This window comes from Amaranthus tricolor, chromosome 16 (genome assembly GCF_026212465.1).
Source record: "Amaranthus tricolor cultivar Red isolate AtriRed21 chromosome 16, ASM2621246v1, whole genome shotgun sequence".
Taxonomy (NCBI): Eukaryota; Viridiplantae; Streptophyta; class Magnoliopsida; order Caryophyllales; family Amaranthaceae; genus Amaranthus; species Amaranthus tricolor.
Window position 1 is genome coordinate 4,404,865 of NC_080062.1, and position 65,000 is coordinate 4,469,864.

The following is a 65,000-nucleotide window of genomic DNA, read 5'->3' on the forward strand; positions in this document are numbered from 1 at the left end:
TTCTCACGGTGAGAAGATCTCAAAATAAGAAGCTCATAAGCTAAAAGTTTCTATAAATGGGCTATTTAACCCAAGTATGAGGCATGTCTCACAGTGAGACCGTCTCATACAAGAATTAGTGTTTTTCTAATAACTCATTGTCTCCTTAAGCAACAATCAAATTATTTGGTAGCATATCACAAATCAGTATAGAGGACCAAGATAGTCAAATAAAGCCATCCCATGCCTAAACTAGATGGTCTCCCACGACTGATTAAGATCTAGTATGTAACATATCACGAGGTTTCAACCATAAGCTTAAGCTTTTGGGGCCGAGGTGCTATCTTGAAAATCGATATGGTATAAGTCAACGTGACAAAAGATCATGGGTTTTAATTTCTTCCATCCCTAACTTCAAGTGGGATATTTAGCACCAGGTAAGGGAAGCCTCATGTGAGGAGACATAATAGATAATAATATTATATAAAATATATTGGGGCTTCAACCATAAGCTTAAGCTTTTTATTGAGTTGGTTTCTTACATAATCAAGGAAGACATAGCTTTAGGCATGATTTCTCAAAAGCAATAATGCATATTTCATTGTTGTAAATTCCTACCCACTCAAAGAATATCCCAAAGAATACGACACAAATTCATCAAGCAAAAGCAGTCTTGTGCACATTACACATACAAGGAAACAAAAACATAACTATTTCAACAAACAGAATTCCAATAACTACAACAAGGACACAAAAGAGTTCCTATAAAACCAAAAAGATCAACATTTTAGAGTACTCCATCAAACCAATTCCTTCATATAAGATGTCATTCAAACAACAACCTGTTTGTTAACACTAACAACGGTAAAGTTGCATACATTCAACCCCAACAAACCACGCTTAGATGAGATTATGGCATCAGGGTATGAAGTTTTGATGTTGTAAGGCATTGCCTATTTCCTCAAATGTCTCCAACAGTAAATCCTTACTAGCAATTTCTAAAAACTCCATTGATAACTCTTTGTTGACTCTAACAACGGTAAATGACCCACTTAATGGCATCAGGGTATGATTTTGATGTCGTAAGGCATTGCTTAAACCTCAAATTTCTCCAACAGTAAATCCTTACTAGCACTTTCTAAAAACTCCATTGATAACTCTTTGTCAACACTAACAACTATAAAGTTGCATACGTTCAACCCCTCCAAACCACGCTTAGCTAGGAGTCACTTAATGAAATCAGGGTACGAAATTTTGTTGTTGTAAGGCATTGCTTATTCCTCAAATGTCTCCTACAGTGAATCCTTACTAGCAATTTCTAAAAACTCCATTGATAAATAACTACATAAGATTGCTTTAAATATAGGTACAATGAACAAGAAATAAAATAAAACAGCTACAAACAAATCAATCTCATTTAGCTATATGCATCAATCATCATCAAACATTAACCGTAGAGTCAGAGTCATCACCCAAATATCCCGCACAAGTCATGATTCGGGGGAGGAGGGCAGCGGACAGATCATACCCCTGCCCCACTACTGCCCCAAAAAAAGCTTTTCCTTTTTACATCCTCTCTTTTTCAAATCATCAAATTGTTTTTACCATCAATAGTAGAATACATACATGAATTTCTACATAATTAACACATGATTGATGATACATATACCCACAAAAACTGATTAAGTCCACCATTAAGGTAACAGCAATCAAATCAAACAAACCCAATAAATATCATTCAAATCTAAGAAAACCCAATTCAAAAAGCAACTCAAAAATTTTTTTTAAAAAAATTTACTCTATCTACCCAAAAAAAATGTAAAAAGTACAAGATGAGACCTTAGAAACAATATCTTCACTGAGAGCAAGATGGGTCCTACAGTACTTGCAACTATAGATCTTCCCTTCCAAATTCACCACAAAAAGCCTTCCCATCTCAGAAAATTTCAATTCTATCCAAATTTAAGGACCAGAAAATGTCTCCAAAAATTCAGGAAATACCCTGATAAATGAAATAACAAAATCGATTATTATAGAATTACTGAAGGGGGAAAATTTTCAATTTTGACAAAGATTAATGGAATGATTCTAGAAGTATACGCAATGAATTTGAACAAAAATGATGTAAGGATAGAATAAAGTAAAGAAAAAAGATGGCCAAAAAATGAAATGAAACGTGCAAAAGAGAGAAAAGAGGTGATTAAAATTAGTAATTATTAATACCTTTGAGCAGTGAATCAGCAAGGCAAAAAAAAAAAAGAAAAATGGGGAAGAAAGACCAAAAATTTACATTATTATATTAACTCATTATACTAATCCTTCTCAAGGCCGGCCTGTTTATTTTTTGGTCACAGAAGCTTCTCTGGTGAGACAGATTATTTTTGGTAAGATGACCTTAAAATAAGAAATATGCTAATAAATATATTATTGGGTAATTTAGTACATGTATAAAGAGTGTTATACAAAGAGACTGTCTCTTACATAAATGTGTGAAAAACTCTTGGATAATGATAATATAGTATTTTTTATTATTATTGATATTTGAACTATTTTATAAAAAAAACTCTATGACTCATATTATTACTTAGCAAATAATGTAAATTACATAATTAAATTCAAGTCAATATCAACATTATATTATACAAAAAATTAAATTTTATGGACCCTAAAAAATTTGGAATCTTTGAGCAATAGCTGGCTTTGCCTTGCCATGATCCTTCTATCCCCATCTAAGAAACTACAAAACATATAAAAAAATAAATTTTGTAAAGTAGTAGGAAAATTTCAGGTTAAATGAATATGTATGTTCAATGTGTTAATAAAATAAAAAAAAAGTAGAGATTATAATCATAAATAAAAATAAGGCAAATTTATAATACGGACTAAAAGGATTAGTTAAACAATTATTTGCACTTGAGTTTTGATGGTTTTTAATGAAAATTCAAGGAGTTGTTTTTTTGTTTAAAATGTATTTGATATTAAATAATAGGAAAAGTTGAATTGTGTAAACACTATTAATAAAGAGTTGAAATATGAAATTCACATATCTGACCCCAATCTTTTTAAGTTAGTTCTGACATTGTTTTTGTTTTTGTTGATCACCTTTAATTCAATTAAAATTTAAATCAAATTTTACCTTATGCCAAGAATCATAGATCGGAGTTAGTATTTGAAGATTTATTCTTTCACCATTGCGACAAAAAACTCGATTTCACCACTTATTAAATGATCGGTTCTCTTTTGCTTTTTTGTCTATATAAAAACTAAATTTATTGACTTTTTAGGATTTCAATTTATAAAACGAGGAAAATTTGAAATAGATAAGATTATTTATTAAAAAAAAAGCACAGAATAAGACACATATGAACTTATTTTCATTTATAAGTGCCTAATTCTCAGATCTGAGGGTAAAAAATTGTTTGCACTTACTAACTGCAAACAATTGTTGTAATTCAAAAAAAACCAAAAGAGCTATTCACAGTTAGTAAGTGCGAACAGACTGTTGACTTTTTTTGGACCAAAAGTCTTGTTCGTAGTTATTAACTGGGATCAACATCGTCCCTAAATATAGAGGAGACATGGTCAAACAAGCTTTGTTCGCAGTTACTAACTAACTGCGAACATAAGGTTGACCCTATTTGACCAGGTCTCCTCTGTTTGCAGTTAGTAATTGGAAACAGGTCTTTTGACTTTTTTTGACCAGTTTCTTTTTATTCACAGTTACTAACTGCGAACTGTACCGAACCAGAGCTCTAGGGGTGAAGGTGCTTATAAATGGAAATAAGTTCATCCATATCTTATTATGTGCTTTTTTTTGATAAATAATCTTATCTATTTCAAATTTTCTAAAAAGAGTATATTGATTTGTCATTCACATTCAAGTGGCCCGGCCCAAGATTTGGTCCGTATCCCACAGTAAATGGGTTGTTTTTTTTGATTTGAGAAGTGGGCTGGTTAATGAATTGCAACTTCAAACAAAAAATAGGCTTAATAGAGCCAACATAAATTTTTGCATTTCACACATTATGACCGTAAAACTATTTTTATTGAGTGAGCCTAATATATATTTACTGTCTTAAAATAATAATTAATTATATAAATTTATTTTATGATAGGATGGTCTCATACATGATTTGTTGTTTGCATTTTAGCCTGATTCGTCAACGATAAACTTGGAGCACAACTTTTTTAACAAGTTTTGCATGATACCGTCTCACTATGAGACGAGCTCATACAATCAACCTGATGATCACTTTAAGAGTATAAAATGTCATAGCTTTTTAATTGTACGTGATTAAATTAAGTTTTGTAAGTGATCACTTTAAGGTTATAATTAATTCCTTTAAGATTATAAGTAATCACTTTTAGACTGTAGATGTACATTAGACCACCACAATAGAGATGGTCTCTATATGAGACCAGTGAGACTGTCTCATTTGAGAATTTGTGAAACTCGTATGAATTTTTCTCATTGTGAAACATGTTCATATAAAGAGCCTTAAAACAAAAAAAAATGAGATAATATAAAATTTTAGCCAGATTTAAAAATATAGAAAATTATATGAACAAAATAAAATGAATTATAAGTAATAAATTCAAAGTAACACTGGAGTAAACGGAGTTAGGATCCTCTCCATTACCTAAAATGTAATGAATAGTCTATTACTTAATCTAATGGCTAGAATTGCTAAATAGAGGAAAATAGGGAGATTTTTGAGATTTTATTTTTTATACTAAAATAAGTGTCAAAATCTTAATATAGGTGATAGAAAAAAATAATAAAAAGGATCCTAATACAAGTAATGGTGATGGAAAACGAGGTATAAACGACTACTCAATTTCTAATTGTAGATTTGTTTGTTAATGATGATTACACTCATAATTAAATCTATAATAATGGCATTAGACATCCATTTTTGAGACAATCAACTGTTGGTAGTGTCAAACCAGGACTTACTTTTACCATTATTATGTCTACCTGTCGTTGTGATTCTTGCATCTTACTACACTTTTCCTTTTTTTTTTAATTAGTAAATAAATTACTACTTTCACCGTTTTAGTTAATTAGTTGGTAAATTTTGATCAAAACAGTAAATTTTTTTTAAGATGTAAACAAATAAACTGAAACAAAAAGATTAATAAAGATACACAAATTGTTGTAAGAAACGGTTTTTTCGAGAGACGTATTAGATATATGTGCTAAATAACCCAATTAATACAAATTAAAGAGAAAATAGTATTGTAGGCTTCTTATATTGAGGTCGTCTCTTTGAAAGACGGTTTCTCACAAGGGTAGTTAATAAACATATTTATAAGAACTCGAATAAGAAGGATACATATAATAAGAAGGATAATAAAAAAAATTGTCATTGTATATACAGAAAAGGATATTATGTTATAAACTAAGAATATTTTTCAGATTTATGACATGGTTATTCTTTTTTGTGTAAATATTGACTTCTGCAATTAAGTGTTTCTAGTTCAATCGTGGCCTTAGATTTTTTATCTTATAAAAATTAAATGTGTAAAATACTTCTTATTCATTTAAACACTCTTTTCATTAAATTTTTCATTGAATATATATATAACAATGTTATTCTTAATATAATTTTGATATATAAAGCTCTTTAGATTTTAAAGGATTTTGTACAATTGGACACTCAAGCATACTAGCAATTCATCTCAAGTCTAGATATAAACCAAAAGTACACTGTTAGGTTATAACAATAGGATGAATAGGTTGAATATTTAGTAATAGTAAAAATAAACCACGTTGAAATCAAGCAATCAATGTCTTGCTTTATTCTAACATCTAAGATGCAACAACTATTATTACTTAACATTTATTTATTCCTTTTTATTTAATAAATTATTTCATCTGATACTTTTTGTTCTTCTCATTTACTTTATACACAACTTTCAATATAAATTTTCAACCTCAATATATCCAAATATCAATAATAAAAAATTATAAAAAATACATAATAAAGAAATATACATTAAGACGAATCTAACGAGATCTCACAGGGATATATTTTATCTTCTAAATATATGTCAAAAATATAATTTAAATTTCTCTCTCCTTAAGATAAAATATCCAAATGGAAAGAACATTGGTGAACTGAAGGAGTAACTAATACATTAATGTAGGCACAAATAAATGAAAGATTGTAAAGTCCCCAAGTTAGTAGAAAGTCAATTATATTGACTTAATTATAATTATTTTTTTTTAGTGTTTTAGATACATGAAATCACCGGCTATTTAAATCAAGTTTTTGGAAGTCAAATTTACTTATGTCATAACATGGATATGTGAATACCTGAATTTTTCTTCAATCCGATTGTATGACATGTTGGGCTTATGCGGTGTAAGGTACTAGTGTGGTGATTGCTAGGTCTAAGTAGTTGTAGCAATGATAACTATAGTTGTATAATTATAACTGATAATATTTTCGGTGTTTAATTATTAGTTGTGTAAATTATTATTATTTGATAAAAATAATTGTTATAGTAGCGATTGAAATATATATAATTTATTAATATTCTAAAAACAATTTCAAATACTACTTAAATTGGTATTTTATAGAACTTTCTCAATATTGGTAGTAAGTTTTGATTATCACTTCTAAATATTATTAAACAACTCATTAATAACTATAGTAAACTACATGATTGAAGAATTTACATGCATATAATGGAAAATGACAATACGTACTTATAGTTTATACACCATTTTAGTACATATGATGATGTGCTTTAAATCATTTTCTTGCTATTTGCTTCTATTCCTTAAGGGTGTTGAGCAAAACAAGACAAAAATAAGTATTACTCCCTCTCATTCACTACAAGTGTCCTATTTGCTTTTTGAATACTATTCATCTCTTAATTTTAAATTTATTTTATTATTAATCTATAAGTTAAAACATAGTCAAGTGAGATCTTGTTTGATTTGTCTCAATGCAAAGATTATTCATATCAGCTTTTCATAATTTTTAATTATACACAATTAGAGATATTAAGAATTAAATAAGTACATTAAATAGAGTGCATAAAGCAAATGGAACACTTGTGGTGAATAGGAGGGAATATTTATTATTCTGATCAAATGTCATATTTGTTTTTTGACACTATTCACTAATTACTTTTAGTTTGTAATCTTAGTCAAATTGGATAATCTCGTTTGTTTGTCTAAATTGATTTTTTATTAATATTAAAGTTTTTTATAATTCTTAAACAAACACAATTAGAGATGTTTAGAATTGAAATAATTTATCAGTAAGTGTGCAAAATCAACAGAAAGATGTGATTAAAATGGTGGGAGATTATTTAGTAGGTTGGTTGATCAACATTCTTTAATTTAGCACTAATTAACCACTCTCAAATAAATAAAATTGAAGAAAATGGAAAAGATATATGTTGAGGTGTATCATTAGATTTGATTCTAGAATATACTACCATACAAGATGCATATATGATGCATACAATATCATAATCTTTGATTCATTGTCATTCATGACGTAGGTCAGTATAACAATGTTTATTAAATTGCTTAAACCCCAATAATTTTCTAATTACTTAATTTTAATGGGGTCAATTTATCACTTAAACCCCAATAATTTTCTAATTACTTAATTTTAATGGGATGAATGGGAGTAGAATTTAAATTAAGTATCCCATGAATGGAATAAATATATTACTTAAGCCCCAATAATTTTCTAATTACTTAGTTTAATGCCCAATTTTCTTCAATACCTTTCTTCATTATTAAAATTTGTTGGTTAATCAAGACTAATTTAATCTTCAACGCTATATTTAGATGGAAGAGAATAAAAGGATCATTTGAAGCTACTCTTAATTATGAATACTAATGTTTTTCATGTCTATTAAGATGTAAAATCAAGGTAATACACTCTATCCCAATTAAATTGTTACACTTTTTATTTTTTATATTATTTTTCGTATATTCCTTTAACTTTGCTATTTCCTTTTATGATAATGTATCCAGCATTGTAATTTAATTTTCATCTAAATATTTTTCCCTCATTTTCTCTTTTATATTATTCAAACAATTTTAATTTTCCCACAACTTTTTTATTTTTGTGTTATTTGCATGTATAGCTAACTTTATGGAGATTAAGAGTATTGTTAGAGCAACAAAATTAAGGACAACCAATAGGGATAATAGAGAACCAAACAAAGATAAATCAACAAACGTTACCCAAAACGACTAAAATACTTAAAATGATAACATATTTAGCAAGTGACCTAAATTATTTGATTAACTAATGATGCCAAACTTGTAATCAATGACACAAGCTAAATTAATGCGTGATTCTTTTAGTACAATCTATGCTGAGAGAATAGAATGGTTAAAAAAATACATCGAGAATTAAACCTAAAGTTTTTATGATAAAAATGATACATACTCTCATTGCCGTTTTTAATATTTTATGGATCCTATGCAAAATGAAAGAAAAAGGCCTTTTCTATAAAGGGTTAGTTGATTCTGATTTTTAATGGGTACTTGGCAAAATAAAAGGGACAAACTCTATATATTATAATTATCATTATAAATATAGACTCGTAATATATATTAACCTTATAAAAATTATGTCATGTTGAGTTGAGATATTGGACTAAAGTAAAGCTTAAATTTTACATATGACGTTTTACATCCTACGCGACAACGTTGCTGAGTTGAGGTATTATGCCTCATATACCTCCGAGCCCTAGATAAATACCTATCTTGTCTAAGGTCACATATGCTTCATCGGAGACAAGATTTGATTCTCAGTTAGTTCATGATTTTAGATTTGAAAAAGTGATATAAATAGCATAACATGTAATTATATTTGGACGTATGCTACAAGGTTAGATGGGATTGATTGTATTAGCCTATGTTGAGTCAAGACCTAATTCCCATGACTTTGGTGATAGGTTTGATCTCTTGATTGCTCATGCCTTATCTTGCACTCTTGAGAGTGAAGATGTAAGAGACATGAGCTATGAAGGATTGAGATTTGGATCACCTGATGAAGTGATCAAGATGGATGGTTTGGGGTGTCTTAATGAAGCCAAGACACGAAGATCATGGAGGTTTGAAGGGAGCTCGAGTGGTCGAGCATGATTGGCTCGATCGAGCCTTAATGCAGAAGGGAATCAGTAGCAATCTGTGGAGCCGCTCGACTGGTCGAGCCTTCTTGCTTGATCGAGCGACCATCAGTTCCTTCGTGCGTCAGTTTTTGTTTTCATCCGGTTTTGTCTGGGCTTTTTTGCTATTAGTCTTAAGGCTCGCACATATGTCTTAAGACTATATAAGGGGTCTTGGGAGACTACTAGTGTTTAAGTGAGAGCCTAATACTAAGAGTTAACTAGGGTTTTAGCCAAGAGAGTTTTCTCCACTTGAATTAGGGTATTTGAGGGAGGTTGACATCAAAGGTTCAATCTTTGCTTTGTGAGGTTGTTCTTGAAGCTTGTAAGGTGAGTCTTTAATGTATTGTTGAATATATTAATGATAAGATACTTTGTTTGAGGGGGAGGTATTATTAGATACCTCATATATTGTGTGTTTTGTCTTTTCCATTGTTATGCTCTATTTTTGTGGTTGTTCTTTGCATTAGTTTGTTTGTTGTTTATTCACCATTGCATTAGCCCATTCACAACAGCTAATATGGTCGATCTCCGATGTGAATCTGAATTTGTTTTCCATTTCTATGTTTATTTGCACGTTGAAGATAAGAAGAGGTATCTAGATAGCAAATCATTATAATGATCATAATTTGTTATCATTATATCATGTGTATTGACTTAAGTCTGACAAAATTATAATGATAATGGTTTACTTTTAATTCTTGTCCTTATTTTACATTTTGAACTTCATAGCAATTCATGCCATGTTACTTGCTCCAATTTACTATTCCGTTTCTTTGTGTTTGCCTTTTTTACTGACTTTTTTATAAAAAATAGTTCACTTAAATGGGGCAAATTCTAAGAAATAGAAAAAGTATTTTATTGTGAATGAAAATGTACTGGTGAGTCGTAAAAATAAAGCTTTATGAATTGGATGGTCGAATCACAATAAAGATGAGGGAAGTTTCTTGATGCTCTCCATAATGCCTCAATTAGGTTTGTCATCCCTTTCGGTTTCACATTTTTAAGACTAAAATCTAGGACACTCTTGCAAGAGGTGTATAGTGTTGTGAATACTCTAGTGAAACTTCAAAAGAGTTGCTTTTACCGATAAAGAAATTAATTTCCTCATTTTGGACAAATAATATTCTTATTATATCGCTTTTTGACTCGTTTTACTTATTTGGCTCTTCCTAAAGTTCTATCCTTATATATCTTAGACTTTTTCACAATCATTCCAAGCATCAAATGGGGGGAAAAATTGTTTAAGGAAAGACATAAATATTACCTAGAAAAGAGTATCAAGTTCCTGATTTAAATCTCTACTTTATAGTTTCAAGTATTATAATTCCATCAAGTTATCTTACGTTACTATCATGTAGGTTATTTGGACGAGTTCATCATTATTTGGAATCATCATGCATGAAAGTTTACAAAATATAAGTCTCCCAAAAAACATCAATAAAAGGTTGACTTTGATCAAGGTTATTAGGATTGAGATTTTACCTAAGATCGTCGAGGGGGTAGGATCGAAATTGGTAGAATCGATCGTAGGATCCTACAAATATGCATTAATATGCTTTGGATTACTCATTATCAATTACACTGTTCTTTTTTTAAGTTTTAAGGCGTAAGCAAACACTTATTTGACTTCATCTATTAAGTTTTAAAAAGAATACTTTTACTAATCATTTTAAAACCGCAAATCAAGAAAAACTTGAAATTTATAGTACTATTGATATAATTATTTTAAATAATCTTTATAAATAAATGAAATCTTGATTATATCAAATATACTACAATTGAAACTGCCCTTATAGGATCAGATCGTAGTATCGTAGAATCGTGTTATGATCCTACCACCTAAATTCTTGAGCTAAGTAGGATTACACAATTCTACCACATGAAGATCCTGCCTACGATCTAAATTGGTCGCCTATTTTTGAATATGCCATTTTAAGATTATTGTTGCAATAAAAAGTGTATAAGTTTTGTATGTACTCATTCTTCACTAAAATGTTGTAATATTATACACTAATTTACACTAATTTTAATATTTTTTATTTTTCTACTTAAATCACTTAATCTGACTTTTCAAATAGAAATTTTTATAATATTTTAGTGTAGACTAGTCTATACAAAAATTTAAAAAAAAATAATATATTTTTTCAATTAATCATAACAAAATAGTGAGAATGATAACATACTTTGTTTAACCCTTTAATTGTGTTTTTGTCTTATTAAATGTGATATTTCACTTCATAACATGTTACTTTTAATAACAAACTAAAAAATTAAACATTTAGATATAAGATAAAGAGAAGTTGGATATCACTTTAGTTTTGCTTGTTTATGCTTTTTCTATTTCAATTTGATAATCAATGGCCGAGGATTTTATTACTCTATCTGAATTTTATTTTCATTTCCAGGATACATAATAGATTTATTATAGACGATGCTAAATATTTCACTTGAAATAATAAGTAAATGATATTTCCACCCATGCATTACCCTTTTAATAGGTTGGTTTTTAATATCATATTAAAAATCTATTCAACTAAAAACATAAGCTAATGATTAAAACTTAACGATATATTATACTCTCTTCGCCCACTTATTGCATCATTTGTTATTTTGGTCTGTCTCATGCATTCATTTTGTTTCATTTTTATTTTTGAAGTATGACTCAGCACTATTTTTTAATTTTCATTCATATAATTTAACTCTCTTTTTTATTTTATCAACACATATCATTCTTTTTCTTCATTTATTACCAAATATTTAAGTCAACAATTGAATTTGATTACCAAGTATATACGATCTATCAAGTATACAAGTTAACAGTTGAATTTGATTATCAATAGTACATTTGTAGGACTTTCATAATTAGTTAAATTGGTGCTTTCAAAGGGTATTATCAATATTTCAATGTCATGTGATTTGAATGATTTTGTAATTGAATTGATTTCTTAATCCCACAAATATTAATGATTTGCACCCAAAATAACAACAAATATTAATTATTAAAAATATTATTATCTCAATTTGATTTATTGTTCTCTGAAGAAATATTTACCTTAAAGAGAGATAAATTTGTATATGATATTTTTCAATACATATTCATATGACATTTTAATATATTTGTATTGAGATATAAAATTTTATTACAAATTTTTTATAATTCTTTAAGTACATTGATATAGATTTTGAGTATCAAATACATGCTTTAAAAACTGTTTATTTAAAAAGTTATGGGAAACTTCAAATAAGAACACTAATATAAGGACTACTATTAATTGAATTTGGATTACTTTAGCCTAGTTTGCTTGAAGTATTAAATAGGTTGGTCCTACACAATTTGATTCTTTCGAAAAAGTTTATTACTAGTATCTGCAATTTTCATATACTTTTATTTTGAATTTCTCTTTGTATTAATCTTTCATTTAAATTTTATTGTTGTTATTAATTTGTAATAATAAAATAAATATGGTTAAGTACGTGTTCAGTTAATCTTAAATATATGTTGAGATTCAAATTTATAACAAGATCTTGTCACGTTGACTTCTAATACAATATCAAAAAACCAACTCGAGTAAAAACTTAAATTGAATGGTTGAAGCTTCAAGATATATTACTAACAATAATATCTACCTTGAATTGAAATACTTGTACCATATTTATTTTTACACATTCCAACACCGAACTTTTACCGTAAATATTTGAATTACATTATTTATGAGTAAAAATTAATATTATAAAAATTATGACCAAATCAATTAAAAGTTTAAGCTATGTTTAAGAACAATGGCATGTTATATAATCTAACATGTCTTCTCATATGTGAGCCCTTTGAACTAGAAGCGTAGATAAAACACATATTCTCATACCTAACGGAAAATTTACCACGTTAAATGTAGAGTGGGTGAGATTCAAGCCCATAATAGTTACGATGATAATTGAGGCTTTAATATAAGTTGTATACTCTAATAACAAATTGTTAAGACCATTTTGATAAAATCTCATTTAATTATATTTTATTTTCTACTTTTACATATAAAATATTTTAAGTTAAAATATATAGAGTATAAATTTATGCAAAATATATAGTGGAGGATGAAATATTTTCAATATTTTAGACAATTTCTTACATACAGAAGGAGCACATACGTCTTTCCATTCGTGCAAGACTGCAAGTAGCAATAGACAAAGTTTGGCTGAGCTTAGCTTGACCCTCCATTGACTCTTTGTTACCTTGGGCAATACGCCTTATCACTTTCTGATTTGCAAAAAAACAGAAAATTAACTCAATTAATTAAAAAATTAAACTAATTATTTAGTCTTTAAAATATGTTAGGCTTCATATTCCTTATATGTGCGTTTTAAGATTGGAAGTGCAGATTTAATATAAATTTCATATTTTCTATCTTTTTCTCTAATTTAATTTAACATTTCGTTTGATTTTAAATACTTGTTGATTCATTATTTAAATCTTAAAATTTGTAATTTCTCTTGGTAAAAAATTTTAAAAAGTTAATATTAATAGTACTTACTTTGAGATGAATCAAACAAATTAATCCTAGTTGGCTGTTTTTTTATTTATATAAATTGAAAATAAAATACAAACTAAGAGTGAATAATTGATGAATACCGTCAAAATCAAATTGATGAGACATTTACTCAAAAATAAAAAGATAAATTTTTAAAATTTAATATAAATTAAATTTATAAATATTAAAATAATATGAATCAAGCTCATATAATACTTTTCTATTTAAAAAGAACAAATTAAGGGTATTTTATGGATCAAAATTATGTGGAGTGTTGTTGACGGTGTAAAGAGATGGAATATCTTGTGTGTACAAAACATGCTTCGTTTTGCCTCAAATTACTCTGAATTCTCAGGTCTGAAATTATAAACACTGGCAAAATCAGCCCACACGTGTGCTTCAGTCCTCGTGCTTCGTGCACGTGAGCTGACCATGTCAGTTTGACTTTATTCTATTACACCGTCCATTTAATTTGCGCAATTTCTCTATATAATACTTGCAAAATATTACTTGCATATTTGTATAATAGCAAAATATTAATTGATTTTAGGCTTTAAATTTGCAAAAAATAAAAAAATAAAAAATTATAACAAATAGGGTTTTAAAACTTATCATGACTTATTTTTGATTTGTTTCAAATTAATTGAATTCATTCGTCTTGATTTTATTATTCCATTTCTTTCGAAATTTAGTTTTCATTTGCTTTTTAGATAATACATACATTACACGTCAATTTTTATTAAATTATTTATAAATAACCGTTATGACCATTAACATCAAGTTTTGTCTTTCTTTTACTCCTAAAAATTATACATCTAACATTTGCTCTAATAATAATAATATTTTGATTAACCGATAAAAATAAGAATTTAAAAAAAAAATCAAATACAACCGATAAAGCACAACTACATGGTCAAATATTTTAAATTGCATGTAATGGAATGAGCTATTATCTCATAAACCATTCAAAAGTTGCTTTTTTTGCTACCTCACAAGAAGTTCAATCAAAATTATGCGATGCTAATCTCTTTTAGCGAAAAATATTTTGATAACAATATTCCCAATCCAAACACCCCTTATATCTTATTCATAATGCTTCAACATTTTAGTTGCTACATTTCTAAATTTTATGCTATTTAATGCATTTAGAATGGTTTTTAACACAAAGTTGCGAGTATTGTTTAATGTTGATCCACAAGCACTGATTGATCTGCATTATATGATATATTCGTTCATCGCCCGAATTCTCACAAATTTACTGTGACCTTTTCATAATAAGGATATCGTTCTGCCTTTTTTCCCACCATCCTCAACCCTGTTTTAGACGGGACTCATTAAAATAATGATTAAAAATTTAAAATTTTTAAATAATAAATTAAAATAAATCAAACAAAAACTCATAACCGGATTCCTAACTAGCACCTTATGATTGTACAAAAGATTAAGCTTTTATGAAGGACAGCTTCAAAGCAATATAAAGAATAGAGAAGAGAAATGAGAAAAGACAAGTTGAGAATAAAAGTAAGGTTGCAAATTGGATTTGAAACATGCATTATGTCGGCAAATTACATAATATGCATGAGGTTTACAATCTTTAAGGCCCTACCCATCCATATCTACAACTTTGCCCCCTCGTGTAATGGTTTTATCCCATTATAATTATATTTGTGATAATTCAATTCATCGTGGGAAGATGAGCTTTCTATTCATTCATTATTCATTCATAAATAAATAAATAATAAATGCAATTTAATTTTATTTATATTGAATGGTTTATTTCACATTGACAAATTAAAGATGATGTCACAATTTATAAGTTATTGAAAACATTTTTCCCATTGCCATATGGTTTTAGGATGGTATATATCTTCTTGGTTAATGAAGTTTGTACAAATCGTGTTTTCCCCAATAATATGTTGGCATTCATAATAAGTTCAGTTCAATTTAACAATTTATAATAATAATAATAATAATCACTTTTATTGTGTATATATTTGCATATATGAGAAAGATTGTGAATTGTGATTGATGGGGTTAGTATTGGCTATAGTTTGGTCCCATATTGATTTTATCATTTATGAATGCCAATAACTAATCTTGGCCTAGCTAGGTCATGCATTCAATGAATTGGCAAGGGTACTCTCTACTTATACTTCACAATCTAACGTATCATGTAACTTAGATTCATACTAATTTATGTTTGGGTAGACCAATAGAATTAGGCAAGTTCAATATCGTTTTGAGTTTTTTATGGTTTGAAAGTAAATAGAACATATATAAAAGGCTCTACGTATATCTATTCAAAAATATTGATCTATTTTCGAGGATAAGATTAATGCTGATTGGTAGGTGCATCAATCAATTATGTGAAAAACTTTTATGCACTATAATTAATTTTCTTCATTATTTTAGAGTATTATTTCATGAACCTTTAATCCTCGCACATATGGTGATAATATGTCAAAACTAGACCAGGTCTAGGTAGAATGAAAATCAAATCTGTTTTGCTGAGACGAAATCTAAATTCAAATCCGTATTCACGATTTTAAAAATTTTAAGATTTGAATTTGTCTGGTGAAGGCAACATTTATTTTGACTACATGTATTTTTGTGAGAACTTGTCTCTGATGAAATTCCTTTAAAAAGTCTATTTTCACATAATTTGCATTAGTTAGGCTATCTAACTCATATATAAAGAGAGTGAGTGCGTGTTTTTATATAATGAGACACTGCTTATAGTTTTTCTATGGACGGGATATACTGGGTATGATGATGATGAATGCGTGCGTGTTTTTTATAGTGAAACCGTCTTATATAATATTTTGACTTGGTCTAGGAATTGAGGGAGAAAAAGCTAGCCCTTATTTTCTTGATGTTTTTTTAATACAAACACATTGTTTAAAAACACTAACATATTATTTTCATTAGGTTGTAAATCTTTCCTCCACTCTTTCCCTATAGTTCCTAGCAAAAAATTTAGCTTTAAACAAAAAAAAATCTTTCAATATTAAGAAACATAATAAATTTGCCAAAATTTTTGAAATGAAAGCTTCAAAGACGTTCAACAATGAAAAACAAATTGAAAATCAAGTGCAAAAATAAACACAAGTGTTTATGAGGTATCTTGGATACCTCCCCCTCAAATGTAGTTTTACTAATTTAAAATTCAACAATTACAATGTAATAAACCTCCCCTTATCTTGAGAACAATCTCTCAAGATCACAAAATGCTAGAACAATGATGAACACTCTTAAGTTTCAATCAAAGTAATAGCTTTCTCTCAAAGTGTGTTTGTGGTGCCCTTTGCTCTATGAATGATACTCCCTTTTATAGAGGAATGTGAGTATCATTCTTAGAGTCACACTTCAATACACCATAAAACACAATTAACACCTTACAATTAACATACATTAATCTTAACAATGAAACACCCTCTTAATGCATATTAAACATCAATAATATACCTAGCAATAACCATAAAAATAATGCCCACCATTATTCCTAGATTAATTGCCCCACAAGACACCCTTTCAATGTCTTAAACCGAGCATTAAACAGTCCAAAATAGCAACCTAGGCAAAGTGCTCGTTCAAAGCACTAAAGTGCTCAAACAAGCACATACTTCAGAAAGCTTTTGTTGGCTGATTTCACATATGCTCGAACAAGCACCCTCATCTGGTGCATTCTGACTTGATTTTTCATATTGTCTCGAGCGAGCAACCTTCATACCATGCCTTGCCTCGTTCAAGGCATGGTTCCCACCTTTAGTGAAGCTTCATTTTCTTCACGTTAAACACCTCATCGATCGTTCCAAACCTTAATCCAACACAACTCGACACATCTTCACCATCCTCCTCCAATGTACATAATAAAGCATGCTCGATAATATGATTAAAGTTAACGTCATTCATATGAATATTGGCACTTGTTTTAACATCTTTAAACGAGTAGATTGAATATAAAAGTATTTTCTTTGATACTCAATATGGAATATACTTCCTCCGTTTCATAATACTTGTTATATTTCAATAGTAATGCTATTCATCTTTAATTTTGTTTCGACAATTTCGACTCATACACAAGAAACAATATAATTATATGAGATTTTTTTTATTCTTCTTAAAGTCTAATTTTTAATATGCTTTTCATTTAATAAAAATAAAAACATTTAATATCAAAACATACATCAAATTACATTATGGAAAGAAATATCGTAACGTGGAAGTATATTGTTTTTAGTATTGCAAAAATACGTTGGGAATATTTTGTTTTGACTTTCAATCAGTTTGCACAATATGTTCAGATTTTTTCTAGAAAATTATTAATATAATTAGTTCCAGACCTTTCCTTTCAACCTGTTAATTCAATACTCGTAATTGTACCTTAATATAATCAAAGAAAACGTAAGAAACGCCAAAAAAATAATGCATGTATCTGTGTCCGAAAACAGGCTTAAGACTATTTAAGTAATCATTAATTTATCAATTTAATTTTGCTACATTGCAGAAATATAAATATCTTTTGCCTATTGTAAAGTAAAGTCAAAAGAATGGATGGAGTATTGTATTTCTAGCTAATAAACTACATTCAAAGTTGACATGACCAGCTAATTTAATTTGAACATAATTCGAAATAAGTGGTTTTTTTATTGAGACTTTTAGCCCAATTTATTATGTATTGACCTGATCTGATCCGTTTCTTAAATAGATTGGGTTAAGGTTAAAATTTGAAAACTAAATTAAATTTGTATAACCCATTTAATTAAACAATTTAATTCCAAAATAAATATAAGTATAACATGAATTTCCTTTTTTTATATTAAAAAACCAAAAAAAACACCTCAAAAACAAATGTGAGGGCTAATAAATAAGATATGCTCAATTTTAAAAACCTAAAACAAAAAAAAAAGTTCTAAATACGTTAAGTGGGTTGAAATTAAGTCGACTGAATCTGTTACTAATTAGATCAGAATTGTAATTTTTAACCCAATTACCTAAACGGATTAGATTTAGGTCAAAAAAATTTTAACTTATTTATTTATTTATAACACAAATCCTAAACCAGACCCAATCTCACCTTACAAACCTATAAAAAAACACACAGTAATTAACGAGCTAGCCTTCACAGAGATTTGCCCAAATCCCAGAAATCATGGACTGCCTTGTCTCAAAATTTCTAACCTAGCTATTGCCTAATTATTATATTTATATTTATGTTTAGATGCTATTAGCATAATCTACAACTAGTACTTCATTAGTGGATTATATTTTTCATATTAAACAAATATTATAGGAATATATTAATTAAAATTTTTTTTAATAAAAAAATGGTTGCAAGCTTCATTCAACTCCACTATCTACAGGATTTAAGAATGTTTGATACAGTGTTTTTAAGAGCTTAATTAGCTATAAAGAATATAGATTAGTGGGAGGGACTAGGGGGAGTGATTGTTTGATACTCTACATGACAAGCACATGGATAAAGTAGCTAGGAATTATACAGTCTTATCACTTATCAGATTAAACAGAAATTACATAATAGATATCATACACTATTCATTTATTAAAAATTATAAAATATTAAAATATCAAAAAAACTATATATTGAAAAGAATTTAATAATATTTTACATGATTATAGGGTGTTCTAAAAACCGCTTATAATTGATAGTTATTGGTTGATTATTGTAGTTACTGATGTGACCAGCTAATTGATCAGTTGATTTTAAACAAGAAACATTCATGTTGCTATAAGCAACTTGTTCAAAGTTGAAAGATAATAGGATATTTCAACCAGCTAAATTGTCAAATATTTGCATCAAATGGTTTGATCACCCAACTACCTATTTGTACCAAAAATATAAAATGGTCCAATAAATTATTTTACCAAACACGCACCCTATGTTTTTTGTTAAAGATAACTCACTATAGAAGGTTGAAGCAAAACTTGTGAATAGTATAAAAGTCAAAGTGTTGTGGCTAAAAAAAAGAGTGAAGCATATGATAACATTTTTAAAAGCAACAGTTTAAGATTTTTTGGATGTGTAATGCGAATAAAAGTCACAAATTTAAATCTCACTCATCTATTATTTCAAATAGAATAATTAGTATAAGACATAAAGAACTAGGGTTTATGTTGCTTTTATATTTGTAACTCAATTGATTATCTTATGAGGAAGCATGACATATATAAAATATTAGCTTATACCTTTAGTTAAAAAATTTCTTGATTTCTCTTCACAATATTTATGGTTTAACATTCATGTTTACAATATACCAAAATCAAAACGAGAATAATATATATATATATATATATATATATATATATATATATATATATATATATATATATATATATATATATATATATATATATATATATATATATATATATATATTCTAGTTTTGATTTTGGTATATTGTAATATATAATGCACATTGATATAGCGAAAGATAATATATAGTGTGGGACTTTAAAGATGGTAGTGGACATTTATCATAACCAATAGACACGTGCTAGCTAGGCTTTTCTTACTTAGGGTTCTTAGAAGTTGTTTAAATAAGCACTAATGCACTTTAGATTCTTCCTTTGTATCTAAAATGTTTGCCATTTTTTATTTAGGCATTATATATATATATATATATATATATATATATATATATATATATATATATATATATATATATATATATATATATATATATATATATATATATATCATCAAACCCAGTGTATCCCACCCATAGAATTACTATGGTTAGGGTCTGGGGAGGGAAGGAGTACGATAACCATATCCATAAAGGAGGATATAGTCAAAGAGTCTTTTAGCTCGAAATTAATCCATAAAATGATAGGTCCCTGCAACGAAGAAGGGTTAGTGAAACTTAAACTGCCAGCTTGCATTACCATATAAACTTAACCCTTAAACATAATATATTGAAATTCTATAAATTAAGATGAATTAACAATATCTTATATGAATTTAAAATTATGTTTAAGTTTTTTTTAAAATTAATATTTTAATATAGAATTTTTTTAGATATGGAGTATGTATTATGGATTATGGATACGTAGAGAAGTGCATAGGCACAATATATTTTCCAAGATTCATACATCAGTCTTACCATTTTCTGTGGGCGGTAAGCCGGTAATAGTGACACTTATTAAGTTTCCTTTGCCCTTAGGAAAGGGGCAAATTAATCAAACTTTATTAGTTAGTATACCAAATTGTGTACATCTAAATATGGAGTTTTTAAGTTTGTAGGTATTTAACTGTTATAATTAATTTTAAAATAAATATCATCTTAAAGTTTATTTGATTAAACTCTCCACTACTGTACTTTAGAGTAAATTTAATTATTATTACAGCATCAACTTTTACTTAAAATAAATTCAGGGTTAAAATTAATAAAGTGTCACTTATATTCGAACTGAAAAGCATACATCATTTTTTAATTAAAAATAAAATGTCAAACCATAAGTTGCATTAATTACATGAAAATAGTAATTTGCAATAAAATACACTTTCTTTTTAATTTTTATAAGCCTTTATTTAGTGTATTTATAATTTCAATGAGTTAGGTACACAACATACCCAAAATCTACTTTTTGTAAAGAAAAATGAATGATCAAATAAATTTATCCATTAAGTTGAGTTCTTGTAAAGCTTTATAAAAAAGAAAAACATCATATATACTTAATGGAAAGGAAAAAAAATCATACTTAATGGGTAAAAAATGATGGTGTACAATACTTTTCATGTATGATCAAGTCCATGCTTAACTATCATGTTACTTGCCATTCAAAGAAAACTAAAATCACATTAAAGTGTGAGCCAAATTAATGATGATGAAGCAATGAGGATGCTTTCATGTGATAGGGTGAAAGAAAGGAAAAGGAAATTATAAACAAACTCTTGTGAGATTCATATTTATGCTTACACATGTTGAAGTAGGCTCAAGAACTAATCACATGGTTTAATTATTTCTCATCTCTTTATTAATGAAATTAAAATGGACTATTTTTATTACTCCTTTTGTTCTATAATATTCTTTTCATTTAGGATATTCTACTTTAAGAAGACAGAAATTTAATTAAGGTTTTTGAGTGATATATTGAAGATAAAATATATTTATATAAGATCTTATTAGATTCGTCTTAATGTATAGTTTTTTAACATATATTTTTTATAATTTTTTATGATGCGTATTTAGAGATATTAAGACTCGAAAATTACTTTGAAAATTGTACAAAAAATAAATGGGAAAACAAAAAAAACGGAGAGAGTATTATAATACTTGTTTGAGATGCTTATATTTGTTTAGGTAGGAATGGAGATTGGAGATGATAGTCACAAATTAAAGGCAAAAACATGAACTTGCCCTTCCTCACTTTGATCTTTCTTTAATTTATTTTTTTTGATAAATGGAAGTCTTTTCAAAAATATCATATCAAATCCATAGTCATTGCTTTAAGGGGCATATGACACCATTAATGCAATCAAGGCATACTACTTGAAGGCGGCATGTCATCGTGATATTAAAAGAATTAAAAAATATATATTATTTTATTTCTTTGAATAAGTATTATAAAGAAAATTGAGCGTTTTTTTTAAAAAAATTGAATAATTGATAATAAATAAAAAGAATAATAAATTGTGTTGATGAAATTAAAAAATGGTTAAATAAAAGTAATGGATCACTATTCAAAATCATAAAGGATGCAAAATGAATCCGATAAACTAAAATATCAAATGATGTAAAATAAGTGGAACATTAGAAGTGATGAGAAAAATTATCATATCAAATTTGTGGTTATTTCTTCGTCAACTATTGAGCTTATAAATCTTCAAAGACAATCCGATCTAATCTCAATTGGAGAGTAATTATTGATCTTTAAGGATAAATCCTCTAAAAAAATTTGAAAAATATTCCAAAAAAATAAATCCAATTGACCTTTTAATACCCAAATTGTATCTTTGGCTACTCATTCAAGTGTTGGGTTAAAAACCTTTCACGTAAAATTTCCAGGTTGTGAGTCATTTCAAAAGTTTAATTGCTTAATTTAAGAAAAAAAAATACATGTGAACAAGTACTCTTATATAAAATCCCTAGCTTCATAAATTTAATTTAGTGCTCAACTAATAAATATAATAGTTTTACACAAAAAACTAAAATATTATTTTTTTTTCAATGGAAGAGATATTTGAAAAAGAGATAATAATAATAATAATAATAATAATAATAATAATAATAACAAAAAAACTTATATAAAATAGCTATTTGCCAAACAAACTCTTAATCCCAACATTATGGAGTTTATTACATGGTCGGAAAGGGCTAAGGATTATTATGTACTCTATGTGATTCTTGCTTTTAGTTTTTACTGTTAGAAAGGGATATAACTCTAATTCTCTATCCACCTAAGTTTTCTATAAAGGGGTTATGTAGTACAAATGATAAGAGTAACTCAGTCCTTTGAAAAATAAGTAAAATATTCAAATTGTGTAGATAAGAAAAGTAAAAAAATGTGTAGATGTAAATTAATGAAAGTAATAAAGACTATTTATAGACAATAAATTATAACGAAGTCAGCATGGGATGAATGTAAATGGAAAATGTAGCAACATCAAGGGAGTGAAATAAGTATCAATTTTAGTAAAACAATCAAGGGTGTTCAACGAGTAATTGTTAAGCTATTCAGTTAACTTGTTTGACTAGCTAAAAGTGTTGACTACTTTTATTGTTACTAAACTAGCTAGACATGCCACTTGTTTAGGAGCTAGTAGGTATTCTGTGACTCAGTTCACACAAAAGTAGAGAATGAGGACTATGAGCTTGTAAATGGAAGATTAAAGAATGATGCACAATAAAAAGAATGGACCAAGTCCATATTAGACTTTTACACGGTTTGTAAGGTGTTTAGTGAAAATAAGTATTGATTCTTGATCTATATTATAAAAAAAGTGAGTCAACAAGCTAATATCCAATGAAAAATCCAATCAATAGCATTTTTTCATTTTGACTTAAAAATCAACTTTTCACTGAGTTAAAAATTATACACCAAACTTTTTTTGACATTTTATCCAACTAGCGAGAAAAACAACCAAAAACCAACAACCAAACATTCCTCGCAACAAAAACGAAAGCATTAAAAAAGTATTTCTATATCTCCTAATATTTGCTGCAACAAATACTTTGGACTAAGGTTGGTTATGGTCAAATCTAATTAGAGTTGAATTCAAACCTAATAAATTTTTATTGTTTAGACTCGGATACAGACATTTAAGGTTTAAAAATATTGGATTTGGACTTAGATCCATCTGGCCTGATGGCTCTAGCCTCTAGCATCCTATATGGATTAAAAAATCTTAATTTAATTATTTATACTTAAACATTTTTGCATTTTAAAGGTTTGATTAATACTAAGATGGGTCACTAGATTGTACATAATTCTGAATTAAACTGAGTTCAAATAATTATGGAATATGTTTTAAACAAATATTATAATATTTTTTGTGTAATGGGTCGGGTCTATAACAAATTTGGATCATAAATGAGCCCACAGAGAGAATCTGGATCGAGTTTAGGGTCATTCGACTTATATCCATTTATTTTTAATGGATTTGAAAATCCATTGAGTCTCAAACATATAGACCCAAATCCTAAAATTAGGAACGAATGTAAGACGAATTCATTAAAGTCTTGGACCATTATCATCCCTACTTTAGACCCTTATAGTGAATTTGCTACTCGTTCTTTTGAAAAGGATATTATTCTAGTCATTTGTTAATTTTTATACATATACTTGATATGTTAAGAATAACATTCAATTCAAATATTTTAAAATATTTATTTTTATTTGTTAATATGAAACAAAAAAAATAAAAACAAAAAAAAATATTATAGCAAAATCAAATAATAAACATAGAAATATGTAGATAAAGAACAATAAAAAATAAATTTATAAATAAGATTACCGGGCTAGATAGAATCTAGAAACAACTATCATATAAATGTAACCAGATCAAAGACATAATCTAAAATAACGAATATATTCAAATTTTTTAGATATGATAATCCAAAATAAGAAATATATACAAAATTAAAAAGATAATAATCTATAATAAGAACATATACAAACTCAAAGAGATACTAATCTATAATAAGAAATATATACAAAATCAAAAGAGATAACAATCTAAATTAAAATATGTACAAAATCGAAGAAAATTAATATAAAATTGATTTTTCTAACTATTTTGGACGATTTTGAAAAATAAAAGAAAAATAAAAAAGTTAATTTTGGTTGATTTGACGAAAAAAGTTCATAAAGATTACGGGTATAAGACGCTCAATGCACGAGGGTACCATTGATAATAAAAGAAATTTAGGGATATCATTGATAAAGTGCCAAAAGTCAAGGGTAACATTGATAATTTTCCTTATTTTTTACATATATCTCTTTAAGGTGCTATAATGATCTTTTTAACACAAAAACATCAATTTCTTAGGGGGTTGTTTGGGAAAATAGCTTTATTAAGCAAGCTTAGCTTACTTTGACACAAATAGAGAATTTAGTAGTCAAATAATGCTAGTATTTGGTAGATTAACTGGTTGAAACAACTAATTATTATGAATAAATAATTTTTAAACAACTTCTTATAGTACTGAATTCAAAATCAACTAGTCAAACAAATCAATAAAATCAACTAGACTAATAGATCAATACAATCAGCTATCATATATCAACTATTCGTTAAACAGCCCCTTACATATTTATATAACCCTCATATAGCAAGAAAAATAGAACGAAAGTGAAGTATAATTTCCTCTCTCATCTATAAATGACATAGAGTGGACCCACCCTAATCCATTTAATTTCAACAACACATTAACTCAGCCACCCGTGTGCTCACACTCCCCCATTCCCCACCTTTATTCTCTTCACTCCATCCATCATCCATCCATCCATCCATCCATCCCCTTTATATTCATCCTCCTTTTTAACACTCCCCCTTAATTTTTCTCCTTTTTCTTCCTTTCCTTTCCATCCCAAATAAAAATGGACATCTTCCTAATCACCCTTACCCTATCCTTAACCCTCCTATCCTTCCTCCTCCACCGTATCCGTCGGCCCAATTCCCTCCCACCTGGCCAAACGGGCCTACCCTTAATAGGTGAAACTCTACAACTAATATCCGCCTACAAAACCGAAAACCCAGAACCGTTTATCGACGAACGGGTCCGAAAATTTGGACCCGTTTTTATGACCCATGTATTTGGTGAAGCAACCATATTTAGTGTGGATCCTGATGTGAATAGATTTATATTACAAAATGAAGGGAAATTGTTTGAGTGTAGTTATCCGGGTTCGATCTCGAATCTATTGGGAAAATACTCTTTACTTTTAATGAAAGGAAATTTGCATAAAAAAATGCATTCTCTTACTATGAGTTTTGCTAATTCTGCTATTATTCGTGATCATCTTTTGCTTGATATTGATCGTTTGATAAGGTTTTATATGGATTCTTGGTCTTCTAAAGTTTTGCTTATGGAGGAGGCTAAAAAGGTAATTTACTATCATTTATTGTTTTGATTGATTTGCTCTCGTGGTTGAAGGTTTTATGTTTTATTTCTAGCGACTGGAGTTTGATTCTCATTAATTATATACGGATTAGATTAATTAGGTGATTCTTCGATCTTACCCGATATAAAGTGGTTTCACAAATTCTTAAATGAGACGATTTTACGAGAAAATTATCTCTATTAGATTGACTTATATATATTTAGTGTGTTAGGGTGTTAATTTAAAAAAAATTAAGCTTACATAATAAGACTGTTTCATACAAAATAAAAAATATTCACCCTAGATTTAATAGATTACCATGATTGAGCTTTGGAAGTATTGAATTTTAACATTTTTAATCAAGAATTTTGTTTATGTTATTTAAATAAATAAATATTGGTGTTTCTTATTGGAGTATTTGCTAATAAATGTTTTGTTGGTAATTAAGTAATTTATAAGAATTACTTATTATTGTATGAAGAATTGAGGTGTAAGTGAGATTAAAAGATTAACTTACACAAGAGAAATGATTGAATATTATTCAATTTTTAGTTAATTATGTTTTTGAAATGATTTGTATTCATATTTAAGTGTTTCTTTTAGGTCTTAATTCTTAGACTTTAAGTTTGACTTAAAAATAAGTTTGACCTTTTTTGTGGGGTGATTAGTTAAAGTTAGGGACAAGAACTAAGGAATAGTGATAGTAATCAATGACAAAAAAAGTTAGGAAATATAGGATTTTTTTTATAAGATTGACCGATGAGAAAAAAAAATTGAGAATCAAACACAAAACAAAGAAATGGTGTTAAAAAAAAATTATACTTAACACTTAAAAAGAAAAATTAAAAGAAAAAACCATTAATATTTGTTTTATAACTTTTTAAACTATTAAAGTGGGGACTTTTCACTCGTGAAAAGAAACATGACTTGATTAGCAAACTTAATTATTTTTTGAATTTATTTTCTTTATTATGTTTTAATATTTGTAGTTATTTGTCTTTTTTTTTTTTTTTTTTTTTTACTATTTTAATTAGATGAAAAAGATTACTAAACTAAGCACTATTCAATTGTGATGGTTACTATAGGACTACCAATTTTACAAGTACGTTGCAATAAATTGGACCACATATTAAAATGTGATTGTCCCTCTCATTCGAGTTTAACTTATACAACTAGCTTAATATCATTATATTATCAATTAAAAAGAAAATAACATATTATGATGTCGTATGTTTTGATATCGTTAATTTTTCAATTTATTCTATAATTATTATTATTTCAATTACACAAAACTTATAAATGTGGTTAATATGATGGAGTATAAAATCTCGTAGATAAATAGGTCATGATCACGTAATTAAAAAGATAAAATTAAAGTAGTTTTTAAGTATGTATATGGAATTTTAAATATAGTAGAGTACATTTAAAAAAAGTAAAAGGAAGAAAAATCATTGTGATTTCCGGCAACAATAAGTAGAGGCACAATTTTTATGATCTGTATATTCTCTCCATCTTTCTTTTTAGCTTAAGTATTTCTATGTATTTAAATGTATATATAATATTAATATTTTAGCTCTTCACATTATTTAGTATGTTGCAATAAAGTGAAGTATATAAAAGTTGGTTCGTCAATTGAAATATTTCCTCATGTTTTTTGGATTTGCACCCAAACACATTTTTTACAGTCTAATATGTTTGTTGGATTTTTTATATTTAGAGTTGTCCAAAATTAAAAATTATATAAATTTGCTATTATGAAAATATGCGATGAAATGTATCAAACAAAGATTCCCCATAATTATTTTTTTGTAAAATACCGAAATATGTAAACACATAAATAATAAACAGTGCAAAAGTTGATTTGGGTACAAGTAAACAAAAACGAAGGTAGTATACATGCATATATAGTATAAATAGTGGCGAATCTAGAATAAAAGCAAATGATAATGATAATATAAGAAATTCTACTTAATAAGGATTTAATCTGAGTCAGTATTATCACGTATCAAAGCTTATATCAACTTAACTAACATATATATTAGTAAAATTAGCTATATGGTTCTATACATAAGTTGAATAATATCAGTTAATATTATTAATTTCGAGAGTCATGTAAAAAAAGGATTAATTATTTTGCGTACAGTCAAATAAAAAATGTATTTGATTTAATTATTTATTTAAAAGAAAAACTAAATATTGTGATTACATGTGAATGCAGATAACATTTGCATTAACAATGAAGCAACTATTGAGCTTTGATCCTTGTGAATGGACAGAGAGTCTTAGAAAAGAATACTTGCTCGTTATTGATGGCTTCTTCAGTATTCCTCTGCCTTTCTTCTCAACTACATATACTCGGGCTATTAAAGTAATTTCACTTTTTTATTTTATTTTGTTTTCTTAATTTTTTTGTTAATTGGTATTATGTCATCTTACAATTTGAATTTGCTACACTATATCGTAAAAAGTCTTGATTTGATTTGCATAATGTGGCAACCAAAGGCATAATGGAAGTAGCATTTTTTCCTTTAAGGGTATGTTCTCTCGTATTTGTTACTTCTCTAAAAACTTTAGATAAGATAGTGACAAAGATCTTTCTTATATAAATTGAAAAATATAGGGAGATTTCACGTATTAACCCTAAGTTTTGACTTTTTAATGTGGTAGACCAATATTTTTTTAATCCGCTTAGTGATTTCGAGTTTTCAGCTGGTAGACAAAATGTTAAATTCTTTTTTAAATTAAATACATATTTCCAACAAATTTCTGAAAAACGTGCTCGAAAAGGTATTGCAATTTGCAACTTTTATTTTTATAAAAAAAGTCGTTATAATGGGTAATAATAATGTAAATTTAATAAGAATCTTAACCTTGAAAAATAAAAAAACTTAGAATTACTACATTGAATTTGCAAAAGCATACATATTGTTTTGTTCATAAAAATATAAACTAAGTCCATCAATCACATTATTTGCAAAAAAGCAAACAATTTAATTTTTGATGATTTTTTAGACTTATCTTTTTAGTTATTAGGAAATGATAGTCCTACTAGTGGAGGAAGCAAAATGATAATATTAGAAACATAGAGGGGAAACATATTGGACATAGAAAGGAACATGAATGGGGCCTATCTCATGTATGGATCACCATCTTCTCTATTTACACTATTTGGGGAAAAGTGACCCGACTTTCCTATGAACATGTATTTTGTGAATGCAAACAACTTTTTCTTTATTCATCTTACTATTTTATTATTGCATTTAGTATCACATGATTCACTTATGTTCTTGTGAATCGTAAAAACCAGAATATGATCAATGTTGAGATATTTTTGTGCTATTTTAAGCGAATTGCAAATTCAAACGGCGAATGAACTAGCGAATTATGTAAACATTAATTGCACCTTGTTATACACATCTATATGTTACCATTACTTCTTCGTCTGTTACATTGAATTTGTTTAATTTTTATATTTAAGGATAACTTACTCTAGGAAGCTTTTCGTTTAAATTGATCATATATAGTTGGAATTATGTCCGTGAATTTGTTTTTTTTTTTCTTAATCGAGTTTTTAATTCGAAATTTTTGGGTTTTATTTGATGATAATGAAACTTCTTTTATTAGTGTTCTTAATCATAAAAAATGTAAATTTTTTAATAGGAATATAATTTCATTTAGTATTTGAATTTTTAACTTTTATTTGTTCAAGGCTAGGACGAAAGTAGCGGAGGCATTAGGATTGGTGGTTAGGGAGAGGAGGAAAGCGAAGGGGCTAGGAGAGACAAAGGATGACATGCTAGGGGCAATGCTTGAAGAGGAAGCCGGTGGCGGACTTTCCGATGAGATGATAGTGGATTTTCTAGTGTCCTTACTGGTGGCCGGCTATGAAACCACCTCCACGACGATGACTCTAGCAGTCAAGTACTTAACCGAGACTCCTCTTGCTCTTACTCAACTAAAGGTAACGTCTTTCCCTTCTACCCATTTTAAATATAATTTAAATTTTTAATCTTATCAGATTAGATCAAATTATTCGAATTGAACACTCTCAGTATTCAAAACAAGTTGTTTTATTTTCGAAGCTCGAATAGACCATATAAACCATATGAGTTACGAGAGTCATCATTTGATTATCTACTATAAAACCTTCATTATAAACTTGTGTTAACTAAATCACTTGAACAATTAAAAGTAAGCAAACTCTCCATTTTGTTATGATAATCCACTAATTGCTTAATTAATTTAACAATTGAAGCATACTCCTAGTGAATCATGTTAAGGCACATGTAACACAATTAGAAAAGCAAAGATTAGCTTACTTGTATATTTGCATAATGTGAAGTCTCATCAATCATTATTCATAGACAAGCAAACTTTGCAGTCTAATTGGCACCACTCTTTATGTCTTAATAGATTGCAATACGAATAATTAAATAAATTATTAAAAAATTGTTGAAAGCTATTAAATTGTGTGGATGAGAATTGAAAAAATAATAGACACTCCAATATAAATATTACAAAATTAAATAAATAAACTAAAATAAAAAATGTGACAAATTTACAAGAGAAAAGAATTAATTTCTAATAATACTTCACAATTCTTGTATCCTACTTTAGTTTCTAGGGACATACATAATGGCCCATGCTCAACAGCTAACATGTGTCATTATTACATGATTTTCTCTAGAAAACGACCATTTTTTAAGCTGTCTTTTTAAAATTTCTACATAACAATAAATATAACTTCTACATAAACTTTAAGAATACAATATAAGAGTTGTCTTGGCTACTTTGTAAGCTCGTTTCTTAGGACTTGGCTGATGTTTCTTTTATACTATGTTTGGATAATATATTATGAGAGAAAAAAGAAAGAAAAGGAAAAGAAAGAAAAGGGGTCAGATAAGGAGAGAAGAGTGCACCTTTTTTACTTAGAAAGAAACGAAAGGGAGAAGGAAGAAAACCAAATCTTTCCACTTCAGAAAAAATTGTATTTTTAACAAAATTTGTCTATATTCTTCCTTAAAACTTCTTCTTCCAAAATTTCTCCCCTTCTTTCTTTTATCCAAACAAGAATCTGAATTCCATCATTCTAAATTATTTTCCTTTTTTTTCCTTTTTTTTTCTCCATACAAACGCATTGTTAGTCCCAAGATGTTTTCTTGTAACTTTTTCAACATATTTACGATAAAAGTATTCAAAAAATTAAGAAAACAAAAAATTGAAGGAATAGTGAATTATACTTGAAGGAGTCACTTGCATGAGCTTTTAACTAAGAATTATAGGTCAATCTCATATTAATTTGTAAATTAATATCTTTTCATATTCATTAATATTGAATAAAAATATATATATATTGAATAAAAAGATTACATTGTCATCATTCGTTAATATTAGGAAATTTTAATTTTAAAAATCTCACCTCTTGCTCGTTGTCTTTTAAAAATTCCATCTTTTGATTAATTTTTAAAAATCCGACCTTTATACTGCGTTTTCTTTTAAAAATCCGACCTTTTGGTTCTTAATTTATTTAATGCTGAATTTCGCGAGTAACTTAATGAGGTCAGTACTTTAAAAGAAAACGCAGTATAAAAATCAAATTTTTATAAAATAATCGAAAGGTGGGATTTTTAAAAAACAACAAGCAAAAGATGAGATTTTTAAAATTAAATTTTCCTTTCATTAAAGTTATTGTTCATATAAAGGATTTTGCTTTGTGATATGCATATTAGTACTTTGATAACATCTTATATTTGTATTGTGGTGTTTTACCGACTTTTTTCTTGCTTTTATGATGATATTTGGCTTCTAGTTTTATAATTTTTTGGTAAAAATTTTTGAACTAGCTAAAAAATTGAGTTTTAAACCAAAAGAAAAAAATTATTCTCATATGTTTTATTGACTTTTGGCATTTAATCCATTTATAATTTAATAAATTGCCAATTACCATATCAACTCAACCAACAAATACAACTAACAAATCTTAAAAGTAATTTGTGCATTGCAACATTAAGTAAGAAAAAGAGGCTTGGGACTTGGCTAGATATAGTACCCTCTTTATACTTAAGATATCGCCACATCTTTTGTTTTAGTCCTTTTTTTTACTTGGTTATAATTTCTCTTTGTGAAAATATCTCATAATTTATTTATTTTTATTCACACATTTAAACCGTTATTTAATATTATCTATACAATTTAAATAACTTTAGCATTTTTTATTTTTTCTAATATACAAATATGACGATTTCTTAAGAACAGACGAAGTATTAGGTAGGAGTTGTCTTTTAGCTAAATAGGAATGAATACTTGTGCTCTACTAGATTCCCACCCACCCACGTGTGGAAGGGCAGTAGCTTGGTACAGATTGCATAGCATTGGGACCAGAATACCATGGGTACATTAGCTACTCTAGTCTCTAGGAATATGTATTACAAGAAAAAAATTTTTGGTAAAAGGGCTACAAGATCTTGATTTTAAAAACATTTTTATTTTTGTCTTATTTATATTATGTGAGTTTTTTCACTAAAATGATGTAAATAGAGTGAAATGGAGAAATTATTAGTGGGAAAATGTCAAGGAACCTATTTAATTGAAAATTTAAGCTTTTAATTGAATAGGTTTCATAACATGATATCAGAAGCTATCATGACAAAAAGTCATATGTTTAAATCTCAGTCACCCCTCATTTTGAGTAGAATATTTAGCATTATGTATGAGGAGGGTATATGTTGTATCCACACTTCTGATCCAAAGGCTCTAGTGTAAGGGTGCATATTAGAGTAATAATATATTTTAGAACTTCAACCATCAACTTAAGTTTTTGGTTAAATTGATTCTTTAACAAAAAAATCTTAATAGAGACGAAAACGATGTCATAAACATCTTTTTTAGTGACCTTACTCGACTAAGAACTAGGAAGACTGTATGTTAGTCGGACCAAAAAATATACGTATTTGATTCGAATATGAGTTTCCAAGTCTAATTAGAATACCACTTGTTTGATTGTTGTTAAAGTCCATATTGATGGTTCTAAGATTCTTGGCCACAAGTCAATTGCAATGAGGACAAATGCACTCTTACAGTCCTAGGAGTGTAATTTACTATACTATACCTATCTTTTTATGTACTTTTTTTTAAATAATAATTATCATTCCTCTTAACTTAAAGCGTGGAAACTCATCATAATTTTCCATTTCTAATTTATACAATTTTCTCAATATAATTATTTCAACGTGTTGAAAATGTTTTTGGTAATTACATAATTTTTTTTTTCTATTAATCATGAAAATCAAATTTTTAAATGATTATTTATCTAGAATATAAAATTTCAAGTCGAATTAAAGAGTTAAATTAAAATAAGCCTTATATACATAGAACACTTGCTTATAGTCAAAGATCAAAGAGGACAATTATATGCCCAACACTCCTTAGAGTTGTAGGAGTACGTATTAACTACACCAAACTTTTTTTTTTTTGTTTTTTTTTTTTTTTTGATTGTTTTTTAATTATGGTGTCTTTAAATTTACTAGAACCAGTATTATGTTTTATTTTGATTTCATTTTTTTGAATTTACTACAAGTATATAAAGTTTTATTTTGATTTCCAAGTAGTCAATTTAAAGGAAAAAAAGGTATAAATTTCTTAATAGGGGTATTTAGTAAATTACTTTTTCTTGTTTTTAATTTAACTTTAAATTTTTTGCTTTTCTATTGATTAAACAGTCAAATAAAATGTTAAGTAAAAGTCTTTTAAGTCAAAGTAAAAAACTAATAATAATAACTTTTTTCATTATTTTTTAATTTACTTTTTTTTTAAATAAATAGCCAAGAATCGACAAATGCATTTTACTAAACATCTTTAAAATAATTAGCTTATTTACCAATACTTTTAATTAGCCAAATCAACCAACAACTTAACTTAAAAAGTTATTTATCAAAAAGATCCAAACACCAATAATTCAATTGTTAAATTTTACTCCCTATATTTTTTAAGTACATATTTAAAGTCAAAAATAGGGGAAAGAGAGGAAGTGTGTACACTACAAAATGAGTATAAATGTAAATGTAGGAGTAGTCTTAAAGGGTGAATGAATAAAAATGGGAGACAAAAATACAAAAGTTTCTGGTCTACGATTGATGATAAAAGAATGGATTGTAGCATCTTAATGTCTCCTTTTACTTCTCAACATTGTCAGAATTGAAGTTACATTCATGCAGACTATACTTTGACTCTGTTTTTTCACTTTGAATCCTTTGCCACTTTTCATAAAGTAAATCTACTTCTCTACCCTCTTAACATTACCTCTTTCTTCCATTTGTTTTATACACAAGCCTTTTGCTTCTCTATGTGTTACTATTATCATGGGGTTTATGTCAAATTGAAATAGGTAAAGGTGTTCATTCAGGTCATTAGGTTGATTTTTAGTTAAGAGTTTTGGGTCGATTTACAATCGGGTTTTGTGTCTATATTGATTATTATATTCAAATTCGTTTTGAAATCGAATTCAATTATAACGTCGGATAAATATCGAATCTGTTTTGAACACTTCTAAAATAGGTGTTAGTTATTACGTTTTTTAGTTGGTTTGTTTGACTATTTAAAAGCGTTGTTTTTTTAAAAAAAAACTAGCTAAATTAACCTTTTTGTTTTGACTTGAAAGTCAATCTTCAGCTTGTTTAAAAGTTATCTACATAATATTTTTCACTTTTTGTCTAACTAAAAGATAATCAAAATGTTATTTACCAAACATTCTCTATGTATTCTATTGTATGTTATGATTGGCTTTGTGGCTACTTTGACTTTTGGTTAATCAAAAATTTTGAATTAGCTTAAGAATCAGTTAGAAAGCACTTTTTGAATCGTAATAACTGAATAATTTTTCGTTCTTTTTAGTTTATCAGCGAACTTTTATTATGAATGAATAGCTAATAACTAATACTAATAAACAAACCCAAAAATCTTCATTAAAAATTGGCTTATAGGGGCAATCAATCGAATAAACTAGTTGAGTAAATGAATCAATATCCAAATATTAGACACTTACAATATACGAGTATTATGTGGCTTAACTTAATAAATAAATTCAGAAAAATAAAGTGAAATATGCTGAAGTTACCAACATTAAATCCTCTAAATTCTAATTAACACTACTTGACTCATTTGGTATTGATTGGCTACTTCTCCAAAGATTTAAGATTGTGTGTTCGATCATTTTATAAGTGACACTAGTTGATTCAGTTGATAAAAAACCGACTATTTTAACCTTATTTAATTTTACGTTTATTCCTGTAATTTTATAAGCGATTTAATTTAAGACCCACATGCAATCATATTCTATCCTACCCAATCTATTTATTGAAAATTTAAGAATAATACTCCTAATTGTTAGGTTATGTATAGTCTAATTTTCTATCTTAAAATTTGTTAGGTTATGTATAATGAAATTTGAAAGATTTTACTGAAAGGTAGCAGTAAAAAAATAGACTTTACTCATGTTGTAGGTGGAAAATGTCAGGAATTGAAAGGCATCTTTTAGGAATTACCAGTCCCCTAGGAATAAATTACCTGTGGTGTTTTTAACCATGGTGATTGTATACTGGAACCAATTCAGAATGTCTAGATACACCCTAGATGCTACCCCTATGCCTATACTCATCTATTCCTTTTTGATAGTAGTAAAAACATTGAATTATTTTAAGAAAAATATAGATATTTAATAACAAATAAAGATCGAGAATAAATATTGTGGATAAAATTATATAAAATTGAAATTTAAAAAAAAATGATGCAAAATGAAATAGACAATCCAAAATAAAAATCGATGTTAAATTAAAAGGACAGAAGAGTACTCTTTGTGCCTTGCAGAATTTATTTTATTTTTCTATTTTATTATCAGTCATATTAAATTTGTCCTTTTTTTTATTTTTTATTATGACTCACTTTTACATTCATACTCCTATTTGTTCCCTTGTCTTCTTTTGTCTTCTTCTAGATATTGCATACTCTCATTTATGACCACCAAATGCTACGTTATGACTTATTGAGTAAACAATTTTCTTTTTGTTACATCAATACCATTAGTGATTCATTCGCTTTTATTTGATGTTTTGTCTGTAATTTTTTATAGACATTTACATGTTAAATATACTTATTAGAAATTTTATTTGATTCGTCTTATCATATAAAATTTTGTTTCTTATATTTTAAATATTTTATGAAATTTATTACTTAATATTAAAGGACACAATTTGAAGTCCAAAATGCTAATGTGTTCCAAATAAAATTTTGAATTTAAGACTAATTTTAAACCATTCATGATACTTTTTTATAATGGTATCACTCTCCTTCTTTAACCACTTATTTCTATCGTTTATTTTCTTCGTCCCATTGAAATTGCAATATTTATTCTTAAAAACTTTCATATAAATTTGCGTAATATTTCAATCTAAATAGGACAAATGAATGAAACTCACAGAGTATTTTTTTTATGTCTTAGCAATGATGGCATATTATATTTATATATTTTGTTATGTCAAACAGGAAGAACAAGAAAAGATAAGATCTCAAAAGGGTGAAGATGAGCCGTTGCTATGGACTGATTACAAATCAATGCCCTTCACTCAATGTGTATGTTCTTTTATTTTTATGTTTATTTTTAGACTGTCTTGTTTAATTTTGGACTTTAAAGCGAAAGATAAAAAAAGAACCATAAAAGTTTAATGTGTAATAAATAATATATAACTTATTTTACATAGCAACCTAAAGTTAATTCAAGTTAATAACAATCTTATATATATATAAAATATTTTGTTAAGCCCTAAAATATTTAGGGTCCAAAGCCCGCTTTACCCTTACTAATGGACGATCATGAATAATGTTATATTTGGATATCCTTATTTGTTCAAAACTCATGGTAGAATTGTTGTACAATGTTTATTTACAGGTTGTCAATGAAACATTAAGAGTCGCCAATATTATAGGAGGCATATTTAGACGTACGATATCAGATGTTCATGTTAATGGTACGTAATTTTCCATTACAAAATATTTCCTTTGTTTTTTTTATTTATAATTACTATGCTTTAACGGTAACTTGATGCATAATTTCATTATATTACTTATTTATAATTTTTTTTTTATTATAACATGTTTAATAGAGGTAATGATCCATTAAAAGATTATAACCTGCCTCGTTTAAATGGGTTAATTAAGACTTTTTTAATTAAAACTCAAATATGATCAAGTTTCTGACTAATAACTTTTGAGTTTGTTAAATTTGTATATGAATAGGCTATACAATACCAAAAGGATGGAAAGTTTTTGCGGCATTTAGAGGTGTACATATGAATGACGAATATTTCAAGGATGCTCGATCATTCAATCCATGGAGATGGCAGGTGATTTACTCCCTCCGTCTCTTTAAATTTGCCTTACAAAAAATATATTTTCAACATAAATATTTTGTTTTGTACATCTAATGGGGGTTTTGTTCTTTAGAGTGATACGGTAGCATGCCCTCCTAGTGCATTCACTCCATTTGGTGGAGGTCCAAGGTTGTGCCCTGGCTATGAACTTTCAAGAGTATCAATATCCGTATTTCTACATCACCTTGTAACCAAATATAGGTACAAAACCTTTTCCTTCATTAACAATGTTATTATTAGAGTATATAACATATCATGAGGCCTCAACCATAAGTTTAAGCTTTTGATTGAGTTAATTTTTTGATATGGTATCAGAGTCGATGTGATAAGAGATTACGTCTTCGAATCTCAACCACCCCTCATTTGAAGTGGCATATTTAGCGTTAGATATGAGGTAGATATGAGGAGGGCATGTGCTGTGTCGACACTTTTAGCCCAAAGGGCTCTCGTATGAGGGGCATGTTAGAGTATATAACATATCATAAGGCCTCAACCATCAACTTAAGCTGTTGGTTGAGTTGTTCATTAACAATCAGTAGCAGACTCATAATTTTAACAATGTAAGGGGCCTTGATGGTTTTACACACAATAACCAATTCATATTTTACTGCAGTTGGGAGCCTGCGGAAAAGGATAAGTTGGTGTTCTTCCCAACAACTCGAACGCAAAAACGATATCCAATTTTCGTGCACCGTCGAAATCAAGCCATGTAAAGAGTTCAAAGGGAGAGGAGACGAGAGACGAGAGTTTAGTATAGAAGCGTTGTAAAAATGGGAAAAAAAAGATATGAGGAATCAATACATGTTCTATTCAAATAAGGCGGAGAAAACAACAAAAAAAATCGTGGTAAAATAGTAAAGGAGAGTTCAAATTGGTTGATTATATCTTTGAGGGTTAAGTTGCTCTTAATTCTTTTGGTAATTATGTCATTAATCATTATAGTAAACCATGTAACTTGCATCATTGTAAATGTTCTATTACCAATTTGCAATTAGTTAGGTTTTAATCTATTTCTTTTGGTTACTTTTTGAGTTATTCTTGTTGGGTCTTTTACTTTTATCCTCCTCTATGAACCCCACTCTCTTTTGGAAGGTTACCAAATTAGTCTCAATCAAAATGATGAAGTAAAACTTTATGATTCATGGAATGTATGTTATGGTGGAATTACAAATTTGTGCAAGAAATGAGAAACATGAAAAGAGGAACCATATACACAAAAGACTAAATGAGAGAATTTTATTTTGGATTAAAAGAAACGCATGCTACTAGGGTTTACATTCAAGATGTCAGTTCACCTAGCGCTTTCAGAAACTAGGGCATTATATCTTATCAAACTCTTTATCGTTTATTAAAGAATTATATAGTTTACTTGGTAACACGTCTTCTTGTGATATTATTAGTTAGGGGTTTGAAACCTACCAATATTAAAAATTTGGTCCCCATTAATTTTTTTTTTATACATTTAATTAGTTTAGAAAATTTTCTTTATTTATTGGAAATTATTTAGATTTCTTCTCTTTTAGTTTAATTTGTTAACAAAATATGTTTCTTAAATTAGCTAGAATTTCCTATTATATATACAGGTCATCAAATATTAATCATAAAAAAAACATAAGTAATTAAAAAAATTATTTCTAGAAATTTGTTTTCTCTGTTTTACCCCTTGAACCTTTAACGAGACGGAACATCAAAATTTCCAAACTTGGACATCTGACTATCTCAAATTTAACCTAAATTTTCTTACTTGATACTCAAAGAAATATTGAGGCCCATATTTTATTTTAAGTGTCAAAAAAAGGAAATTTTTGGGCTTTATATATGAAGTATTTGATCTATAAGGTTGAACCAATACTTGAGCCTTGACCCATCTCAACGAGCCCAATTATCTTTAAATTCATGCCCCTCATGACTTGAGACTTGAGAAGTGTGAAATTTCATGTGACTAAATGGTAAATTGAGAGAGGAAAAAAGCTAATTAAAATTCAAATTCAAAATTTTTCTCGTAAAGTAATATTTGTTCTTCAACTAGAATAAAATTCAATTCTTAAAAGTGTTAAATTAATCTCATAAGCACTAAATTTAAAGATATTAGTATTGAATAAATTTAATGAAAACCTTCGTACAATGATAACAAAGAACTCTTAACACCATATACTAACTACTCTAATAGTGTAAATTTAACAAAAAATTAGTAAAATGGGTAAATTCAGGCCGGCTAGATGGGTCTAGCACCAACCCATCCCGCTTTCTGTTGATCCCCTGGTTCGACTCCGAACCATTACACAAGCCTAAATGTAATATGAAAAACTAAACTTTGGAATTCAAATGGACAATATTAAGTTCCTATTGAGTACACATAAACTAGCTAGTCGGTTTCTTTTAATCAAAATTGATCCATTTACATGAACAGTCTAAAAACCTTTTATCACATATAATTAAATATTTGGCATTTATTTTATAAATTTAGACCTAAAATTGATAATACATAAAATTTTAATTCACAAAAGTTTAATAAATTAAATATGTAGTAAAGTAATTCTATTGAGTCATCTATTTAATAAATTTGCCAAAAGTCAAAATGAAAATCGCTATTTTTTGTTAGGTTTAACGAATCTTGTTAATTTTTGTCACTCCTATAATAAGACCTATTTTAGATCAAATGTTGCAATTAAAAATTGTATAAAAAGTTATTAATTAAAAGTCAAATAGTCTCCTTTGCGCAAGGCAACTTGAGAAACAGTTGAAGAACAAGTTCCTTCCCAAATGGTAATGTTTGTGTCACTTGTGTGTAGGCGCTTGTTTGTTCCACTTGCTCATAAAAACCATGAGTACTATCCACGTCTCAAACAATTAGTTCTCATTTACTTTTTAATTTTAATTTTTTTTATTGAATTTATATATAATATTTTTCTCAGCTAATACTCATATGACTTTTTACATACTGATTAGTTATTTAATTTAACTTTTTATATAATTTATATATTTTTCTAATTAAATTTACTCACTTTTATTAATTTTTATCCAAATTATACTCGAAATTTAGGGATATTTTTTTGAGATGGAGAGTATAATTAAAGCTCCAATATTGATTGAGCATATAGTTGTCATGCTTGTTTACACATTTTATTTATTTTTTCACAACACTTATTTCAATGCATTACTATTTAGAAAAATATGATATTAAATGGTATAAAAATTTTAAATTTAAATTGTTTTTTATGATCAAAATTTCATACCATAAAAAATAAATAGTAAATTTCATGAAAAATAACAATACAAATCATTTGTGTTACTAACATTTAGTACTAACCCAAAATCTATATCTTCATAGGTTGTAGCCTAATGAGAGATTTTATTATGTACTTTAATTATTATGTACAATAACACAAGCAACTTGAAATGTTTACAAACATGCAACAATTACACCCCTTTAGAGGGCCAACAAAATTGAATGAGTTAGCTAGCCTTTGGCATGCCTACTCATACTCATACTATTTTACTTGATCCTCATCTTTTAATTACATATAATACATAATAATTTTCATCCATAATCACAATATAACCTAAAAGGCTAAAACCCATCCCACCCATAAAAAAAAGGAATTAAAAAAAAAAACTATACATGTTTTGGGATAATCTCATCTCTTTAGTGATAAGATTGCTACCTTATAAATAGTTTGTGACGTCGTCTTTAAGCCTTATATACGATTCTAACAACAATGTTACATTACCTCAATATCGTTAGTAGTGTCAATAAGACCCAAAAACGAAAATATCTATCTTTATCTTCATACTTGATTCTCCTATGTTGTTATGGATATGTTTCATACGATTTCATCTTTGGAGCTTCCTGCCATTAGAAAATTAAAATATATAGGTCAGCTATACTTAAATAGTAGGTACATTGAATTATCTTGCAATTGGATTGGTAAAGAGACAAAAAAAGGTGACATAGCATGTTTCAAATAGGAAACATCTCACTTTGAGACACCTTATATGTGGATTAAATAGTCCAATTAATTCAAATAATGAGAATAAAGGTGTTGATTCAGGTTATCAGGTTGATTTGGATCAACAAATCGATTTTGAGTCCGATATTTTTAAGTGGTTTAAAATTGAGTCTTGTGTCCTTGTTGGTTTTTACATAATTGTTGGTCTATTTTTCGTGTCTAATCAAGTCGATTTTAGTTAAATAGTAAGGTAAATGTCGGATCATCGAGTTTGTTTTAAACAACTCTATATGAAAATAAATTCCTCACTTTGAGGTTGTCTAAGGATCTCTCCCATAAGTAGTAGCATAATAAATGGTTTACTAGAACTTGAAAAAAAATATATTTACCTATAAAATTTGTAAGATCCATATATTATATGAATTTTGTGCATAAAAATCTTCTCTAATGTTTCAAGTTTGTGCATGTTTTCCTTTCTTCTTGTAATATCTTTTCATATCTTGAAAATCCCTTCTTATAGGCTGAATGAACCTGCATAATACACAATTTAATAATTATACATAATTAGAACTTGATTTAAAAACTAAATATATGAGTGTTATACAAAATCACTATATAAATGAAAATAATTTAATTAAATTAATTGTAGGTGATGTAGAATTGTAGATCCTTAGGGTGGAAGGAACAAAGTTTTGATAAGTATGGCAATTTAGATCGGCAACATGCTTTATTTGTCTTCTTAGTAAGATCCCTCGATTGATAACGATATAAATACCCAATTCATGCATGTAAAACTACTAAAGAAAATATCATTCAGATTTTTTGTCATATCCTCTAAGCATGTCAGACACGGACAATGCATAATTTAAAAAATGAAAATCTCAATCCAAACACGACCCACAATTACATATGTAAGTATAGTATTAGACATATGCTAAATTGTCAACACAACTCGTTTTCATCTCTATAAATAGAGACTCGAAATTCAAACTACAACCTCAACCATAACCATTGAATTAACCCATTTCCTCCAAAAGTTTGTATTTCAATTGAACTATTCAAGGGACCCAAAACAACTTTGAAAGTTCTATAAAATTAAGAAATACTCTACTAATTATCTAGTCATAGAAGCAAGGGTGTCATTTGTCAATTATAATTATAGATGATGATGATTGCAACTAAGAAAGGATTCATATGCCTGATTAAAGGAGAACCAAATAGACAATTTGGCCTTTATTCATTGTCGAAAGGACATCACATCACTTTATACAGCTCACCCAATAATCTTCCTCTAATCTATCATCATTCAATCGTCACTTAGGTGTTATAGTTTTATCTTAAAATGCATTCATCTATTATCATCCTCTTTTGTTTTTCTTGGGCTACAGCTAGGCTGAGGAGAGGGTAAGAATAAGAAAAGAGTGACGAAAATCGAACTCAAGTCCCTTCTAAAAAAGTGGTCTAGAGGGGAGCAACGAAAATCATACTTAGATTTCTTCTGGAAAAGTGATATATACACCGATTAAGACAAAACCCGTTTTTTTCCTTCTATTATAAGATAATTTGAGCATCGCTTGCACTATGAAAGTTATTGAGTGTAAATTTTCAAACCATAATAAGAGTTATACATACTTGCTTCATCTCACTTCTTATGCTAGATTGCCGCTTAAAAAGTTCTAAGGCTTAAAAAGTTAATGCATCAAAACATGTGGGACAAAAAAGTAAGTGGCAATAAGTAAGTGGCAATTGCTTTTTTTTTATTTTAAAGGTCAATTTTCTCACATATATATATATATATATATATATATATATATATATATATATATATATATATATATATATATATTACAAAGTTTTTATAGAGTATATAACATATCTTAAGCTTTAATAACAGTTTAATTGAAAAGTTTACTGCGCACAAAGTGAACCAATCACTTATAAATTTTAAAAAGAATGAAGCACATAGATTTTTTTGCTACTTTCTTTTTTCCCATGGTACTATTTTCTAGGTCCTTTTCAATATGAACCAATTTTTTTTCAACTCATTTTAGATGAATTCATCTCACCGTGAAACGAGTTTATGCAAAAGGTCCATTACGCTAAAAGTTTCTATTATTGGGATATTTAACCCAAATATGGAGCACGTCTCATGATAAGACCGTCTCATACATGAATTTCTTTTTTTTAATTTGTCTATTGATTTTACACTTTTTTTTTTGGCAATGATCTGGTCTCACTCATCTTCTTTAATACTATTCACAAATTTATCTTTTCTCCATCTTAACCACTTATTCCTTTTATTTATTTGTTTTTGTCTTAATTTTGCATCTTAATTCTCATTTTCACTGAATTTCACTCAAAATAAAATTAGTATATTCTAAGAGGGACAATGTCTACAGGTGAAATCCAAGACAAAGCTTACTCAGATATCCTACTATTATGTCCTCGTCAATGGATAAGTTGGCCCTACACTCTGCATATTCTGTAGACCATAGAGGTTTCTTGCTTTGTTATCTTGATTTACAATAATATACCATTTGATGTGGATATCAACGAACCAAATCCAACCAATTCCTTAATGTCATGTTTGAATTTGAATTAAATTCCACCATTGTTTTTAAAGTAGTTAAAGTTGAGGATTTGAAAATGACTATCCAAACCTTATCATTCTCAAAATTTTCATTTATTATTTTATAATTAAAATCCATAAACTGAATAAAATACTTATTCCCAAACACTACATAAGTTTTATTATTCTTGTTACACATCATATTTAGGTTGATGTTGTCACACTTTGGATTGATCATGACCATTCCATAAGAAAAATATGAAACTAGCAAATCACTTTAATTTAAAACTCTCTAATTTAGATTATAATTTTCTCTCATTTTGTCTTTAAGTATTTGATCTATATCACATTTTATTTAGAAAACAGTATTGTGAATTTGAATTAAACTTAATATTCAGATAAAGATATTTTCTTGATTTTATTGTATCTATTTTATTCAAATTAAATACTCCTAAGTTACAACTCGGGGCTATTTTGGATAAAAAAAAGTTTATATAAGTACTTTGAGTCTAGCTAGAGCTTGAGTACTTGGGCAAGTGTCCTTAGTTTACTACTCCCAATTAAGGACCATCATTCTAATCACTACACAAGTGACTCCACACTCAAAAGTCTAGGAGGGAAGGGAGTCAAGGGACCATAACACAACAAATGTAATTAACTAAAGTGAATGTGAATAAAACATTTTCATATTTTATCATTAAAAATTCATATTATAAGCAAAAAAAATCATTATTTTATCTTTATAGGTGTACATGACCAACTCAACAGTCACTTATTCATTTTATTTAATATATATTATATAATTTAGTATTAATATAGAATTTTTAATCAAATAACTTAGAGTATACTAATCAAAACATGTCTGAGCCTAAATTTCAGTTGGAAAATGTTTTGAACCAGAAGGCAATAATATTGAGTCATGGTAGACTAGTAGATTTTAACTGTAATATATCGTTGAATTTCTCAGCTCTTTCCCGTAAAGAGTTGTCAGTTTAAAGGTAAGACTTCTTCCTGTCGCTTATTGGCTACTGCCAAAATTGGTGGATCTTTGCCACAATTAAAGATTTACTCCTCCCAGACATTAATAAATTAAATATAATCAGTTAAAAATTAAAATATTGAAATATTTAGAAATAATTAAAATAGAATATAGAAATTAGTGAAACGGTTATATTCAAAAATAGAAATTGATTTAATTCATTTGAATATTAATTCATTTGAATATACTAATATGAAAAATAGAGCAAATTGAATGGAATTGAGAATTACTCAACAAATTGAGCAGTCATTCTTATCCGTAAAGAAAATATCAGCAATCCTGATTTAATTTATTTAAATGATTATTAAAATATTCATTATTAATTGTTAATTAATTAATTAATTAATCAATCAATCTTGGGAGTATAAATTATTTTCGTCAACTTTGAACAACGTGCAATATAATATACTCCTACCCTACCAAGTTAGAGATAATCCATTAATCATGCTTAAGGAATCTCATTAATTGACCAATAGCTTTTGTCATGGCTTAGGTTTGTTTATAACTCTTCAACCATCCTCCTATGATCTTTAGCATTTTTAGGCTCTATACACATTTCTTATTTATATGAAGTTAGTTTTTATTTATATGAAGTTACACATGATATTTACTGTCAATAGTCAATCAAAAACATTTTTTTTAAGTATTATCATTAACAAGGATAAATATTTGTTTATGTGTACATCCGATCCCTTAAATTTCACTTTAAGTGGCAGTCACTTAATGACATTAAGATAATAAATTATTATTGTATAATAAAAATTAAATTTTAAACAAATTAGATCTTGTTCAATTGGAGCATTTATCGTCATTCAGATAGGATCTTGAATATGATTCTCGTTCCCCTTTTTTCCTAGCCTTTATTTTTTTTTCTTTAACCTACTCTATACTACAATTTTTAGTTTTAGAAGGATAGTCTATCATACCCTTAGTGAAAATTCAATTAGGTTTCTGAAGTTGATTTTTGATGAAAGTGATTTTATAAAGAAATATAGCAAGTGTAGGAACAAAAAGCTAGCTTCGAGTATTACCTTTGAAAAAATATTCATGTTCACATCTACAATTTTATACTTCGATATAGCAAATTATTCTGCGGTTACATGTTAAATATATGCTTTATTCTCAAATATTTGCTATATTTCTTTATAAAAGAATATATACAAAACATGCATTCAAGAATAATTTGCTATGTAAGTATAGATTGTAGATATGAACATGAATCATATTTCAAAAGTAATACCTAAAAGCTAATTTTGTGTTCCTACACCTTTTTTCTAAAATTAAACAAGATCATAAATTCCATTCCATTTCATGACTTTGTGACACTATTATAACTTATGTAGTATCCCATCTAATGGGTACCTTTGGCTTTGATTCTTTATACACTTTCTTTACATACAAAGGCAAGCAACTATAGAGAATAGTGTAATAGCATATCTTCAGACTTTAATGATTTAGTAACAACTCAAGCCACCTAGCTAATAGAAGCCTAAACCTCACTTTTTAGCTGCCATTTAGAGTTTATCAATATAAAATCCCATGCTAATCCTCTCATCATGTACCAAACAAATAATATTCTAGTCAATTTAAAAAAAATTATCGTTCCAATAAGACAACTATTAAAAATATAGCAACAGCGTTTGTGAGACTCACATGTTAATTTAGTGGTTAAAAACTTTCTTTTCAATTTGATTTTCACCATCAACAAGAATTAAAATTTTCGAATCAAAGATAAATTATAACCCCAGTGGCGGTCTGGCGGATGCAGAAAAAAAATAAGTGATGTCAATTTTAGTAAAATGCATATAATGAGTTTTGATCCCTAATCATATATATATGCATGGAAGACAATACACTAACCAACTCATCTAAGTTATATTTAGATGTAGTATTTGATTTTATTTTAGATTGAAGTGACGTCAACTGACCTCAATTGACATCACGCTAGATTCGCAACTGACCCGCTAACTTATAAGGTGACCAGCATTTGACTTGACTCGACTCACCTCACCCATTAACTTAAAAGACGGAGGAAGTACTTACAGCTTCGATGTCTATCTTGTAAACAAGGAGCTTTTTACGTTCACGACAACTGATCCTATAAGCAACGAACACATGTCCAACAGCCAAGATGTAAGAACAAACAAAGAGTGCAACTTCAGTGCCTTTACTATATCCTCCTAATCCTTTCTCACCACCATTTGCAGCACCAAACACAAAGGGAGCCTTTAATGAAACAAACACCAACGAAAGCATTGAGCAAATTGTTGCTACCCATAAGTATGGCCCACGTGACAGCTTCGGCCCATCACAACAACTGTATACACCTATACATTTCAACAGCAATTTTGAATTAAAAGTTTAAAAAAACTATGATTTTTGATTTATTTAAGCATAATTATAGAATAATTAATCATAGTGATTAATTAAATTAAAAATAATCTCTATTTGACCATTTTATTAGCACTACATACTACAACGTTTGTACTATAAAGATAGAAACTATATTTCAATTCAGGTAAATTCAGCTCTAATAATCATTATCCTAATTCAAAAAAAAGAGAATTTAAGTAAAAATTAGTTTTTAAAAATGGAAATGATTATGGACAAACGATATGATATTGTGTTTGTTCAGTAACGTAGACAAACTTTTAAATAATGATACCTTCTAATATCAAAGTGATTAGCTCATATTTTCCTATCAATTTGCTCTCATTTTTCATTTCAATCTATCTCAATAATATAATTTTATTTTTAACATTTCTATTCTTCATATTCTCACTTATTTCAAATATCTCGTTACTTTAAGATATCATATTCAATTTCATTATCTTTGTAACAAAATCAAACCGGTTAAATGAGAAGGTTTTTAGCATGTTGAACCTAGAACATATATGTTAAATGTTTAAAATATTCTAAATGTCGAAATATTTGGTACATTACGATTATTGACATTATTCTATCGTTTGAATATATAATTTATGTATTGTAGCTAATATCTGAGAAAAAATATAATCAAATAGAATCTTATTTGGATCTTAGCAATACTTTCACAATATTAACATTTTACAACTTTTAGTTATACATAATTTAGTATATAAATAATCAAAATAACACTCAAAATTGCATAAAAAATCAAATATAAAAAGTATAATAAGTTAAAGAAAATACACAATTCAATTCACTACTAATACTTTATGCACTCTATCTAATGCTCTTTTTCAATTCTAATTATATCTGATTATACATAACTACAAATTATAAAAAGTTGATTATTTTCAATTCTAATTATCTCTAATTATACATAACTACAAATTATAGAAAGTTGATAAGAATAATCGAAACAATCATCCCACTTGACTATATTTTAACTTATAGATTAATAATAAAATACAAATTAAGAGTAACAAATGAATAGTATACAAAAAGTAACGGGACATTAGTGCTGAATCAGAAGAGTATAAAATTAATAGAAAAATATAAAAATTTCAAAATCACATAAATCTTTAAAAAATTTGTTAATTTTTGCTATGTCATTGGCCGGAGCAGAGGGATGATAACAAAGAGTCATAGGTTCAAATTTTGTCCTCTCTCAAATTTATAATGTAATTTATTCCGATTTATTTTTGGCTCAACTTTGAAGAAGCACATCAAAAAAAAATCAAGCAAGTACTAAAAGCAAAAACAATTAGTGAAAAAAAAATAAATAATCAAGAAAAATAAAAAAATGAATTAAAAAACTTACAGATGATTAGTAGAGAACGAAGGATGGAGATTAACGGAATATCAACAAGAGAATAACGAAAATCGTAATTAGAAAATTGAAAAGAGAGAGATTGAGGAGATAAAAACGGCGAAGAAGCAGATAATAAAGCAGAAGGAAGAATAGTATCAGCAACAGCAAGAAGAACAGGAGCACAGAAGAATAAAAATGAGATTAACATCGTAATTAAGAAGAATATTGTCTTAATGACTCTTATTATTCTTTGTGATTTCTCTTCTTTGATTATTCCCATTTTTTCTGGGTTTTTTTGGGGGGTTTTTTGGGGATTGGGGTTTATGTACAGAGGAAAAGGAAATTATAGTGAGAGAATTCAGAGAAGGGGAAATAAAAAGAAGAGAGAGGGAGGAGTTTAATAGAAGACAAATTTCAGGAAATTTACTTACGCGGACGTTACTAGTCAAACAAATCTCACTTTTAAATTTAATTTTTAAAGTTTACGGAATGTATGGGAAAGACTTAATAGCTCGTAATTGATAGTTGGTAGTTAATTATATTAGCTGATTTGATTTATTGATTTTATTATAAGTTGTTTCAACCAGCTAATTTACTAAATAATAAATATTAATATTGGATGTATTGCTCACTCAATCCTTTATTTTTATCAAAATTAATATAAACTAAATTGTCAAATAAGCTATTTTGCTAAACATCTCCTAATTTTACTTGTATTCGATCTTGTTTCAGTCGGAGAACAACTATTTTTTAGAATATATTTTGGGTTCAATTTTCATTTAGTTCACCTCTTCCCTCAATTTACTTAATAAAAATATATTTAAAATAGTTTTTTTTATTGATGAGAATTAAAATTTTGTGACTTGTTTAGTTAAACGATAGTTCTCCTTTTTTCATATTGATATTTTTATATAGAGTTATTTTCTACTTCATGGCTATTTGCCATTTGTTCTCTCTTATTTATTCACTTTTTTATATTATGAAGATATTACTAACTAACATTGACCAAATTACAAAGAAAAACTTTAAAAGAACAAAAAGGGTTTCGGCTTTAGGTGTTGCTTTCAAAACAATTTTCTTTCTTTGGCCTTGTCTATCTTAGGTTCTTGCATATAAGTAATTAGGACCTATATATTATAAATAGGTCTAATTACACAGTTTAGACACTTAATGCTTTTTTAACCTCTTTTTTTTTCTCGTTCACATATTTTCTCTCTATCTCTCTCTCCTAAACTTTCTCAATTTTTCAATTGTGATCATCGTCCATTGTATTCCTTGAAGGTTGTTTAAAGGCAATAAAGACATTTAGGCTAGACTGTGCACGTAGCCCAAGTACGAGTAAACTAAGTAAATTATTGTGTTTGTTTTGTTTGTTCTCTTTCATTGCTTAAATTAGTGGTGCTCTTGATTGTGTTGCATTGATTCTATTTTGAGTCACTTTTGTTCAACCTAAATCTTGAGACTTTCTTTGATATTAGGATAGTGGGGGCTTAATTCCTAAAATATGGGTCAAAATAACTAAGACAAATTAAAATAGATAATATATTAAATTGAGTGAGACAAAGTAATTCATCATCATTATGCCCAGTGTATCCTGCTCATAGAAAAATTATGGGCAGGTTTGGAAGGGAAAAAATGCGACAATTCATATCCATAAAGGTAAACATGACCAAAGAGTCCCTCAGTGGGGCAAAGTAATTATTTGGCAAAATAAACACAAATATGAAATAACTGTATGAAGTTGTCTCACCGTGAGATCTATCTTTACAAAGACTAAAAATATTTAAATATATACAAATTATAAAAATATAAACTATTTATTTTAAATTTTTCTTATGAAGAGACGGTCTTTCACGAATAGCAGTTGAAGAAACACAATGTAAGGATTGGGATTGTCATTCCTGGCCCATATGTGTAACCCTCACACAAGGCACAACATTTTCTTAGCCTTTTCCTTCATGCCTCGTAACGTTATATACTTCCTTGCTTCTTACTAGTCTAAATAAATACTCATACCCGTTAGCCAAGTTGACAAAGTCATTATTCTTCCTTTTGGTTCACTATTTCATTTTCATGTGTTTGTTTTTCTATAAGATATTTATAGTAGAAATTTCAAACAATTTTCTCATTCTCTTCCTATCAACTTTACTTGTATAGAGTATAAAGTCGTGTTTCAGTTGAAGTTACGACCATTTAATATTCACACGATTTTGTAATCGAATTCGATTTGACCTAATTTAAAAATAGATTTATAATTATGTAAAAACTATTGCGGATACAAGATCTGATTTTGAACCAACCCGAAACACTTGTCCCAAAATCGATCCATAACTCGAATGAACACTAGTTGGAGCAAGTATCGCCTTTATCAAGCAAGGTCTTTAGATCTAATCTCACCTAACCAGGTGCGGAGCAAAATTTGAAAAATTCTTTAAAGGCCTTGTGCAATTTTAAAAATTATGCTATTTTTCTTACAACTTTGTATTTTTAAACACTTAACATATATTTCTTAATTCAATATTGAAGCTCCTAATATTTAAAGGCCTTGTGCGATCGAACATGTTGAACATGCTCAAAACCTCCATATATTACTTGGATCAAGTTCACTCTTATATATTACTTGGATCAAGTTTTATCTCAGAATGTAACTTGGAGTCTTAATAAGGATGTCTTATAAGTTATATGTATCGATATACCATTATTATTATGATGTCTAATATACATATATATAATTGTTGTGAGAGAAGAGAGAGACGCATTTTATGAACTTAAACAAAAAATAATTTTCCTGCTGTGGAGAGAACAATCAACACTCTCAATAAAGATGAAGAAAATGCCTTTTAAGGTTCACAGTGTATATGAACTACTGGGGAGGTCTGAGTTGCTTTCCCGACTGTTTCACCGTGTTTTCCTGCATAAGGTAGCAAACGAGGGCTGAAAAGGGATCCTCCTCCGATGATTAAGTCAGTAAGGGTTTTAAAATGATTGCTGATAAAGTTCATAAGGATTTAGATCTATTTCTTTACGAGAGAATAGTGCTTGGGTTTCAGTGTTAAAGTTACGTTACCCTTGATGCATGGCATCGTATATTTATAGTGGTGGGCCTTAAAAGAGGTTCCCAAAACCCTAATGGCAATTTTGGCCTTTACCTGAATGAAATCCTTTTCGAGATCAGTGGAGAGAGAAATAGAATATTTTGTAAGCCTATGTGGCGTCCGGTGATTCGCTGGTCTTTATGCCATGGTCCCCAGTCTCTGCGTTTTAGTACACTTACCTAAGTAGGGTACGAGTTAGGTGTGGTGCCTTGCCTAATACAAGTGTTGACAACTTTTCTGAGTACAACTGCAGTTGTCTCCTGCCACGTCATCATTTCCGTTGTTATCATTCTGCAGGGTCGATCATCCTACAAGTATTTATGTTCTTCTACCTCTGCCAGGGTCCTTTTGATATGCCCCTGTTGCCTCTATGAGTTATGTTGTCCTGACTCTTAGCTGGGGAGCAGATTTAATTCTCCAGGGAGCTAAATTGTCTTTCCCAGGGAGCCAGGACCTCTGAAGGGGTCCTGATTGCTTCGTCATGTCCTTTGTTCATGATGGTGATTGGGTTTTCTCCCCTTTCAGGATTTTGGGATTAAGGGTCCTGTTTCAGCACATACAAATAAGAATATAAGATTCATGTTTTGAGATTGTATTTTTAAGAGACGGTTTCTCACAAAAGTAGCTATATACATTTTTACCACGATAATATTGCAACAAAAAGAACTTATCTGTATTTAAAAGTCAACTATTTTGACTTTCTCATTTGGCAATTTGGCATTATCAAAATTTAAAGGAAGACCTAATTTAAACGTGCTTTTAATGAGAAGATGGCAATGCAAAGTCAAGTTGGGTATCCAAGACAAAAATATTGAAAAAATGTTACCAACCAACAATTTACATATTGTTATGTGTAAGAAGAATTGGCAAAAAATAAATTAAGACACTACCACATGAACTAGTGTTAGTGCATTTGCTATCATCGATTCATCTTAGAGCGGCCTCAAAATAGGAAACTTACATTTTTATTTTCTTTTTTATTTGTATTAATTAAGCTATTTAAGCTACATATCAAATGCGTTTCTTAGAAAGACCGTCTCTCACAGCAATTTGTCTTTAATTTATTATTACAAATTTACAATGTAGCTCAAGGGCAAAGATCGACTTAATAAGAATCAAATCCAAAATTTGTCTAGAAATTGCAATAGTAGTCGGAAATTCATTAGGATAGAAGATGCTCTTTTATTGCCTTCGAGTTTGCAATATATAATTCAAATAGATGGAGAGAGTATTATATTAAACAATGATTACTAGACATGAATATGATCCTTTACTAAAGTTATTGTTCAAAACATATCTGATGATCTGAAAACTACATGACTTTGTTATCGAATCTAACTTATACCTGACTTTAAAAAATTTTACATTTATATAAAAATTAAAGAGCACACAAACCCCAATTTCAAACCAAATCAATAAAACATGTAATCCAAAATCAGTCCAATAACTAAAATGAACACCACTATTCTTACTAATAATATTCTTACTAATAAAGACTCAATGATACAAGGAAGGACACCATGGAATGCCGATTTAGACCGCGAGAGTAGGAAGTAACGGTCCCCATGATATCATGTGATCACATGTAAAATCATTTGACCCTTAGTTGATATTTGAAAATATTACTAGTAATCTAGAATTTAGTATAGTCTACATAGCAATTTTATTTACTTATATTATTTTTTTTGATACATTTCGGTGGGACACTATTTCTAAGTTGCTACGTTCAATTAACCAGATGTTAGGATTACTATACTTTTTTATATACCTTTGATTGGTTATTAAACTATAAATAAAATATATTTATTGTATTTACATCGGTTCTGTTTGAAATACAGTTTTTGATTATATCAAAGTTGTTGGTTAAAGCTGTTGGGCGATTTAATTAATTAGAATCAGTTGCTGATTTGATCAAAATATTAGTTGGTTTGTTTGCTATTAAGATAGTTGCTAATACTAGTTGTTCACTGCTGGTTATTTATTAGAGAAAAATTATATTAAAAATTTATCTTACTTAAAAATTAACTTTTTTCATTAACTTTTTAAAGCTTTATATATACCAAAAACTTTTTTGCCAATAGTCAAAAACCATAAAATATAAATTAAGTAGTATTTAATTTACTTAATTTTGAAGCTATACATGAATCAAATTGTGAAAGTTAAGGAACATAATAAATTTAGGATATATAGTTATACTATTCTCCTGGTAATGAAAAGTTAATTATAAAAAAGTTTATTCAAAATTTCACTACCACTAAAAATATTATTTTTAAATGGCAATTTATTGAAATGAATTTCGTTAAAAAATGAGATGATTAAAGTAGAATTATTACGCATGACCATTAAACTTGTCAAAACAATTTCCCACACTGAATTGTCATTATTATTCTTACCATTTAATACCAACTAAAGAACAAGTCATTAAATAATACTTCCATTACATATATTTTTTTTATTCTATTATACTTCTACTTACTACAATATCCTTTTTTTTTTTTAATTACTTGTTATATTACTAATTTTGACAAAAAATATTTACATGAAACCCTAGCTTGCCCATACTTATTACACCTCATTAACTTTTAATTCTACTATATTATTGAACTAAATAATCATTTCAATACAAAAATTCTAATTTCGTAATTCTAATGTAAAATCGACAAAGTAATACAATTAATTATTAGCATAGTTATATAAGGGTATAGTCTATAGATGTTCACCATTTTTTTTGTTTTTGCAGTTTATTTAATTTAATTATGTTATGTCCGTTAATTACTCTATCACAATTTTATTTAATATTCTTTGGTTAGATTCAGTTTAACTAATTTAATTAAAATCAATTCAAATTTATTTAAGTTTACATTAATGGAGGTTAAAAAGTTTAGAGAAATCAAAATTGTTGAATTACTTCACTTGTATGAGGCGGGTAGATGTAGACGAAGAAATAAAAGTACTTTTTATTTAAGTTTAATAGCTTGATTTCAAAAGTCATTCACTTATTTTATGACCCGACTTGAAAACTACTTTAAATTAATGTCAAATGGGACAAAGGAAGTATATCATATATTGGGGTTAGTTTCATCCATTAACTCAAGCTTTTGATTAGTTTGGTACATTGAAATAGTATCAAAAGTCAACGTGACAAAAAGTTAAAAGCTAGTTTGAATCTCAACCATCGTTTAGCCCCATATAAAGAGGGCATGTGCTAAATCCATATTTCTAATCGAAAATACTCTCGTATAAGAGGGTGTGATAGAATATACTTTAGCATTTAGTTTAGCTGAATCTATAACATATAATATAATATATAATTTTTTTAATTATTCTAGTATTAAATATCTTATTTTTCCATTACAACAAATTTAACTTTTCGCGATATTTGATTTAGTGGCATTTAAAAAATGCCACTGATTTATATTTTTAGTGTAATAATTATTGATTTTTTATTTTAAGTTCCACTAGAAAGGGATTTAGTAACACTTTATTTGGTCTTTAGTAGCATATGTAATTATTACTATAGTCTATAGGGGCATTTATGAGAAATGTCACTAAATCCTTTGTAGCAAAAAGCTTTTGTATTATATTTTATTATGCTGCTAAAAGGTCTAATAAATATCGCTAAATCTTCTATATATACTATTAGAAATTTGAAGTAGCGACATTTAAATTAAATGTCACTATATACATCCTACTAAAAGCAAATTATGTTTTAGTGTTCTTATACCATTTATAATACTTACTCCTCATAAAAAAATGCATACTGCCCAATATTAATTTTTTTTTTTAATCTCAAGTGGGTGTTGACACTCACAATACTGAAATACTGATAACCAGCATGGGTACCATAGAACAAACATTTTCCAGGTTGCTTTGTTCTAAAGGTCTTACTACATTTGTAATACTTAATATAGTATGTTTATGTGGAAATAGTTCAAGTAAAAGTTACGTATAAACTTGATCTCATATTATTTTTTTTAGTAATTTAATAATAGTAAGTATTTCTTAATTATTTTATATTTGATTGTATTAGTTAAATAAAAATAATTACTCTCTTAATATATTTTAGATTAGTACATACTAAAATAATGTAGACCAAATTTATATAAGATTTTCTCTTACATAAGACCTCAATTTAACATCATGTATCGCATTTTTTTTTTCATTGTCCACCATGCAATCGCAGTTTTATTTTGATAAATTAATTTTTATGTAATTATTTTTGTATTAGTTGAGCTTAATTTTTAAGCAACTATAAGAAGGCACACTAATTCTACGTAGGTAAGGGTAGTGTACGTCCAACGAAGAAGTCAACCTATCTATGTTTCTCGAGTTATGTATTCAGTTAAATTGTATACTATATCGAGCTTTTTTATATATAGGGCATTTTAGTTTTGGTAGTCCTGAACGATTGAGAACCCACAAACGTATCCCTTAGCCGTCCATGGTTACAACAAAAGTATTTTGAAATACAAAGGGTTATATCATATAAATTATTTTTAATAATATATAAAAAAAGGTTTTTTGGGAAAAAATATAAGATAATTTGTGAAATTTTTTACTATATAGTATTCCAATCTCTCCATCAATTTACTTAGGCCTAATAGTATAATAGAGAATTTACAATAAACAATGATTTATCAAAGTTTATACACTAGAGTTCAATTCCTAAAGCTAAAATATATATATATATATATATATATATATATATATATATATATATATATATATATATATATATATATATTGTGTTGCATGAATTATACATCATTGAGGAAATTATAAATCACTAACAATAATAATGGACTATTTAATATTTATATGATTGATATATAAAAATATATTAATATAGAAACCAATTATATACTAGATAAGTATTGCCTAATACAATTACAAAAAAATATCATTAGGAGTATATATGTCATTGCTTTTGTCAAAATTTGCAACAATACTAGAAATATAATCATGGGTAGCCATCAATGATTACTTTGAAATTGTAGAATAATAGAAATTCTAGAAGGTAGGATTGACCTAGGAAGAGAGAATCTTAGCCAACGGACTAAAAGCCGCCATTTACGTGAGTTTTTCCTTTCTAATTTGGGTCTTCAAACGTGCCCTTCTATGGGTCCTATTCAAATTGAAAAAAGTGGGTTTTTTTTTATGGAAGGTCGATTCTAAACTTAAACATATGTTTAGAAAAAGAACAACGATGGACCCTATATATTATAATTCTTAAATATTTGAGTCATTTTTAACTTTGTGTCCTAGAAAAATGCCTACCTTGCTCATGGTCAGTAACGTTCCTGGTCTTCAAGTCAAAAACATCACGTAATCTTCACATTTTTCCTCAAGTTTATAGGTTGAGTTACTTTTGTGAGATATCGTCACTCATTGAGACGATTTCAAATAAAAATTCTATGTATTTATAATGTGTATGAGATGAGTTATTTAACATATATATGAGACATATCTATCGGTGAGACAATCTCATAAAACAATTTATGTATAAAGCCTTATTCCCTTTTAAAATACATTTGTTGCATTTTGGGCAAAATTTAGTAGAAAGGAGAATTTGATTGGAGAATAATAAAAAAAAGGAAGTAAATGATAGAAATAAGTGGTTAAAATGAGATGAAGAAATATATTTGTAGAAGAAATTAAAAGAATAAAAGTGTGGCTGTTACTAAAAAAAGAAATCGTGCAAAATCAATAAAATATATTAGAATGAAAAGTGAGAAAGAGATCGGATATGAACAAAGATGAGTTTTATGCATGTTGTCATGGTCAATTTGGTTTTTGTAATTGGATGGTGGTTTATATACAAAGTTGTTGAGATATAGATTTTATTTGGAATTGTTTAGTGGGGTAATTTCAACCGGGATGTGACCATGTCAATGAGTTCAATTTAATCATTAATATGTATCAGTAAATTAATAAAAATTTGATATTAATAAAATTATTATTGAGACGATTTAAATATGTTTTAATTTATAAGTTAAGAATTAAATATTTATTAAATAGTTTAGATTATTGAGACGAATCAAACAAGATTTTATTTAGTAAATGAGATATTTAAAAAGAATAAGAGGTAGTATTTTATAGTAATAATAAAAACAAAATCATAATAAAATTTTCAACTTTTAGGGTCAAACTTGGTTTATTAAACAAGAAACTATTGCCTGGACTTGGTGCATACTAATTTTTAGCGTGGATTAAGTTTTAACACTCCTATTTCTATTTTCTTCACTCTTTATTACATATTTTAAAGTAATTGAAAAAAAAATATTTAATTTTATAATTTTTAATTTTTAATTTTAATTTTTAAAATTTTTAAAATTTTTAATTTTTTAATTTTTAAATTAATTAATTTTTAATTTTTAAAATTTTTTAAGAGTGAAGTGAACTGAAGTGGAGTGTAAGAGTATAAAAGGGGAGTAGAGTAAAGTGAAGTGGAGTAGAGTAAAGTGGAGTGGAGTGGAGTGGAGTGGGGTGAAGTGTAAGAGTATAAAAGTGGAGTGTAGGAGAATGTAAATATTGGTCTACACTAATATTAATGCGGATTAAGTCCGTATTAGACTTTTTCTTATTAAACTAATTTGATTGACCGTTTTGTTAGATTTAAAGTTTATAAATAGTTAAAGTAGATTGTCATCATCAGCATCATCCAATCCAGTATATCCCGCTCTTAGAAATTTAGGTAGGTTGTATTTACTTAAAATCTAAAGTTTAATATTTATGTGTAAAATGTAGTTTTAACTTGAATAGAAGGTTGTTATAAGTTTGAAACAACACGTGACATGTTATGAAAAAAAATACTCTCTATATGTCTCATTTTCTTATTTAATCAAGTCATTTTAAATGTCTTATTTTTATTTCAAGTATGTTAACTTTGCTAATTTGTCTTTACTAAATCTAACTTTTTCATATCTTTACATCTATTAATTTCACTTTACTCCAATTAAATTTAAAAACATAATATTTTTTTCTTTCACATATAATCCCATTTAACCACTTTAAAAATGGTAAAAAAATCAAATAAAATACATTAGATAAATAAAAGGGAGTATTACTTTTATAGCAAACTAAAAAAAATAAGGAATACAAGAAATGGAAAGGTCGTATTGTGTTTTGGCTGCTATGATTGGTAACTAAAAGGCTTTTTATCTGATTGAGAAAAGTATCATAACTTAAACATTGTACTAGCTCTATAAGGCTTTAGTACACTAATAGTTTAAGTCGCGTTTAAAGGTGTATCTAGTTGTTTTTCATAATTTTACGATATATAGCGTCAGTTAAATAGATAAAAAAAAAGTGTTTGATTTATGATTTTTTGATTAGTTTTTTGCTTGTTGATTGATTAAATAGACAAAAAAAATATTTAGTAAATGACTTATAAGCCAGCCAAAAAGCTTGTTTTTAAGTCAAAATAAAAAACTACTTCAATTAGCTTTTTTGGTTAGCTTTTGGCTTATTGACCCACTTTTTCTCTAATAAACAACCAACAACCATTGCCTAAAGTTTGTAAACATCTCCATAAACACATGACTTTTTCGGCTAACTCAAAAGCCAACAAATACCACCAACATTTTAATCTAGTCAAACAAGCCAACAAAAAAATCAACAGCCAACAGTCAATTGCCATACACCATAATCTTCTCATTTTAGAACAGTTGTCTATCATCAAATATAGCCTTTACAGCTTCTTAATCTCTGGTCTTTGATACAGAAAAAACTGAAAATTTTGGGCCCGGGTATGAAGTAGTATTTGGACTAGCCCATATAGTTGTATTTTTATAAAGATGTTACTAACAAGTTGGTGAGTATTCCTTTGTATACGCCACCACATTCTTTCTAATACATAATTTATCGTCCATAATACTACAAATAATAATCAATTTTCATTAGTATAAAATCTTTATTAAAGGAGTGAACTTTGCAATTAAGTGAGTGAGTTTTTAATTTGTGAGTGTATTTCATTAACGAATTGTTGAATCTTTAATAAAAAATATAATTTATTTAGAGTGGGAGATGTTTAATAAAACATTTATGTTTTTGTGTGCGTTTTATTGATCAAAGCATTGATCTTTTTTCCTTTTTCTTTTACATCCCTTCTCACCAATTAATGGTCCAAGATCCTTCCCTTTTAATCTTCTCAAAATAAGTAACGGCCCGTTTATTATCGTTTTTTGTTTTTTGTTTTTTGTTTTTAGTTTTTTTAGACTAAAAACAAAAAAGAAAATAAAAAAGTAATTTTTACTTTTTAATTATCAGTTTTTAAAATTATTATTTCCCAATAAAATTGATAATTTTTATTCATTATTATCATATAATTTTAAAAATCAAAAAATTTTAAAACAAAAAACCACAATACTACTGAACAATCTATAAATTTTAACAAACGTTACATGAAAAATCGCCTCAAAACATAGCCGAGCTCAAACTCATGATCACCTCAAATCATCTCAAATGAAGTAGTTCCATTAATTCAAAATCTCATACTTCTTAATTTCGTAATCTTTTCTTCCCCTTCTCTTTGTAACCCATTTCCACTATATGTATAGTAAATACTCTTTAAATTTATATATCTACCTTCAATTCTTTGTAATTTACTTCCAAATTTACTTAAATATTAATAAGTTCTCTAAAATTTTATCTATATTTCACAAAAAATTGGATCTAAACAAGATTTATCAGAATATCTCCTTGTCAAATGAAGAAAGCTCGATTGTAACTAATTTTTGATTATTAAGCCGATTTTTAGTTCAGTTACCGATCAGGTGAGTGTCTAAGACTTATGATTATGTTCTTGATTGTTCAACTCCGCTTGTAAATGGTGTATTTATTGTCGATCCTCATAGTGAATAAAATTAGAAAATTGTGATAGTTTAGTAATAATAATCGTAGAATACAAGCAGTCGATTCAATATTATTTTGATTAAAACTTTAATATTGTTATAAATTATCTTATATATACATTTTCAAGTAATTTTTTTTCCCATTAATCACAAAGAGTTAGATACTTTCTTACCAATACAATCAAATATTATTTTATCTTTGCACAATTATTACAATTTATGTGTTATATGATATTAATCACATGAATGTTTCATGATTATATGATATTTCCATGCCATTTGAAAGTCTATGCTTTTTTTAAATGATGAATGTTCTATAATGAGAACACTAGTCCATGATCATGAGAGGACCTTATAGCCCATATAGACATAGAGACCAAAATTTGAGCCATTACTCATTAGTACCTTTGGTGAGTTTTTTCTTCAACAATTAAATGGGTTAAAAAAAACCTTCTATGCTGCTCTTTTGATGTTTTTTTTTTGTTTTTTTTCACAATTTAAAGCATCTCTTCGAGGTTCAATATCTACAAATTCATTACATAAAAAATAATAAAAATCACATAATAAAATTTTATTGATTGAGATGAATCTAATAAGATTTCGTATAGATATATATGATTTAACTTGTAGATATCTATGAAAATTGATGTACAACTTTCTTCCTCTTTCAATTAAATATTCTCAATGATTTAAGTTTAAACTTAAGATACTAATGGTTGACAACTCCAACTTCAACTCCAACTATCTGTCAAATATATTACCTATTTAACCCATTATTTAAAAACTTTTTATTACATACCTATACCTTAAAATAATAATAAAAAAAAAACAGTTCATTATTTTAATTACATCTTTCTTGAGACTTTCTCATTTACCAAACTTCAATTATTAAAATAAATTTCATAAAAAATTTAAATGTGTTGATTACTTTTTATCTCATCCGCTTAATTTTTTTACCAAGTTATTTTTTCGTCTTTTTATCTCCTTCTTTTTTTATTAATACAAGGTAGGGCATATTAGCCAATATACTAAATACTAATGTTAGTAATCTCACATTTTAAAATAGTCAAAGAAATTATTGTATGAGTATTAAGGGATTTAATAATTTTTAAAATTAATAAGTTAAAACATTATAAATGAAATATTTTTTTTATTCATCTCACTGTAAATTTTATTATACCAACTTTTTATAATCTTCAATTGATTTGAATGTCCCATCTCTCATATCATATCACCACCTATTCATCACCAATGACAAGTGAAATTTTCATACACATGCAAAAACCTATTCACGTGGATATAATTCAAACCCATCCATCAATGTTATGCCCATCTTATAACTGCTTTATATTCACTCAATTTTTGCATTTTGTATACCTCATACATCATCATTCCTTATAAATTTATTTATATTTCTAATTTTATCAAAAAAAAAAATGTTATTATGATAAAAGTAAAAGTAAAGACATAACATATCTTTAACTAGGTTATTTTAGAAAATCTAAGATCTTTTATTTTTGCCGATTTAATATATTACATACAAAATTTTACAAGATAGTTTATTGTGAATATAGGGCGGGTGGGTATGAAGCTGGGTGGGGATATGAAGCAGATAAAACTTAATATCATTCATCTACCATCTACACATGATAAGTAATTTTTATAATCATATTCGTCACTACACACAAGTTTATACATATATCTACTCCAATTAAAACGGATACGGTATAAAATTAGTAAAATTTTATCCACTAGCTCCCTACTCGTATGATGATAATTTATTGAAGTGTAATAACTTAAGTTAAATAATGTTGAGCTAAAACAAGAACATTTTAAATCAAAACTCATAGAGACAAACTCATATTTTCTCTTAAAATTATGAATTGAACTAATGATTAGAGGTTTTTCCTTCCACAATTTCATTCTTGTATTTATGAGTCCGATGCCCGTAAGTGTTTAGGAAAACATATTAAATCAAAATCATGTGTTACAATAAATAAATGTGGGCTAGTGATCGATAAAAACAAATTTTTGTGTGAGACGCTTATCGTGAGAGCTCTCCATATATGAACTAAAAATCCCAACTAACATAATTATTAGTATATGGCTCTTTGTTTTTAAGTTGTCTAACCGAAAGTCGATTTTTCACAAGAATAGCTCAATGATAAGTTTTTAAACTATAGGTTTTGGCTCAAATCACTGCCACCTTAGTTTTTTTATTGGGTTCAATTAATTATTTTGGCCCCTCTAATTTATAAGCTAATTAGATACACCATTATTGTATTCGAGTTCAATTCTCAATATTTATAGAAATGATCAAATCTCTCTTTTATCTTATAATTAAAAACCCAATAGTTCTACGGTGATTTTTTTTTTTGGAAAAATAACCAAATTTTTTTTGCGCTTATTGTGCTTGTTGTCTCAATTAGATCAAATATCAATTCTTCATATGAGGTGAAATTAACGGAGAATCAGACCTTGTCTCAATTAGATCAAATATCACTTCTTCATATAAGATTTTATATTCAATTCTCACATAGCCATCTCCATCTCTCAGTGGACCCGTAATAAAAAAAAAAAAGTCACTCACTCCATGCACATAAAAATTTAATGTTGCCACATTTATGTTTGTAACGCATGCACCCAACGCTTAAAAGAAACAAAAATAGATGGTTGAAAAACATGGCCGCTTCCTTTTTAATTGGCGAAAGTTTTGAATTGGTAGTTTGAGATGAAGGAAATCGTGACACCTTTTTTCTTTACAATTAAGTGTAAGAAGACAATTTATTAAATTTTACAATATGAACTTGATTGATACTGATTTATAGTAATACTCTATTGTTGGGTGTTTGCTTTTGTTCTTATGGCATATGTTGAGCCATTTTGCACTAGTGTATGAAATGATTTCGTGGTAAGTAGACTTGGTAAGTAGACTTGTTAATTTTTGATTTGATTTGAAATCTGATATATATTTGTTAAAGGAATTAACTCAATTTGAAATGTGATGCTTGAGGTCCCCTAATATCTTATTTACTCTAACATGCTCCCTCACACGAAAGCTTTTTGGATTAGAAGTGTGATGCATCACAGACGCTCCTCATACCTGATATGATATATTCCACTTGAATTTGGAGGGCGGTTGAGATTCGAACTCGTGACCTCTTATCACGTTAGCTCTGATACCATGTTAAGTAATTAACTCAATCAAAAGCTTAAGCTGGTAGTACTAAGGTCCCAAAATATGTTATACTTCCTCTGTTCTGTTTTTGTTGCTACATTTGCATGGGCACAAGAATTAAGAAAAGGTATGTACAACATATAAAAGACAATTATACCCTCCATTTTAATTCTAAATTGAACATGAAAAAAAGGAAAACAACTTTTGTATTAAAAATAAGGGTAAAGTAGATATTTATATAGTACATATTAAAGTTAATGAAGTATAGAGTAGGATAAAAATAGGGGTAAAGTAGATATTTTTATCGTTGTTTTATTACTAAAAATAGAAATGTAACAAGTAATATGAAATTGCCAAAAATGTGAAATGTAGCAAGTATTATGGAACAGAGGAAGTATACACTAACAAAATTTGTCGGTTATAATCTAAAAATTTTGACCTATAATTTAAACATGAACGGCCTAATCTTTCAAAAAAAAAACCTAGAACAAATCTAAACGTATCTTGAACTCGACTGTTTTGTACCTTTCTTTTTAATTTTGTCAATTTTTAATTTTCACGTCATCAATTTAAAGTCGAGACTCATTACACTTTCTGTCAATTTTTTTAGTTTGAGTCGGTATTTTTTCGTTGAAACTTTAACAATAGTTTATTAGTCATTGAAAGTTCTTTCTCAAATCGAGGGACTCTTTGGCTGCACTCTTCTTTTTGGGTATAAATTGCCATTATTTTTTCCTTTTTAGATTCTGATCATAATTTTTTATGAGCGGAATATACTGAAAATGATGATAATGATATTAGTCATTGGAAGCTTGTCGATGTTTTTAGTCGGGAATAGAGGGACGCGTAACATTTTGAGTCCTATTTTGTGCGCAAAATGACACGGGCGGCATTGGAAGCTTGCTGACCAGGATAGGCGGGAGGCAAAGTACTGGAGTT

The 65,000-nt window shown here is 27.8% G+C and overlaps 3 protein-coding genes across 6 annotated transcripts in view; 1 reads left to right on the forward strand and 2 right to left on the reverse strand.

The window, feature by feature from the left end:
- The window catches only part of LOC130803045 (protein yippee-like), a 4,230-nt gene extending 1,890 nt beyond the window's left edge, over nucleotides 1-2,340 (reverse strand). For 2 of the 4 annotated variants that reach the window (XM_057667199.1, XM_057667196.1), the window contains exon 1: nucleotides 1,819-2,313. In XM_057667199.1, the coding sequence (XP_057523182.1) occupies nucleotides 1,819-1,914 (96 nt within the window). In that variant the 5' untranslated portion in view covers nucleotides 1,915-2,313. Of the gene's footprint in view, nucleotides 1-1,818 lie in introns of all 4 variants that reach the window. The other 2 variants (XM_057667200.1, XM_057667198.1) reach the window with 2 other exon arrangements.
- A 23,140-nt stretch (nucleotides 2,341-25,480) lies between these two features.
- Nucleotides 25,481-38,652, forward strand: LOC130803046 (3beta,22alpha-dihydroxysteroid 3-dehydrogenase). Its single transcript, XM_057667201.1, has 8 exons — nucleotides 25,481-26,225; nucleotides 28,441-28,590; nucleotides 29,932-30,183; nucleotides 36,759-36,845; nucleotides 37,162-37,240; nucleotides 37,509-37,615; nucleotides 37,716-37,843; nucleotides 38,256-38,652. The coding sequence occupies exons 1-8, from the start codon at nucleotides 25,719-25,721 to the stop codon at nucleotides 38,353-38,355; spliced, it is 1,410 nt and encodes a 469-aa protein (XP_057523184.1). The 5' UTR covers nucleotides 25,481-25,718; the 3' UTR covers nucleotides 38,356-38,652.
- A 2,282-nt stretch (nucleotides 38,653-40,934) lies between these two features.
- Nucleotides 40,935-49,354, reverse strand: LOC130803047 (uncharacterized). Its single transcript, XM_057667202.1, has 4 exons — nucleotides 48,946-49,354; nucleotides 47,244-47,527; nucleotides 41,982-42,123; nucleotides 40,935-41,492 (listed from the first exon to the last, which is right to left on the reverse strand). Exons 1-3 carry the CDS (start codon nucleotides 49,214-49,216, stop codon nucleotides 42,037-42,039), a joined length of 642 nt encoding a protein of 213 aa, XP_057523185.1. The 5' UTR covers nucleotides 49,217-49,354; the 3' UTR covers nucleotides 40,935-41,492; nucleotides 41,982-42,036.
- Between the last annotated feature and the right edge of the window lie 15,646 nt (nucleotides 49,355-65,000).

What these genes read in the sequence shown, in the direction of transcription:
- LOC130803046 (XM_057667201.1), top strand. Translation starts at nt 25,719, where the DNA reads ATGGACATCTTCCTAATCACCCTTACCCTATCCTTAACCCTCCTATCC. An exon ending in CAATGCCCTTCACTCAATGT is followed by an intron (nt 36,846 to 37,161) that starts GTATGTTCTTTT and finishes GTTTATTTACAG; the next exon opens with GTTGTCAATGAAACATTAAG. An exon ending in TCAATCCATGGAGATGGCAG is followed by an intron (nt 37,616 to 37,715) that starts GTGATTTACTCC and finishes TTTGTTCTTTAG; the next exon opens with AGTGATACGGTAGCATGCCC.
- LOC130803047 (XM_057667202.1), bottom strand. Translation starts at nt 49,216, where the DNA reads ATGGGAATAATCAAAGAAGAGAAATCACAAAGAATAATAAGAGTCATT. An exon ending in TCGTTCTCTACTAATCATCT is followed by an intron (nt 47,528 to 48,945) that starts GTAAGTTTTTTA and finishes TGAAATGTATAG; the next exon opens with GTGTATACAGTTGTTGTGAT. An exon ending in ACAAGATAGACATCGAAGCT is followed by an intron (nt 42,124 to 47,243) that starts GTAAGTACTTCC and finishes TGTATTATGCAG; the next exon opens with GTTCATTCAGCCTATAAGAA.